The sequence below is a fragment of the Primulina eburnea genome, chromosome 18 (genome assembly GCF_022965805.1).
Source record: "Primulina eburnea isolate SZY01 chromosome 18, ASM2296580v1, whole genome shotgun sequence".
NCBI lineage: Eukaryota > Viridiplantae > Streptophyta > Magnoliopsida > Lamiales > Gesneriaceae > Primulina > Primulina eburnea.
This window is the reverse complement of record NC_133118.1, coordinates 26,453,278-26,525,366: the sequence shown is the minus strand read 5'-3', so window position 1 is coordinate 26,525,366 and position 72,089 is coordinate 26,453,278. Positions and strand designations below refer to the sequence as shown.

General features: G+C 40.0%; 2 protein-coding genes across 3 annotated transcripts in view; both read left to right on the top strand.

The window, feature by feature from the left end:
• The first annotated feature begins 41,845 nt into the window (after positions 1-41,845).
• Positions 41,846-44,070, top strand: LOC140820199 (polygalacturonase-1 non-catalytic subunit beta-like). Its single transcript, XM_073180527.1, is given in 3 exon segments — positions 41,846-41,969; positions 42,112-43,749; positions 43,751-44,070. Coding segments are annotated over 3 exon segments (1,878 nt in total). The 5' UTR covers positions 41,846-41,915; the 3' UTR covers positions 43,937-44,070.
• Positions 44,071-71,051: 26,981 nt separating this feature from the next.
• Positions 71,052-72,089, top strand: part of LOC140819877 (uncharacterized) — a 3,616-nt gene continuing 2,578 nt past the window's right edge. The window contains exon 1 of one of the 2 annotated variants that reach the window (XM_073180129.1): positions 71,052-72,089. This exon is cut by the window's right edge and continues 765 nt beyond it. In XM_073180129.1, coding sequence (XP_073036230.1) covers positions 71,115-72,089 — 975 coding nt within the window. In that variant the 5' untranslated portion in view covers positions 71,052-71,114. The other variant, XM_073180128.1, reaches the window with a different exon arrangement.

The following is a 72,089-nucleotide window of genomic DNA, read 5'->3' as shown; positions in this document are numbered from 1 at the left end:
GATAATTTAACCTCTTGTGCCACAACCAGCTCTTTGGTCAGTTACAAGAAATAAAGCAAAATGGATCAATAGTTTAAGTAGTCCAATTGATTTTGTATGTATTGCCACATATCACCTATCATTATAATGCATCCAGAAGTATCTTTGACATTGTGAATATACTTATGAAACTCAACTGAGTAGCCATGATCGCGTAGTTCGCTTATGCAAATAAAATTGTATTTAAGATTGTCGCCATGTATAATATCTTCAATAATAATGTTACCATGAATATGCTTATTACTCACGGTTTTACCTTGAGAAACATATCCAAAAATAATATAAGGTCCAGTAAGCCGAGTCAGTTTAGATATCAGTTTAGCTTCACCGGTCATGTGCCTTGATATCCACTGCCCGAGTATGTTAGAATTAAAAGTTTCGGAGTTTGATAAATAAAATATCAGAGTTTGTAGAACTGATCAGCTTAACCGAAACCATACAACTGAAGTTATTCGAACTGAAGTTATCTGAATTGAAGATTATCCAAACTGAAGATTAATGAGACAAATCATCGTATATAATGGAACTAAACAAAGATAATTGAATTATTAAGTCAACGGAATGGATTATCACTTGGAGCGGAACATGACGCTTTAAGTCAGTTCAATTGATCAGTCGAATAGTCTAAATCCAGATCAGTTTGACACGTTTTAATCGACAAATCATAATAAGCAGAGTGCAACATCGTAGATCTTACTATTGTCAGAAGAATGTTGACACACTCAGAAAGGACGAAGCAACGGATATGTATTAATTAATGCATTCAATGTTACTGTTGGAGCAATTCCTATAAATAGCTGAGGAGTTCAGTAAGAAGACTGATTGAGAATTTTCGAAAGAGAGAATAATTGAAAGAACCAGTTACTCATCCAAGATCAGGTGCAATACTTGCACAGAGAAAAATCTCACACTTCATAGTCATATTCATTGGATTTCGGCTATTATTTGAGCATAAACACTAGCACGTTACATTGATATATTTGATCTTTTTAGATCAATTGTGCTATGTTATTAAATAATAAAATCAGTTTGAAATACTGATAAGTTAGTAGAGACTAAGAGTTTTAGTTTGGCAATATTTAAGTCCAAACTCATGTGAGTTATTATAGTTGTTGTAATCAATCAAAGCATTTTAGTGAAAACCTATCCTTGTTAAAGAAGGGGTGAAGTAGGAGCGTTTGAAATATCCAATCATTCATAAAAATCTTCGTGTTCAATACCTTATTTATTGTTTGAGTATTCACTCTGTCAGTTGGTTTATTCCTCACTTAAAAATAGTTAATCGATTGATACTGACAACAAGATTCTTGAGTTCGGTTTATAACCAAACTGACTGATATTTTAAAGGAAGAGAAAATCTCCAAGTGTGTATTCAACCCCCACCCTTCTAAGCACTTTGACTCTCCTAACCGATCCTAACAAGTGGTATCAGAGCGATTTCAATCTTGTTTCTGAATAATCTCTATTTATACGCGTGATCACCATTTCTTCATTCAACAAAATCCCTATGTTCTCAATAGAAGATTTCAATGATTGGAAAATCATAATGCAGGCTCATTTAGATGCACAAGACGATGATATGTGGTACATCATAACTGATAGACCTATGAATATTATGAAAGCTAACACAACTGTTGCTCTAACTGATGGAGCACCTCACCTTATTGAAAAACCACGTGAAGAGTGGACAGCTGAAGACAAAAGAAAAGCAAACTTGGACAATGTGGCCAAGGATATCTTGTATAAAACCTTAGATAAAAATACTTTCAGCAAAATCAAGATGTGCAAAACTGCTAAAGAAATTTGGGAAAAAATGATTCAGTTGTGCGAAGTCATTGAGCAGATGGAGGAAAATAAAATTTCAGTCGCAGTACAAAAGTTTGATAACATCAAAATAAAGTCTGTAGAATCAATGAACGAGTTTGATGAACGAGCTAGCAGCATTATAAATGAACTGAATACACTAAGGAAAGTATATCAAATAAATAAATTACATTGAAGGTTGTTCGTGGTCTTCCCAAAGAATGGCATGTGAAAACAATGGCAATGAGAGAATCCAAAGATCTCAACAAAGTGGAATTACACGATCTATTTGCAGATCTCTAGGCATAAAAATTTGAGCTATAGACGAGAGATGGAGGACCATTGACTCCATCAGTTACAATTGCTCTCAGCGCCTTAAAATTTGAACCAACTAGTTCAACTGAAAAATCTGTAGAACAGTTGAGCATTGATGCCATGTCATTTTTCATCAAGAAGTTTGGAAGGTTTATGAGAAAGAACCAGAGATCTTTTCAAAGACATTCTCACAAGAATATTTCAAATGAAGAACCAAATTCTTGCTACAAATGTGACAAAATTGGACATTACATTGCTGATTGTCGTAAGCCAAAGAAGGATAGTCGACGTTCAATAGAAAAAGAAATGAAATCATTTGAGCGGAGAAGAAGAGCTAAGGATGACAAGAGATCATTCAAAATGAAGCATGAAGCTCTATTAGCCAAAGAAAGCAAATCCAAATGGGCTGAAACTAACAATGAAGATTCAGAATCTGAGAAATCGAGCAACTCCAGCGATGAAGAAGAAATAAAATGCTTAATGGCTAATGATACATAACTGGAATCAAGCAGCGAGCATATATTTGATTTCAGCTCAACTGATTTTTCATGGAAATAACTTATTTCCACATTACACGACATGGTTAATGAGTATCACAAACTTGCTCTCTCATTGAAGAAGGCCAAAACAAAGCAAACTTATCCTCAAGACAATAAAATCGAAACTAATCATTATGAATCAGTTGAACTGTTGAGTATAAAAAGAGAGATTGCTGAGCTAAAAGCTGGAATGATTGAGAACCAATATGTGATTCAGCAGCTGAAGCTTGAGAATTCAAGACAAACTGATCTGATTCAAGTCTGGTATAAGTCATCAGTCTCATTGACTGAAATGCAAGATTTACAAAAATCAGTTACTGACAAAACTGGTTTAGGCATTAATAGCCAAAATGAATATTCAACCAGTGGTAACAAACCAAAACTGTACATATGCAAAGGGAACTATATTCACTTTGTAAAATCAGTTATGGTACATGAACAATCAGAGCCAAGTAAACCAGTTAAAAAATGATTGACAATAAGAACAAGGTTAAGAGGTATGGAATCGGATATAGCCATATGAGTTCAGATAATTCACGAAGCCGGTCACCTAAACGGTTCAACTATGAAAACCAAAACTCTAGGAATTCCTATTTCAATTATTATAATCGTAAGACTGTTTACAAAAGATATCAGATGAACAACCAGGTGAACAAGTCTAAAACGCACATTGTCTCATCTGCACACAACACATTAAGCACACACAAACTGAAAAAAACTATCTGGAACACAACAACTGAAAATTCAGTTAAACTGGTCTAAGTCTAGGTTTCTAAAGGACTAATCAGTGTAGGATCCAAATAGATGTGTGTATCAAAGCTATTTAGTGTGTGTCATTGCAGGTGGCAAGTACATCAACTAAAAACTCAATCTGGTACTTGGACAGTGGATGCTCAAAACATAGGACAGGGGATGCTGATTTGCTATCCCAACCGATCAAATACTCTGGTTCAAAAATTAGTTTTGGAGATGCCTCTCAAGGTAGAATTGTGGGTAAGAGTAAACTTATATGGTAATATTATTATTAATGATGTTATACTCGTTGATAATTTAAAATATAATTTGATTAGCAAAGTCAGTTATGTGATAATAATTTCTCAGTTGAGTTTAACAAGCACACTTGCATAGTTAAGAACTCAATTGGTAATATCATCATGACAGAAAATCGGCGTGGTAACACTTATAAAGTAAGTTGGACTAATCAACCTAATGAACCGGTTTGTCTTGTCTCTTCTAATCTATCCAAGAACTGGTTATGGCATAAAAGGTTAAATCACTTGAATTTCAAATCCATCGCTCATCTGGGCAGTCATTATCTTGTAACTGGTCTGCTTAAGATTGAATATTCAAAAGATAAAAAATATGTTCAACATGTCAGCTTGGTAAACAAATAAAATCTTATTTTAAAAATAAAGGTAGTAAATCTTTGTCCAGATGCTTAGAACTACTACATATGGATCTGTTTGGTCATATATCAGCCATGAGTTTATGGGGAATGAAATACACCCTAGTAATTGTCGACAATTTTTAAAGATTTACTGGGTTATTTTTCTCAAATCAAAAGACCAAACTGCTACACAACTAACTAAACTTTTCAAAATATTTTTAAATGAAAAATCAGTTGGGATTAACAGAATAAGGTTGACCAACGGACTGAATTTGTAAATCAAAACATTTATCTATTTTTAGAAAATTATTGGAATCAAGAATGAGTTCTCAGCCGCAAGAACAACTCGGCAAAATGGTATAGCTGAACGAATAAATCGAACTCTTAAAGAAACAGCTAGAACAATTCTTGCTTGCTGATTCCAGTATCTTTCACAGATTTTGGACAAAAGTTGAAAACACTGAATGTTATACTCAGAACAGATCAAGATTAATAAAAATGATTATAGCATTTGATGAGATCTGGCATGGAAAGAAAAGCGTGGCGTCTTACTTCAATATATTGGTTGTAAATGCTTTATTCATAACAATGGCAAAAATCATTTAAGAGCATTTGATGCTAAATCTGATGAAGGAATTTTTCTTGGTTATTCTTCAGTTAGCAAAGCTTACAGAGTTTTTAATAAGCGTACTTTAAATGTGGAAGAATCAATTCATGTTGTAGTTGATGAATCTGCTCTAAATAATAAGCCAACTGATCCAGTTGAGCTGACTGATTGCATAACAGAAATTAGCTTGAAGGATGATAGTGAAGAATAAATTCACATCAACCGAAACATCTTTCAAACACCTGAACCAGAAATGGTGGATCAGACAATTGAACTTGAAACTATTCCTAAAAATCGATTTTTGGAACAACATGATGATACTCAAATACAAACCGAAACAGTTGCAACTGATTCTGAAGGAAATATTCAGTTACAACCTGAAACAGTTACGCAAAATGATCCAATCAGTTCCAACTACAGATGGAGCAAATCACATCCACAAGATTTGGTGATAAGTAGTCCATATGATCCGGTAAAAACTAGAAATCAAATGTTTAATTTATTTGTGCACTCTGCATTTATTTCTCAATTTGAACCTAAGAAAACTGATGAAGCTCTAACTGATCCGAGCTGGATAAATTCTATACAAGAAGATCCGAATCAGTTTACCCATAACAATGTCTGGACTTTAGTTCCAAGACCACTTTCAAAGATGATTATAAGTACAAAATAGGTATATAGAAACAAACTAAACGAAGATGGTTAAGTTGTACGCAACAAAGCCAAGTTGCTTGTACAAGGGCACAGACAAGAGGAAGGAATAGATTATGACGAAACTTAGGAACCAGTTGCTCGATTAGAAACAATAAAATTATTCCTAGCCTATGCCTCTTTCAAGAATTTCAAAGTATATCAGATGGATGTAAAAAGCGCATTCTTCAATTGTTAGTTACAAGAAGAAATCTACGTTGAACAACCACCAGGTTTTGTAAACATTTATTTCCTGATCACATTTATCATCTCAACAAAGCATTATATGGTCTCAAGCAAGCTCCCCAAGCCTGGTATGAGACATTATCAAAAAATTTAACTAATCATGATTTCATTGTTGGAACAGTTGAAAAAACTATGTTCAAATTTACAAAGAAAGATCATAATTTACTTGTACAAATCTATTCTAATGATATTGTTTTTGGGTCAACTAACCCCATATTATGCGAGAAATTTTCTAAGTTAATGCGGGATAAATTTGATATGATTATGATTGGTGAACTGACGTTGTTTCTTGGTCTGGAAGTGAAGAAAATGGAAACTTGTACATTTATCAGTCAAACTAAATATACGAATGAACTGCTTAAAAAGTTTGGCATGGAAACATGTTCAGGTGCAAATACTTCTAAGAGTTCATCAATTAAATTAGATAAAGATGAAGGAGGAATATCAGTTGAGATGGCACTCTATAGAGGTTTAATATGTTCTTTACTATACCTAACTGCTAGCTGTTCTGATATTATGTTTGTTGTCTGAATGTGTGCTAGATTTCAAGCATATCCTAAACAATCGCATTTTTCACCAGCCAAACGAATATTTAAATATCTTAAAGGAACAAAAAATATGGGCTTATGGTATTCTAAAGACCTATATTTCAATTTAGTTGGATATTTAGATGCATATTAATCAGGATGTAAACTTGATCGAAAAATCATGTCAATTTCTGGGAGACAGACTGATTTCCTGGTTCAAAAAGAAGCAAACATCCATAACAACTTTCACAACTGAAGCAAAATATCTAGTTGCTGGAAGTTGTTGCGCTTAGCTGCTCTAGACTCAGTAACAGCTAAGAGACTATGATGTCATCGCATTGGAATCACCAATCTTTTTTGGAAACAATAGCACAATTGAGATTACATATAATACAGTTCTTCACTCTAAGACAAAGCATATTGATATCAGATATCACTTTATCAGAGATCATTCTCTCAAGAAGGACATCAGACTGGAATACATCTCAACTAAACAACAAGCAGCGAATATTTTCACAAAGCCACTACCAGAGACTAAGTTTTCTTACTTTAGAAATATTTTAGGGCTTATTGATTTATCCTAATGCTTAATTTAGAGGGAACATTGAATAATGATTAGTTAACTGATAAGATAATTATCAGTTTGTCATTAACTGAACTTAACTAGTTTCTAACTGATCCTATTATATACGTTAACTAATTCTGAATTCAATTAAGATTCTATAACAAGTTTTGTGACGGTTAAGATTACTTCATTAATTATACCATTCAATTAATATTAATAGAAATTCGGCTACAAATAGTTCAATCGATTAATATTCTAGATTTAAGGTTGAAGTAAATGCTATTTGTACGGTTTGAATTTGGACTGACACGTGTCCAAAAATTTGAATAGTTACAAACACATATATTCGTGCCGCCTTTCCTCAGTTTACTTTATTCATTTTTCAAGTACTCAAACACTCAAAGCAAGTTATTTTGCAGAAAAATCTATAAAAATGGCAAGCCAAACCTTAGCATTTCTTCTTAATGCTATGACAATTGATTTTGACTTTGTTCTATCTACTTCGGATGAATATGTTCGAAGTGTATTTTTGAAGATGGAAGCTACAGGTTTGAAGAAATTCTTGGGCATGACAACATAAATTATTTATCCAAAATAGATTCAAGCAATCTATGCAAGAACCATAGTCTCCGATGACGGGAAAATCACTATAACCGTCAACCACCAAAATCTGATTATAGATGAAGAGTTCTTCATCAATCTTTTCCTACTACCAACTGAGGGTATGTCCCACTTCTCTGAAGCCACTATAGCTGATATCAAGGAAATGCAGACTATGCTTTCAGCTGATGGCAAGAAAATCAAAGTCTCCGACCCCAAGAAGGAACTGAAACCAGAGATTCAGTTGCTAGCTAACATTGTTGCCAAAGGAATTCTAGAAAAGGCAGGTTCATTTGCTGCTCTTATGTTGGAGAAATTTCAAGTAATGGCTGTGATCATGAAAGGCACAAGTATGAACTAGTCAGCAATCATCTTCAATATCTTGAAGAATGGGGTTCAATCGTCGAAACAGTCAAATGGTAGCAACTCCAAAATTTGTAAATACTGCTAAAGCCAAAGCTTTGGATCGCTAGCTGACAACCAAAAGGAAACTGTGTCAAAGACAGTGATTTGGAGAAAACACCTTCTCCCAAAATTCTGAAGAAACCGAGGTCTCGGAAGACCAAACCAGCTGTTATTTCAGGAGCCATTCCAGAGAACATACTGGTATCTATTGTAGCTGAGGCACCGATTACTGCCACTTAAATCCAGTCAGTTCTAGTCACGCAATAAATTGAAGAACCTCAACTAAAGAAGCCAGTTGATCATCCTCCGAAGATCATCACCAATTCTGGTGACGTTTTAAGGCTAGTTGGTCTCCGTGCACCTCCCGCTACAGTGATCCATCCTATTGTCCTTCCAATCGCACGACCCAAGGGCATAGTAATTCTCGGAAGAATGGATACAACTGCTTCGAGGATAAATATTTCTCATGCTCTGATTGATCCCAAAGGCAATGGCAAGTTGATTGAAGAGCGGAGGCCAACCAATTTAGTTCCGGATCAAATTGATCTCATTTGGAGTGATATTAATGATTTTGCTAAACTAGAGTTAGAGCATTTTGATGAATGTGTTCGATTCAGAACTGTAGTCTTTGCAAAGCACTTGAAGAAGAAATCAATTCTACAGAAATATATCGCTTTGGAATCTGCAGTTTTGAAAGCAATGAAATCCATCACAATTGCCCAAGATCTAGAGAGAGAAGCTTATTTCTTTGATATCATGAGGGTGAAGAAGCTAACTGAAGTAAATGTCGAGCTAAAACGGAACTACGATCCAACTGGTCCAACTACATATGACGACACAGCAGTTTTTCAGCAACTGGATTATGATCTTATCTCCCTTCAAATGAAAGTGAAACTCTGGGAGATGGATCAACAATTGTTTGTACCAGTTGGGACCAGCAGCAGTCCAAAATCAGCTGAGTAGGATCAGCAAGCAGAAGCTCAGTCCGAACAAGTCAAGGTGACATTTTTTGAACATGATCACAAGCAAGTGACTAATCCTGTTCCTGAGGACATTCAGCCATCCACTTATTCTGCACCTCCAAGATCTTCAACAGCTGGACAAACTCTTTACACAGATGCTGAGTTATCACTGGACAACATTGACGAAGTGGTCAGATCTACTGCCACTGATATTCAGCTGATTTCGAACTTGTCCAACTAAATGCGCAGAATGCAGAACCAAGCTCCTCATAAAAAATATCCTTGGAGGCTTTAATTATAAATGAACATCGATCTGGAGTGGCTCAGTTGCAACAAGAAGCAGTAATAACTGAAGACACTCAACTGCTCCTCTGCATCATCCTTTAGTTTTTTATCAACAAAAGGATGCAGTTGAAGAAGTTATTGCTGAATTGGAAGAATAAACTGAGACTGAATCCCAAGCCTTAGCAGTGGTAACATTCAGTGAGAAGGGAAAAGGCAAAGCACCGACAATAACTGAGGCCTTATATCCTGAAATACCACTTGCAACTGACATTATGATTGAAGCAATTCAGTCTAGTTTGCGCTGTATGATTTCTACCATCTTGGAAGTCAAATCCACTCAACTGAAACACACTCTGAGATTTGATTCCATAGAGAACACACGATGAAGGACCTCAAGAGGGTCACACAAGGCATAGCCGCATAGTTTACTGCCATTGACAGATTGAAGAAGGATAGAGTCATGGTACTGGCTTTTTTCCAAACTCAAGATATGCTCATCAACCGAATTGACTTTGTGCACACAAGTCTGACCAAAAGAATGGACTTAATTCAAGAACAGATGGTTGATGCAGTCTCTCAACTCAGTTCAGAATTACGTCTTTTCTTTCACAGAGCGGGTGTTGACAAAAAGGGAGAAGAGGAACAACATCAAGGTCAAGGTGAATCATTGAAGGAGAGAAACGAACACCCAACTGATCAAGGACCAGCTGATAAGAAAGCCAAAAAGTGATGTGCAGTCCTATATTAGTTTAGCAGTTCAATTGATCTCAATTGTTATTTTGTACGGATCTGTACATTTCAATAAAAGGTTATTTTATCTACTTTCAGCTACATTAGTATTGAAGTCTAATTTTTGTCAAACACCAAAAAGGGGAAATTGTTATAATTAAAAGTTTCGGAGTTTGACAAATAAAGTATCGTAGTTTGCAGAACTGATAAGATAAAATGAAACCATAAAACTGAAGTTATTCGAACTGAAGTTATCTGAATTGAAGATTATCCGAACTGAAGATTAATGAGATAAGTCATTGGATATAATGGAACTAAACAAAGATAACTGAATTAATAATTTAAATGAATGGATTATCAATTGGAACTGAACATGACGCTTTAAGTCAGTTCAACTGATCAATCGAATAGTCTAACTCCTAATCAGTTTGACACGTTTTAACAAAAAAATCATACTAAGCAGAGTGCAACGTCGTACTAGTGACAGAAGGAGCACCAGCAGACTGCAACATCGTACTATTGTCAGAAAAATGTTGACACACTCAGAAATGACGACTCAATGTATATGTATTAATTAATGCATTCAATATTACTATTGGAGCAAAGTCTATAAATAGCTGAAGAGTTCAGTAAGAAGATTGATTGAGAATTTTTGAAAGAGATAACAATTGAAAAATCCAGTTACTCATCCAAGATCAGGTGCAATATTTGCACAGACAAAAAACTCACACTTCATAGTCATATTCATAGCATTCAGGCTATTATTTGAGCATAAACACTAGCACATTACATTGATATATTTGATCTTTTTAGATCAATTTTGCTACGTTACTAGGTAAGAAAATCAGTTTGAAATACGTATAAGTTAGTAGAGACTAAGATTTTCAGTTTGGAAGTGTTTAAGTCCAAATTGAAGTGGGATATTACTGTTTTTGTAATCAATCAAAGCCTATTAGTGAAAACATATCCTTGTGATAGAAGGGGTTATGTAAGAGCGTCTAAAATATACGAACATCCATAAAAATCTTTGTGTTCAATACCTTATTTATTGTTTGAGTATTCAGTCTGTCAGTTGGTTTATTTCCGTACTTTAAAATAGTTAACCAATTGATATTGACAACAAGATTCTTGAGTTAGTTTATCACCAAATTGATTTATATTTTAAAGAGGAGAAAATCTCCAAGTGTTTATTCAACCCTCGGCCCTTCAAAAACTTTGACTCTCCTAATTGATCCTAACAAAGTACCAAAGTGACTTCTTGATTAGTTCAGTTAATGCTCCCTGCAATCACAAAAGAAGTGTTGGAAACTTAATTTTGGTGGTTTGACAAACTAAAAAAATAATTTATTGGACTAATTGATCACGAACTGACAGTTGCTTAACTGAAGATTTATGCACAGGTTATTAAAGGCAAATGAAACCAGCCGAACTGAATTTACAGATTCAACTGACTGATCAATTGGAAACTGATCACTTGATATATTCAGTTGACATCTTACCAGCGTCTTCATATCAGCTGATCTCTCAGCTGTACACGTCATCAGTTGAAAAGGACATTCAACCGACAACAGTACAAATCAGACTGCAACTCGTAGTGGAACGCCGCATTTCAGAGTTTACAGTGTACGAATGTCAGAAAAATAACGACGTGACAATCAATGGATATAAAGATTCAAATATTATTTAATATTACTGTAGTGACCCATTCCAGAATCACCTACTAATCAGATCTTAAGCATGCAAAATTTAACATTTAAAACTGAATCAGGTAAACAGCGGAAAAACAGTAATACAACCCAATCGAATCTGTAAGTACAAAATACTTAAACAACCAGATCGAACTAAATTCCAAGAACAAATACCAACAACTACAAGTCAACCTCTGCCAGCTCCCTGTCCACTCCCTCCTGGACCGTCCAACCTGAGACCTGCCCCATCGAATAGGGTGTCCAAAACAGAGATAAACCGAGGACGTGAGCATAAAACGCTCAGCACCGAAAGCATGAGTATACAAGACTATGACATGCATGTATGCAAAATGTACTGGATACCAGGATCTGGGTATAACGAAATACTGCTCAGGTAAATGACGTCAAGGTATGTAGCACTCTGCGCCGTCGCACCAGGAGGTGGCTCCCATACCAAAATAAACCTGTGGATATACCGGTGACCTGACCACCGTCGGCCAACGGGGTCCAACCATCCACAACAAACGAGGGCTGAGCACCCTCTCAACAGGCTATCTCAAAGATAATCAGGCCCAACATGATTATGCAAATGCCGCATAATAAACCATGCATCATATGACAGATAATAATGCAACATATAAACATGCAACACATAGTAAAGTATACTCAATCCTGCTATCTCGGATAGTACTTTCGTACCTCAAACCAGTAGATCCTAGCAATCAGCCCTAGAATCAAGCCTGCGTCCGTAGTCAGCCCACTGATGCCGCTAGCTCCCAACTGAGCACAGCTCCGCTACAAAACCAGTAGCTCCCTGCTAGTGCCTGAACCTCGGGAAAAGACTAGAAACCCATCAGAAACGACTAAAACGCTCTGGAACACTCGGAATTGGCGAGTAAAAAGTGAAGCCTCGCGCCTCTATTTATAGACAACGATCGGTAGATCCGATCCACTTCGGAAGATCCGATCCGGTACACTTCGGACCTTCCGAACCCTGATCGGACGATCCGAACCCTGCATGTCTTCCACGTGTCCAGCCACCTGTCTCGGACGATCCGAACCCTGATCGGACGATCCGAACCCTGCATGTCTTCCACGTGTCCAGCCACCTGTCTCGGACGATCCGAACCCGGTTCGGTCCTTCCGATCCCACCGAAATATAATTAATCCAATAATTAACTCAAATTAGGCATCGGGATGCTACAATTACCGTTGAAAAGAAGCCTATAAATAGGTGAGAAAGAGCAGTTGAGAAACAACTCTTCAACAACCAAGTGATCTATCTATTCTCAAGTTTGTCGTTACCCTGCTGAAATTATAGCTCTCACCCAAAGAATCAAAAGCTCACTCTTATTCGATTTATTTGTAGCATTTGAGGCTATCTTTTGAGATTATTAGCACAAACCATTGTATTATTCATTTGATCTTAACTAGGTCAGTTGTGCTAAGTCCAGTCGAGAACTGTAAGAAATTTAGCAAACTAAGAGTTTTAGTTTTGGCAGTGTTAAGTCCAAACTGAAGTGAGTCTCTACAAGTTTTGTATTGATCAAAGTCTTTTAATGCATATCTCATCCTTGTTATAGAAAGGGCGACGTAAGAGTTATTCAATCTCCTAACATCAATAAATCTTCGTGATATTACTTCAGTAATTTATTTTATCTTTCAGTCAGTTTATTTCCGCAACTGTATTCAGTTAAACTGATTGTTATCGATTGACAAGATTTCTATTATCAGTTTGTCACAGAACTGACACATCGTTCGAAAAGATTATAAAAATCGTGTGTGTTTATTCAACCCCCTCTTCTAAACATAATTCAACTTTCCAACCGATCCTTTCAAGTGGTATTAGAGCGGTTGCATTTTTTCTCAAAATATTCTTATTTACAAATTGATCAACATGTCTTCATTCAACAAAATACCAATTTTTTCCAGAGAAGATTTTGACGACTGGAAAATCAGAATGCAGGCTCAGTTAGCTGCACAAGATGACGACATGTGGTATGTCATCACTGATGGTCCTATGAAGATTCTAAAAGAAAAAACTGCAGTTGCCATTACTGACGGGGCACCTCATCGCATAGAAAAGCCCAGAGAGGAATAGACAACTGAGGACAAAAGGAAAGACAATCAAGACAATGTGGCTAAGAATATCTTATACAAAACGCCTGATAAAGTCACTTTCAACAAAATCAAGATGTGCAAAACTGGCAAAGAAATATGAGAAAAACTGATCTAGCTGTGTGAGGAAACGAGCAAACAAAGAAAACAAGCTATCAGTTGTTGTTCAAAAATTTGATAACATCAAGATGAAAGCTGGTGAATCAATGCATGATGAAAGGTTCAGTGGTATTGTCAATGAACTGAACGCACTTGGAAAGGTGTATTAAAACAAAGAGGTGGCACTGAAGGTGATCAGAGGTCTTCCAAAAGATTTAGATGTCAAGACTATGGCAATGAGAGAGTCATAGGATCTTAATAAGATCGAAATTCATGACTTGTTTGCTGATTTAAAGGCTTACGAGTTTGAACTACAAATCAGAGAAGGAGAGCCTTCTGCACCAACTGTCACAACTACTTTAACTGTTGTCAGACTGGAATCAACTGGTTCAGCTGACAAATCTGCTGATGAACTAAGCAATGATTCTATGTCATTGTTTGTCAAGAAATTTGGAAGGTTCATGAGGATAAATCAAGGAAACTTTCAGAATCAATATCAGAAGAACCAATCCAAAGAAGAATCATATGTTTGCTACAATTGTGGCAAATCTGGTCATTTCATAGCAGACTGTCCTAAGCCAAAGAAAGACAGTCAAATATCAACTGATAAGGGAAAGAAGCCCTATGAGCATAAAAAAGGACCAAGGATGACAAGAAATCGTTCAAGAAAAAGCATGAAGTGCTCTTGGCAGAAGAGAGCAAATCAAAGTAGGCTGAAACTGACAGTGATGAGTCAGAACAAGAAAGCCCAAGCAGTTCAAGTGAAGATGAAGAGGAAGTCAAGTTCCTAATGGCAGATGATGTTGAACTGGAATCAGAAAATGAACAAGTATTTGATTTTAGCTCTACTGATTTCACTCGTGAGGAACTCATTACCACCTTGCATGACATGGTAAATGAGTACCACAAACTTGCTCAATCATTTCAGAAGGTTAGAACTGAGCAAACTGATCCCAATGACAACAAAACAGAAACTGATGAGTCAGTTGAACAGTTGAGTTTGAAAAGGGAGATTGCACAACAAAAGGATGAAATGATTGAAAATCAAGCTTTGATATGTCAGCTAAAAACGAAAATTTCAAAACATACTGAATTGATTCAAACTTGGAACAAGTCTTCAGTTGCATTGACTGAAATACCGAATTCTCAAAAATCAGTTGATGATAAAACTGGTTTAGGTTTTAACAGTCTTGATGAGTGATGCTCAACCAAAGTTGAATAAAAACAAAGGAAACTACGTTACCTTTGTAAAATCAACTATGATAAATGAATTCTCAGAACCTAGTAGACCAGTTGTTCAATTGACTGAAGGTAAGAACAAAGGCAAACGGCATGGTATTTGATATAGCTATGAGAGTCCAACTGATACAAGAAACTGGTCACCTAAACGGTCCAGCCACAAAAATCAGTACTCAAGGAATGACTATTACAATTACTACAACTGTAAGCCAGTTCAAAAATGATATCAAAATAATAGTCAGTTGAAAAAGGATACAAATCATATTGTTTCATCCTCACACCATACACATACTGCCAAAAATTTGAGAAAAACCATCTGGAACAATGTAACTGGGACATTAGTTAGATCGATTCAGGTCTGGGTTCCTAAAGAACTAATCAGATTAGGACCCAAATGAATATGGGTACCAAAATATATACTGTGTGTGATTGCAGGTAATAGGAACAATCAAGGAATCAACTTGGTATCTAGACAGTGGTTGTTCGCGACATATGACAGGAGATGCGAATTTGCTATCTCAACTGATCAAATATACTGGACCAAACATCAGTTTTGAAAACAACTCCAAAGGTAAAACTGTGGGTAAAGGTAAGTTTATCCGTGGTAACTTTACAATTAAAGATTTTTTGCTAGTGGAGAATTTGAAGTATAACTTGATAATCATCAGGCAGTTATGCGACAATAATTTCTCAGTTCAGTTTGACAGACACACGTGTTCAGTTAGAGACTCAACTGATGAGGTCATCTTAACTGGAAATCGTTGTGGTAATACTTACAAATCAGTTGGACTGAACAACCTTATACACCAATTTGTTTTATTGCTTCAAATCTTCTAAAAATTGGTTATGGCATAAGAGATTGAACCACTTAAACTTTAAATTTATTGCCTATCTGAGTAACCACGATCTTGTAACTGATTTGCCCAAAATAGAATTTTTAAAAGATAAAATTTGTTCAGCATGTCAGTTTGGAAAACAAGATCTTCATTCAAGAACAGAGGTTGTAAATCATCTTCCCGGTGCTTAGAACTGTTGCACATGGATCTTTTTGGTCCAATACCAGTAATGAGTTTAGAAGGAATGAAATACACCCTAGTAGTTGTGGATAACTTTTCAAGATTTACTTGGGTAATTTTTCTCAAATCAAAAGACCAAACTACCGCACAACTGATTAAGCTCTTCAAAAGACTTTTAAATGAAAAATCATTTGGGATTGATCGAATAAGGTCTGACGGAGGGACTGAATTCATCAATCATAATCTTTCAACTTTTTTAGAAAATACTGGAATAAAGCATGAGCTCTCAGCAGCTAGAACATCTCAGCAAAATAGTGTAGCTGAGAGAAGAAATCGGACCCTTAAAGAAGCTGCTAGAACAATGCTTGCTGATTGTTGTATTTCTCAAAGGTTTTGGGCTGAAGCAGTAAACAGTGTGTGTTATACTCAGAACAGATTAATGATTAATAAGAATCATGTGAAAACACCATATGAGATCTGGCATGGAAGAAAAAGTGTGGTTTCTTACGTCAATATATTTGGCTGCAGATGTTTTATTCTTGATAATGGTAAAAATAATTTAAAAGCCTTTGATGCTAAATCTGCAGAGGGAATATTTCTTGGATATTCTTCAGTTAGCAAAGCATGTAGAGTTTTCAATAAAAATTCTTTAAAAGTTGAAGAATCTATTCATGTTCTTTTTGATGAAACTGTACTAACTGATAATTCAACTGATCCAGTTGAGCTAGTTGATTGATTTACAGAGATCAGTTTCGAGGATGAAAATGAAGAAGAAAATCATATCAACAAAAATATTCTTCAAACACCCGAACAAGAGATACTAGGTCAAACATTTGAACATGAACCAACTCCTGAAAATCGGTTGGTGGAGCAGACAGATGATATTCAATTACCAACTAATACAGCTCCAACTGAAACTGAAACTGAAAACATTCAGTTGCCAACAGAAGCAATTGCTGATATGGAAGCAGCAAACACTGAAATCAGATGGAAGAAAACACATCCACCAGAATTAGTGATAGGTAATCCATCTGACCCGACAAGAATAAGAAACCAAATGCTTAATTTGTTTATTCATTCTGCTTTTGTCTCACAACTGGAACAAAAAAAAACTGACAATGCTCTTGCTGATCTTAACTGGAAAAATACTATGCAAGATAAGCTAAATCAATCTATCCATAACAATGTCTGGGACTTAGTTCCAAGACCAGTTTGCAAAACAATTATAGGTACAAAATGGTATTCAGAAATAAACTGAACGAAGATGGTTCAGTTGCACGCAACAAAGCAAGATTGGTAGCACAAAGATATAGACAGGAAGAAGGAATTGACTATGATTAAACGTTTGCACAAGTTGCACGACTGGGAGCAATCAGAATGTTCCTTGCCTATGCATCATTCAAGAACTTCAAGGTCTATCAAATGGATGCAAAAAGTACATTTCTGAATGGTCAGTTGCAAGAAAAAGTGTGTGTTGAACAACCTCCAGGTTTTATCAATCACTCTTTTCCTGATCATGTCTATCATTTGAACAAAGATTTATATGGTCTTACAAAAGCCCCAAGAGCTTGGTATGAGAAACTTTCAAAATTCTTAACTGATCATGATTTTACTATTGGATCAGTTGACAAGGCCTTGTTCAAATTTTCTAAGAATGATCATATTTTACTTAAGAAATTTTATGTTGATGATATTATATTTGGGTCAATTAATCCCAAATTATGTGAGAAGTTTGCCAAGTTAATGCAGGACAAATTCGAGATGAGCATGATGGGTGAACTGACATTTTTCCTCGGACTGCAAGTGAAGCAACTGGATACTGATATTTTTATCAGTTAGACCAAATACACGAAGTAATTACTCAAGAAATTTGGCATGGAAACATTTTCAGCTGCAAGCACTCCCATGAGTTCATCAGTTAAACTGGACAATGATCAAGGGGGAATATCAGTTGAGACGTCAATCTACAGAGGTTTAATAGGTTCATTATTGTACTTAACTGCTAGTCGCCCTAATATTGTGTTTGTTGTTTGCATGTGTGATAGATTTCAAGCAAATTCTAAGCAATTGCATTTTACTGTTGCCAAAATAATTTTAAAATCTTTAAAAGACACTCAAAATGTGGGATTATGGTACGATAAAGACTCTTCTTTCAATTTAGTTGGATATTCAGATGCAGATTATGCACGATGTAAGCTTTATCGTAAAAGCACCAATGGATGATGTCAGTTTCTTGGAGACAGACTGATCTCTTGGTTCATCAAGAAGCAAACATCCATAGTTACTTCCACAACTGAAGCAGAATATTTTGCTGCATGAAGCTACTATGCCCAACTGCTCTGAATTTAGCAACAACTGAAAGATTATGGAGTTGATACTAAAGAATCTCCCATATTTTGTGACAATACGAGCACGATTGCAATAACTTATAATCATGTTTTTCACTCAAGGACCAAGCACATTGATGTCATATCACTTCATCAGAGATCATGCTCTGAAGAAAGCTATCAGACTGAAATATGTGTCAACTGAACAACAATCTGCTGCAATTTTCACCAAGTCATTGGCAGAGACTAAGTTTTCTCACTTTCGCAATATACTTGGTTTAATTGATTTATCCTAATCAGTTCTATGGTTGCTTTGTCAGTTGCTGTTTACTGAGTTTATCATTTACTATTTAAATGTTTATCAACTGATGTCAGTTAGTTATTCATCAATTTATATGTTCAATTCATTAACTATTTGTCAACTGACGTCAGTTAGTCATTTATTAGTTAGGATATTCAGTTTGTTTACTGTCTGTCAACTTATGTCAGTTATTAATTTATCAATTATTTTATTCAGTTAGTTAATTATTTATCAACTGATGAAAGTGAATTTTTTGCAGAAATTAAAGAGACAACAATGATGCAAAACAGGATTTCATTAAGCATAAAATCGAAACCATACAACATCATTCAGTTGTCTTCCTACACCTTCTTGCCAATCATTTAATCAATTTACAAGTTCTTGGCTATGTAGTTTTCTGACAAATTCAAAACTTGAGACCTTCTCAAGCTGATGAAATTCTTTCCACAGCATCACATGCCACAAAACTTCATCAGTGACAAGATGTGAAACGTGATGGACGTTAAAACGCCTGAAGTATTTTCTTGCTACAGCTCTTTGTCGAGTAGTGGGAACTGAACCGTGTCTTCGAATAAACTGAAGATCGTGAACCTTATTCCAAAAAGACATCACCTTCAACCAGATGAATTCTTCGATGTCTTTCTTCACATCTTCCAGTTCTCGTGCTCTTTGTGTCAATATGTGATGATTGCTGCTGCAGGCATCTGAAATGATCGAACCAGACTCACTAGACAAACCAGACACACTCGACATATTGAACTGTTGTTATCTAACAATGTTTTCATTTTACTTATACACAGGTCACATTTAATATTGAAGAAGATGAAGAGACTCAAGTCAATTGAACCGTCTTTTGACTCACACAGATTGAGTTTTTCTTATACTTTCTCTAAATTATATGCATTTATTAAAGGGGAATGTCAATTTGAAAAATTAACTGAGAAGACAATAGTCAGTTGGTCTTCAACTGAACTGACCGAGTTCTCAACTGGTCATTCAGCTGCTGATCTAACTGATCTTTTCAAATATGTTAACTGATAATTTGATTAACATTCTATATTAAATGATGCGACTGTTTGTCGAAGCATTAAATGCTGTCTTTCGATGAATAGTATTTTGGAACCTGGACCCACGTAATCTATTAATACTTTACACACGTTTTTACCACACATACACACGTTTTTAATTCAAATTTTCCTGGACTGACACATGTCCAAAAATTTGAAGAGTCACCTAAATTAGTACTATACCCGCTCCAATTCAGTTTTTCTTCTTACGCACACATTCAAGCACTCAGAGCAAAATTCTACTCATCGCATACTCTTTTCTTCGTAGATTTTCCTCAATCCCATGGTAAACCAGATCCCAGCTCACATCAAGAATGCTATGGCAATCGACTTTGACTCAGTCTTGACTGTAAAGGACGATGGAGTCAAGAATTTCTTTCTGAAACTGGAACAAGCCGGTTTGAAACAATTTATGGGATTATCTTCCCAAGAAATCTTTGTCAAAGAGGTTCAAGAACTCTACGCCACTGGCTATGTCACTCAAGAAGGCAGTATAGCTTCGACTGTAAATGGTCAATTGCTGATAATTGAGGAGGAGTTCTTCTGCAATCTCTTCCAACTGCCTACTGATGGGCTAGATAACCTTTCTGAAGTAAAGGCATCCGATATTGAGGAGATGCAAACTAGCCTCTCTGCTGTTGGTCAGAAGATCAAAGTTTCTGATCTTAAGAGCCAGAAGTACAACTGTTGGCTGATATTGTGGCCAATGGCATTTTGGCAAAGGAAGGATCATCTGATGCCCTCACTCTTGAGAAGTTTCAAGCTATGACTGCAATCATGACTGAAAAGAAGATGAACTGGATTTTCAATATTCTGAGGAATATGTTTCCGTTATCCAAGTAGTTAAAAAGCTTTGCTATGCAGCTCAGCCATGTGCTGAAGGTTAAAGGAATGGTGACTGATGATCCGAAAAAGTCATCAAAGATGAAGATTTTCAATGCCAAGACTGTCCAGCCACCTAAGCAGAAACTGGACATGTCACCTGAACAGTTCATTCAAGTGAAAAAGGAAATTGGGACGGAAGGAGCTCCCAAATCAGTCAAGAAAGCACGGAAGGAGACTCAAAAGAAGACAATCAAGCGCAAACTTATTGTCACTGAAACTGATTCAGAGAGGACTCCATCTCCCAAAGTTGTGAAGAAGCCACGAACTTTGAAGACCTAGCCTACTGCTGCAGTTGGAACCATTCCAACTGATCGACTGATGCAGTCAGGAGCTGAACAACCTATCAAGGCTATCCCACTGAAGGCTATTCCAACTTAGCCCTCAACTGAGGATCAGTTTCCACTATTTGCCATCCTGCCAAAGAAGAAATTCACTAAATCTAGTGACAAGAAGAAGCTCGCTGGAGTTAAGGCTCCACTGATCACTATTGCTGGATATACTTCCCTACCTACTGCACGACCTAAGGGAATATTGATCAGAGAGAATATTGATGTAACTACCTCAGTGCTGAGCATTCCTCATGTCCTGACTGACTCGAAAGTGAAGGGGAAGATGGAAGAAGAGCCCAGGCCAACTAAATGCGATTCAAACGCACATTGATCTCATCTGGCAAGAGATCAATGAATTTGCAGCAAATAATCTCAAGGCCTATAATGAAGGGTGAAGTTTAGAACCGAAGTATTTGCCAAACAGCTTCAGAAGAAATCTAAACTGCAGAAGTTTATTAAACTGGAGTCTATTTTTATGAGGGCAGTCAAGGCTTCACCAGTTGTTCAGGCTCTGTAGCGCAAGAATTATTTCTTCATGAGAGCCAAGAAACTTTAGAAGATAGTTGCTGAATTGAGATTGAATTTTATCCAACCAGTCCAACTGCATTCAATGATACAGCTGTGCATGACCAGCTGGACTCAGATCTTCTCTCATTGCAGATGGAAGTCGAGAACTGGGAAATGGATCAAGAACTGATCATTCCAGTGGCTCCCCAAGACTCACCATTTGAAGAAGAGCTAGTTGAACAGTCAGTTCTAGATCCATCAAAGAAACAGTTGCTGAAGTTACTCAACAAGCAACTGAACCTCCCTCATCAGTAGCTCAACCATCTTCAGCACCTAAATCTTTAACTGTTGATCCAACGTCATTTACTAAAGCTGAATTATCATTGGCAAATTTAGATGAGGTAATCAAATCAGTAACCTCTGATATTCAGCTGATGACTTCAAGATCAGTTGAAGATAAGATTATGACTGAAGAACCAGTTGTTCAAGCTATCAATTTTGAAGAACCAGCTGAGGAGCCTATTTTTGAACAAACTGAAGAGGCAGTTCAGTCAGAAGTTGTGACTGAACTGGCAGTTTTGGAACAAACTATACAGGCAGTTTCTCAACCAACTAAGAATCAGTTGTCGAGCCTACCAAAGAACCTTCCTCTACTTCTGCTCTTCCAACTGTCTCGTCTTCTCCCCAGAACCTCCCTCATCAGTCGCTCAACCATCTTCAGCACCTCAATCTTTAACTGTTGATCCAACGTCATATACTAAAGCTGAATTATCATTGGCAAATCTAGATGAGGTCATCAAATCAGTAACCTCTGATATTCAGCTGATGACTTCAAGATCAGTTGAAGATGAGATTATGACTGAAGAACCAGTTGTTCAAGCTATCAATTTTGAAGAACCAGCTGAGATGCCTATTTTTGAACAAACTGAAGAGGCAGTTCAGTCAGAAGTTGTGACTGAACTGGCAGTTTTGGAACAAACTATATAGGCAGTTTCTCAACCAACTGAAGAGCCAGTTGCTGAACTAACTGAAGAACCAGTTGTTGAACCTACCGAAGAACCGTCCTCTACTTCTGCTCTTCCAACTGTCTCGTCTCCTCCCCAGGACCCTACAACTGAAGATATTTCAAAAATATTAGCGCATGAAACAGACCCAACTGACGGTGCGATGGTTATATTTACTCAACAGGAAAGGGAACGGATTCCAGAAACTTCCGGAGCCATGTCTCCTGGAATTTCAGACACTGACACCCTATTTGAAGTACTTCAAACCGTTCAGTCCAACCTTGCAAATATGATGACTGCTATTTTTGCAATACAATCTACTCAGCTCGCACACACTTTGAGGCTCAACTCGAACTATGAGTTTACAACGGACAGACTGAATCAACTCAATAAGAGTGTGACTGGTCTCTATCTCCAGATGGAAGAAATTAAGAAAGATATACTGTCGACTGCATCGCATTTCCAAACTCAAGCTTTAGTCGGCAGGCGATTTGACTTTCTGGAAGAAACAATCACTAAAGGGATTGATTTGCTGCAGATCACTGTAATGAATGCCGTATCAGATATTGCAGTCGATATTAGTATATTAACAAGGAAAGTGGATGTTCTTGACAAAAAAAGGGAAATTATTATAGAGACAAAAGAAGACAAAGGAAAGAAGAAGAATGTATGAAGATAAATTGACTTCAGTTAATGGTTGAAGATTTGAAGATTCTTTATTCTTTGTATGAATCTGTACTTAGATTAGTTCCTGATTCTTTATTCTTTGTACAAATCTGTACATTAGAATAATCATTTTATCTACAATGAAATTGTAGATTATTTTAAATTCAGTTGATCAGTTCATACTTTACAAGTTTTGTCAAACACCAAAAAGGAGGAAATTGTTGGAAACTTAATTTCTGTGGTTTGACAAACTAAAAATTAATTTATTGGACTAACTGATCACAAACTGACAATTGCTTAACTGAAGATTTATGCACAGGTTATTAAAGGCAAATGAAACCAGCCGAACTGAATTTACAGATTCAACTGACTGATCAATTGGAAACTGATCACTTGATATATTCAGTTGAGATCTTACCAGCGTCTTCATATCAGCTGATCTCTCAGCTGTACACGTCATCAATTAAAAAAGACATTCAACCGACAACAGTACAAAGCAGACTGCAACTCGTAGTGGAACGCCGCATTTCAGAGTTTACAGTGTACGAATGTCAGAAGAATAACGACGTGGCAATCAACGGATATAAAGATTCAAATATTATTTAATGTTACCCTTGAAGAAAAGCCTATAAATAGGTGAGAAAGAGCAACTGAGAAACAACTCTTCAACAACCAAGTGATCTATCTATTCTCAAGCTTGTCGTTACCCTGCTGAAATTATAGCTCTCGCCCAAAGAATCAAAAGCTCACTCTTATTCGATTTGTTTGTAGTATTTGAAGCTATCTTTTGAGCTTACTAGCACAAACCATTGTATTATTCATTTGATCTTAACTAGATCAGTTGTGCTAAGTCCAGTCGAGAACTGTGAGAAATTTAAGAGTTTCAGTTTTGGCAGTGTTAAGTCCAAACTGAACTGGGTCTCTACAAGTTTTGTATTGATCGAAGTCTTTTAGTGCATATCTTATCCTTGTGATAGAATGGGTGACATAGGAGTTATTCAATCTCCGAACATCCATAAATCTTCGTGTTATTACTTCAGTAATTTATTCTATTTTTCATTCAGTTTATTTCTGCAACTGTATTCAGTTAAACTGATTTTTATCGACTGACAAGATTTCTATTATCAGTTTGTCACAGAACTGACACTTCATTCGAAAAGATTATAAAAATCGTGTGTGTGTATTCAACCCCCTTCTAAAAAAATTTTAACCTTTCAACCGATCCTATCAAGAAAAATAACTCTTGGTACTCATACTTACTTGGGCCCATATAGGATTAGTCATTTTGGAACCCAAACTTGTATTAGTTTAATTGACTGACCACTTATTGTCTTCTAAATAGGTTATGCATATGCATATACATGTGTGTGGTGAGTTTTGTGCACAGTGGACACAACATGTTGTTTATCCCTTCCAAATTCTTTGATTTTCATGTATCTTTTTTGAACATACTTGCTGTTAAATTGTTGATTAAGCTTGCCTTTCATTGAGTTATTCCTAGTCAAACTAGTTTGTTAGGCTTCCAGTTTAGCTTAGTATTGGAATTCTCAGACACATAACCAACACCAAACTTTATATCTTTACTCATATTTTCAACAGGCGTTGCAACTTTAGAGATGGGTTCTTTGTGTTCATATACCAAATATGATCTAACAAAATGAATATACTTTCATTTTCACATTTCCATTTTTGGTTGAATACTTTTCTAAGCAATGCTTTCATTGTTGTTGAAACCGAGACAATTTTTTTCTCCAAATGGTTTCTGCAACTCTTGTATTGAAACTGAAGACATGTTCCAGGATGAAACTAGTTCAGTTATCTTCATGTTATTTTAGCATTATTTGTCTTTAAACTCATTCTTTTACTAGACTATTCGGTGTCCAGTTCAATTTTTTTTATCTAGCATATTAGTTTTCTTATCTTTAACTTCTTCAAATGAGAGAGAGTATTTGGTACTCATTTACCATCTCATGTAGTGCAATGAAAAGATCGTCTATTGTGAAATTAGTTGAGCTAAAATTAATTACGTGTTCACTGGTAGATTTCAGGTTAGCATCATTGGCCATCAAGCACTACACATCCTCATCATCACTCAAACTGCTTGAGCTTTTTGACTCAGATGTTTCACTGCCAGACTCAACCCACTTTGACATGCTTTCCTCGGCCACAAATAACTCATACTTCTTTTTGAAGGACTTTTTCTCATCTTTGGTTCTACTTCTATTAAAGGGCACAATTGCTCTCTTGTCATCCTTCTTTGGTTTGGTACAGTTAGCTATAAAGAGTGCAGTTTTCCACAATTTAAACAAGCGTTGGAATCATCACTTGATTCCCTCTTGGTAAGATCCTCGGTGATAGCTTTGAAAATTTCATTGATTCTTTTTTTAAATAATTGCAAAACTTCTTGACAAATAGTGTCATTACATCATTGCTCAATTACTTGGCTGACTTCTCACTCGAAACTGATGGTTCCATTTTTACTGCCTTTAAGGCCTTGGTTAACTGAGAGTTAGACTGATCATCCTATCTTGTTTGTTACTCAAACTCGTACGCTTTAAAATCCGCAAAAGTGTCGTGCAACTCCTATTTGTTCAAATCTCTAGATTTCCTCGTTGTCATTGTTTTCACATCTCATTCCTTTGGCAAACAAAGCATCACATTCAGGATAACTTCTCGGTCATTGTGCACTTTTCCAAGTATACTAAGTTCAATGATAATGTTGTTTACTCGTTCATAAAATTCAGACATTGATTCTTTTTGTTTAATTTTGATGTTGTCAAACCTCTGTGTAGCAACAAAGAGTTAGTTTTTTTTTTCATTTCCCTAGCAAAACTGAATCAGTTTTCCTAAATTTCATTTTTTTTCCCATCTTGATCTTGCTGAAAATATTCTTGTCAAGAGTTTTGTACAATATGTCTTTAGCGACATTATTGAGGTTGAATTTCTTCTAATCATTGTTTGTCCATTTATCACTTGTTTTTCAATTTTGATGTGCCCTATCAGTTATAGCAATTACAGTGTTCACTTTCATAGTTGTCATTGGTCCATCAGTAATGATGTACCATATATCATTGTCTTGTGCAGCTAAATGAGCCTTCATCTTTATCTTCCAGCCGTCTAAATATTCCTTTGAGAACATTGATTTTTTTTTAAATAAGCCATTTAATGAAATGTTCAGAGACAAGAATAAGTCTCGCTCTGATACCCCTTGACATGATCGGTGGAAGTGTTCAAAAAAGGGGTTGAAAACACTTGCAACAAATTTCTTAACTTCAAAATAATACAGTTTGGTTAGAAATTGAACTTAGTATTCTCGATGTCAATGTCAGTTGACTAACAAAAATACATGTGGAAAGAAACCAAATTAACATATTAGAACAGTTAAAAAATGGTTTGACTAGGTAAACTGAATGGTAAATAGACACAAGTCTGTTTTTGGGTGTTTGGAGAACTCAAACTCCTACGACGCCCCTTCTTCCTTTTGGGAATACTCACACTAAAATGCTTTGATATGAACAAGCAATTTGTAAAATACCCAGTTCAGTTTGGACTTAACACTGCCAAAACTGAAACTCCTAGTCTACTCAAATGAACGAAGAAACAATATATAAATTGTTCATGAATACAATGATTATAAAGAGTTCTTGGCACTTATTGATCCTCAGTGATCAGATACAATACTTTATAACGTGTGCTTGAGCGTATGATCAGTTGTTTTGTAACTTGTAAGCTTGAAACAAGTAGTTGTTGTAACTGTATAACTGTTGTTCTTGTAACTCGATGTCTTCTTTTTTGTTGAACTGATCTTCATCTCTATTTATTGATTTCAACTAAGACGGTCACATCCTTGAAAAAGATCTGTTGATGCATCTTTCATCCAGGTCATCATTCTCTGACATCCTTAAAAGATGTAGTGTGGTTGAATTTGGATGTGTCAACAAGGTACATAAAAATTTATCCAATAATCAGTTTAGCCATCTGATGTTCTTGAGAATGAATGATGATCTCTAAACCAAAAGCTTGATTCAGTTTTGATTTGATTGAGCTTTTCTGGACTAGTCTTGTTTAGGTAAACCAGTGTAGTCAATATCTGTTTTTTTGCTATGAGTCAGTTTTGCTTCACTAGTCTAGTTTAGGTAAGATCAGTTTTGCATTAAGTCATTTTTTAAGATTACAACATAAATGTTCCAACATAACTTATCATATAATTTATCAAATGCATAGTATGTGCTGCTTTTGTCATTTACCGACTCTTGGGAAACCAACTGTTTTTATTTATCAAAAAATTAACTCGCACTTTTATGCAATTGGTCGGTCTGTCAGAACGACTTTCTTAAATTTTTGAAACTGACCGCAAACATATTGACACGTGTCATTGTGTTTGTAACTTATGGCTGTACATTTTTTTAAAACTGCTTGTTAAAATATATATATATATATATATATATATCTATATATATATATATATATATATATATATATATATATATTGCTTTGCATCTATTCATCTTTGAACCTTGTATTTTATCTCTAAAATTTTTACAACCATTGGCAAATCTTACTTTCTGCTCTAACCTTCAAATCGAATAAATGGCCAACGAATATACTCGGAATGCTTACCAAATGTACTTTGCATCTGTCTACATTGTTCAAGATGTCAACCTTATGGCCATGTTCAAGGCTTTGGAGACATCTGGCCTTTGTTCCTTTCATTTTTGGAAACTCCAATAATCATATACAAAACTCCGCCGCTTCTAATTTCTATGCCAAAGCTTCTATCTCTGCTGAATGAAAGGTTGTCTAATCTCACGACAACAAAACTCTAATTATTGATGAAGCTATTCTCAGCTCTATTTTCTCTCTTCCCACGTCTGGGATTTTTGATTTCTCGGCCATTTCCAAGGAAGATATTGCTACAATTCAGAAGAACTTTTCGGCTCCAGAAAAGATCCATCTCCATCTTGATTCAAAAAAATTTTGAAAATGGAATTTTAAGCCTTGGCTGATATCACTGTATAAGCTATCTTGATAAAAGCTGGAGACTTTGATTGATTAACAAAGGAGAAGGTCCAAGTGATGTGTGCCATTACTACTGGAACTCAAGTCAACTAGGCCTATGTTATGTTTAAATCACTTTCAGAAATGGTCCAGAAGAAGAGTTGGACTGGCTTTCCAGTGCAGATCAGCAAACTTCTCAAGGATGCTGGTTTGGAATCACCTCTGAAAACGATGACACCTCCACTACTATGCTCGATGCTAGTAATGTGGTTTCTCTCGACCCAAACCTTATGTGCCTAAATTTATCGAAGCGAAGAAAGAATTATGGGATAACAAGGAAGCTGCTCAAAAGCAGAAAAATACCAAGAGGAAAATTTTAACTATGATCAATGATTCTGAACAAACCGAATCTGAAAAATCGTCAGCTGATAAGTGTAATTTTTTCACATAAATTACCCAAATAATTGACATGAAAGTATGCGAATATCGAGAAAATTTACATGTTTTGAAAGTTGTTTATGTCATTGTACGAACCAATCATGAGCACATAACTTGCGACCAACAAGGAATAAAAAATTAAATGCCGAAATGGAAGAATGAAGTGAACAAGAAAGCAGAAGAAGTGAGAGACAGAAGTAGATGCACCCTAGTGCGCTGCCTACGCACACCAAAGAGGGCATACCACACAAAGGAAGAACCACGCACGCGGTTGTGCGAAAAAAAAGGCGCACATAGCCACGTGGAATCCTGCGCAGCCACGCACACAAGAGACCAGGAACAATAAAAGCTCGTGCACCTGCCGACGCAGAATCTGACTGGCTTTTCCTTAGGTTTTCACAATATTTCACGCACATATAAAAATTTAAACCCTAGCCATAGAAAAGAAGGGAGCCGCATTCAATCACAAAAATCTAAAGAACCGGAAAGAGAGGGTGAACGAAGAACAAAGACGAAGAGTGAATCTATCGGGGACGAAGTCGCAATTCTGATTCGATTCTTCTATCTATCGGGGACGAAGTCGCAATTCTGATTCGATTCTTCTTCTCTTATTCTTACTTAATTTTAGTCTATTAGTGATGTTGAAGAACATGAATTTATTTTTTCATTTTTCATTTTTCATTCATGAATTAATTTATTAAATCTAGAGGACTATGTAGCTCGGTTGAATATTTATTTATGAATTTTTTATTTATATATTCGAAGTACTTGATCATTAATTGGATTTTCATATTTATTTGAAAACTATCACTCGCGAGAGGAGAATTTGAACATGACCGTTGAAAAATATATCGTTAGTGTTTATAGAGTTTGGAAAGCCTATAACTCCAACGAATCCATTAAAAAAAATTATTGTGCTATTGAAATTATTTATTGTTTGATTTTTAATAGGGATATTGAAATCGACTTTAAGTAATTGATTCATATGAACCACTTGAGAAAGGGAGTATGAATAGTTGATAATTCTTGGATAGTAAATGGGTTGAAATTATAAATATAGATGTCAATGATAACTTAATATCATGTAAACCAAGTGAAATTGTACCTCTAGATTCTTATTCTCACTTATTTTAATTCTTTTGCACACTTTCATTAATTTTAGTTCATAATTAAAAACAAAAATACTATTAAATTTTCTAAATAAAGTCTGATTATTTTAATTGTGTTAATTAATTTATAATTAAACTACACTCCATGTGAGATCGATATATGTGCTCTATCGAATTCTAAAACTTGACACTGTACACTTGCGGGTATAAAATATTGCAACATATGCTCCCATTCGACCTTCTCCTAAACGAACCCCAGCCAAGAAGAGATCCAAACCTACTCTAAAAATCAAGAAAATGCACCGGTTGCAGATATATCCTCCACCCCAGTCCCTTCTGAGAATGATAACCTACCTCTTCACCAAGTTTTTAAACATATTGATGTTGCCGCCACTGCTGTTGCACCAGAAGCCCCCAAGAACATTTACCCTAAAACACTCAAGTTCTTGCCTCCGCACCAAAGAGACCAACAACTAGAGCTCTAATTTTTTTCTCATTGCTCTCAGACCAGCAGGGGAAGTGGTTATTCGAGATCCTCTTCCATAATCCGCACATTCTGGAATTAAGAATTCAATTTCCACTTACAAAAGCAAAGGAAAAATGCTTGTTCTCCCTGAAGACCCAGTGGAAACAAGCCTCAAGTCTTCCGTTCAGACAACCATCAATCTCCACATGTAAGAAATCAAAATATCTACTGAAAAAGATATTTCATACTTTGATTACTGAGTAAAAATATGCACATTCCATCAATATCTCTCAGCATTCAAGGCCGAGGATGCTTTTTCCATGGCCCTAAAATATGAAAGGACGGTATTCACTGCTGAAAAAAAATATGTTATGTTATTGAAGCAATAAATATAAGAAATTACATAATGTTGAAGCTCAAGATTCAAAAGCTGAGTGAGGCACTGGTTGTTCTAAATACAAGTTATGATTTTTAATGTCCAACTGTCTTTCATGATCAAGAAGTAATAATTCAACTATCTTCTTATTTCAGAACTTTAAATATTTCAGTAATGCTTAACGAGAAGAATTTAGGTGAAGATATTGGGGTTGGCATTCCATAACCTTTTAAGGTCAAGTCAGTTGAGGAACAAACCAAAAATGCGAGGGATGATGTCTCCAATACTCCTGCACATTCAAATATACGAGTTTTTGATGTTGCTGTTGCTGCACCTGTTCCACCAACTTCTTCATCGCTCTTGTTTGTTCGCGAGTTTTCAACAATAGAAGAAGTAATAAATACAATTGTTCGAGAAGCTGATGCATAAGTCACTATTGATGCTCCCTCTTCTGCTGCTGATGATTCGATAGCCTATGTTGTACAACCTACGTTTCAATCACCCTTGCAATTGAAGAATTGATTGTTGATGTTGCTGAAGCTCCATAAGTCCAAGAATATATGCTTCCTAATCTTGAAATTTTCTCTGTCGATCATCAATAGGGGTGGATTTTCGGTATACCGTGGCAAAAATATCGATATCAAAAAATTCATATCGGTACCGATACCGAAATTCCGAAATTTTTCTATGGAAAAAATTCACACCAATACCATAATGATACCGAAAAAAAATTCGATATACCGAAAAAATGTGGTATACCTAAAAAAATGTCGGTACGGTATGATTATTTTTCGGTAATTTCGGTATTTTTCCCACCCCTAATCATCAACAATAAATGATGGAAATTATGTCTACTGATCCTAAATCAAATATGCCTGTGAATACATATATTGTTCAAATGTCTACTGAACCAGAACTCATTATTGATCCAACTTCTACCCTGGTTCTATATTATGGGCATCCAATGGACAATTCTTTTGAATAGTCAATGTGTGTTTCTAGGTTAGCAAAGATTAAAGAACGTATGGATGCAAAATATTTATTTTTTGATGGTCAGAGTGCCTTAGAAATTGGGATGGAGGATGTTAGCTCAATTGCAACAAAATCATTGAAGTTTTCAAGGGCATTACTTTTGAGAAAGATGATGCTGAATCTGCTTTTGACCTATTCAAAGATCGTCTGGCCAAACAAATGTTGTCTATTAGCGAAGACGAGCAAAAGAAGAAACATAACATGCACAAGATCAAGTTGAGAGTATAGATGAGGAAATAAATGATGACGAGTAGACTTAATATCATATTTTTTTTATTACTTTGGCTATATTTACTATATTCATTGCTTTGATCCGGATATTCTCATTTTTCTTATTCATGCACTTATCTTATATGATCTAATTTATAATCTTCTGTGTTTTAGCATCAACACAAATGGAAAAATTGTTAAGGTTATCTTAATTGTGGTGATGTGTTGCCTAAGGAAAACCAGTACCTAAAAGGAAAACCATAAGCAGCAGACTTCATGTTAGTATCTTATAAAAAGATATTAGACTAACATCGAATCATATAATCCTTAACAAGAGACCGATGATAAATTTTTTGTGTACTTTTCATCAAAGGATGTCCCTATATAATATGACCATTTTGAACAAAAATACACTTCATTAATGACATTAAATGAATCGTATAAGATCATTTATTACTCTTTTAAGCAAAGCTATTCTTGAATTCAGGTAATCTTAACGAGAAAAAGAGTCATTTTTTCTTAAATGTTAAAGATCAACTATATAGAGATCTATCAAGAATTCACAATATTTCAACTCTTAAACTCTGAATTTACATCGAACAATTATTAAAAAGTCTCAATGTAATGCCCTAGATTTTATATCATGTTAAGTGGAGATTATTGAGTATGAATTAATGTGATTATAGCCGGGCCATTACGAGATCGAATTAAACCAAGAATAGGAATTACATAATATGGGGACAGAACTCGCGGCGCCCGAGCGGTAGAAAACAACCGCCCGAGCGCCAATGTTTCTGTAATTCTCGTCGCCGGCAGAAGGTTCGGCGCCCGGGCGGTAGATTTTGACCGCCCGAGCGCCAAGAGTGCGACTTGAAATTGCTGGACAGAAGATACCACGCTCGAGCGGTAGATTTGTACCGCTCGAGCGCCGACCGTAATTCACAAAAAGATAACACGTTGCTCGGACATGCAATGTAGAATATATATATATGTATATACAGATAAACATTTACAATTCAGAAGAATAGAAAAGCACCGAGACTCTCCGTGAAAATCCTTACGCCTTTATATTTAAATCCGTCCGTTAGATTTTAAATCCGACTTCGGGGTTGTGTTCCTAGCAACGCAGGCTTCAACTGGACGTAAGTTTTACTACGTTTTGACATGTTTTGAAATTATGATGTTGTTAGAATTGAATACACGTCATATATGTGGTTCTTGACATGTTAGACAGCGTAGAATCGAAGTCAGATTAAGAAACGGACTGAATATGAAATTGTTATGAATTTCAGAATGAAATTGACTAGAATTGATATCAGATTGGTACAGTGGTTGATTGTAAATGATTGGAATTGATATAGACTGATATAGTATTATCAGTATCGCAAGATTGTACGATTGTACTGTCAGAATTTGATAAAACAGAGATGTTGTGATTTGATTAGAATATTGATACCGAATATTGGTATTGTCATTGCCAGATTGAGTATTGACAGACGTTGAATCAAGACTTTGATTGTGTCAGATCGACAGCAAGACAGGTATAAATAAATGTTGATTCGGGATTGCACAACTCGAGTTAGGTTTGACTTGAGTTTCCCTAAATCACATACTTTATTTTATTGCATTGATATTTGCAGATTATCAGATTGATATGTGAATGTATTGACTTAGAACAGAGTCAGAGTCAGAGTCTAGGGCAGACAGCCTAGCTAGGGCAGAACCGCCGAGTCTTTCTCAGAACCGATAAGACTCTAGACTTACGGTGTATCGACGAGCTTCAGATGTAGATCGACGTCTATCTCAGACACACTCGATACAGCATACCAAAGTCTAAATTAGATTGGGATCCCTAGAATTGAGATAAGATAAGAATAGATCACGAGTCATTGATTCATGTAATCAGATTAGATACATGTTTTGATGTTTGTTTATGCTTTTATATATGTTTTATATGATTGCATTTAATACATTGTTTATACTGGGATATTTATATCTCACCGGAGTTATCCGGCTGTTGTCTTGTTTGTATGTGTGCATGACAACAGGTGGGACAGGTACAGGGTCACAGAGGTGAAGACGGATCGAGATTAGAGTGGTGATTCCGGACTTGGACTAGAGATAGGGTTTAAACACTTGATAGTTAGGTGTTAAACCTGAGATGTAAATTATTGTATGATGTTTGAGATTTATACTTTGATACTTATATGTATAGGAGTTTGATTCCATTACCTTCCGCATTTAAAAAAAAAAAATTAGACCCTGATTATTATAATTGATTTAGTCCAAATAACGATTAAGAACATGATTAGCGTCCGGGTCCCCACAACAGGTGGTATCAGAGCAATAGATCCTTTAGATTGAGATAGAAGAGGCTAGTGAGCGGGGTAGATTGAGATTTTCTTTCCTGCTTTTGAATGCTAGCACGTCTTACTGCTTTATTACATGTTACTTGTTTATCTGATTTGATATAGTAATATGTTTTACTGAGATTGGATCAGTATTGGTTCTAGATCAGCAGTAAGATGATCAGAGGAGGATTGAAACAGAATTGTTGTACTTGTTAATAATCTATTTGATTATTAGATATGCCTCCGAGACGAGTACCCGAACAGGGAAGTACATCAAATCCTCCAATGGATGTCACACCGACTCCAATGGAAACGTTACTGAAACGATTTCAGTCATTTCATCCGCCGACCTTGAAAGGCACAGAGAACGCTGTGGAGTGCGAGAGTTGGCTCGATGATATAGAAATGTTGTTCGAATCCTTGGAGTATACGGATGAGAAGAGAGTGAAATTGATTGGACACCAGTTGCACGATGTTGCCAAGGACTGGTGGATTACGAGGAAGAGAGCCATGGAGCATAGAGGTACGAATATTACCTGGAATATATTTAGAACTGAATTTTATCAACGATTCTTTCCAGTGTCGTACCGGAAGGACAAGGGGGCGGAGTTTGCCAATCTAAAGCAAGGACCGATGAACATAGAGGAGTACGTGTCAAAGTTCTCCTCCTTGCTGAAATTTGCTCCACATGTGGCTGACAGCGAAGAAGCTACTGCTGACCAGTTCATCAATGGCCTGAACCCCGACATTTTCACATTGGTTAACACCAGGCGACCGGATAATTTTACTGATGCATTGAACAGAGCTAAGGGAGCAGAAGCCGGTCTGATGAGACAGAAAGGGGCTTCATTTGTGCCTCCAGCACCGAGACCACAGCAACCACCTCCCAGATTCGAGGGTAGCAGCAGTAGTGGAGGAAAGAAAGAATTTTTGAAAGCCAGGGGAAAGCAATTCAAGAAATCTGGCAGTAGTTCTTCCAGCTCCGGTGGTTCCAGACTGAGCCAGAGTTACACTGGAGTTTACTGCAGGACTTGCGGAGGAAGACATGCTACTGAGCAATGCCAGGGAGTGACTGGTAGTTTCAATGTCTGTAAACAGCCGGGACACTTCGTTAAAGTGTGTCCCCAGAGAGGTTCCCAAAGAGCTCAGGGGGCCGAGTCATCAGGATCAGCAGCACAGACTAAGAGACGATCAGCTGCTGTTCACACCTTTCAGCCAGCGCCAGCTCAGTCACAGCAGAGGCCAGGAGGAAGCCAGACAGTTGGGCAGCCTCCGAGACAGCATGCCAGAGTCTTCGCTTTGACAGAAGAGTAGGCCCAGGAAGCACCAGATGACTTTGTGGCAGGTAACTGTTCTTTATGTGGTTATCCTGCTTACGTATTAATTGATACCGGTGCTTCACACACATTTATTTCTGAACGATTTGCATTAAGTCATGCATTGCCTGTAGAGTCTTTAGCTACTGTAGTGTCTGTCTCTTCGCCTTTGGGGATAGGTTTGATATCGGTAAAGTCCGTTAAGCGTTGTGTACTACAGTATGACGGGCATGAGATTGAGTTAGATTACATTGTACTTGGGTTGTCTGACTTTGACTGTATTATCGGTATTGATATGCTAACCAAGTACAGAGCGACAGTTGATTGTTTCAACAAGATAGTGAGATTCAGACCAGATATGGCTGAAGAGTGGAAATTTTACGGGAAGGGTTCTAAATCGAGAATTCCTTTAATATCCGTACTAACTATGACTCGATTGTTACAGAAAGGAGCAGAAGGATTCCTTGTATATTCAGTAAATTTACAGAAGTCGAGTCCAGCATTGGCAGATCTGCCAGTGGTACGTGAGTTTGCTGACGTCTTCCCAGATGAGATCCCGGGATTACCTCCAGTTAGAGAGATAGACTTCAGCATTGAACTGATGCCAGGTACAGTACCGATTTCTAGAGCTCCGTACAGAATGGCACCAGTTGAATTGAAAGAATTGAAGGATCAGTTGGAAGATTTACTGGCCAAGGGGTACATCAGACCGAGTGTTTCTCCTTGGGGTGCTCCAGTACTGTTCGTAAGAAAGAAAGATGGTTCGATGAGACTCTGCATCGACTATCGGCAACTGAACAAGGCAACGATAAAGAATAAATATCCTTTGCCACGCATAGATGATTTATTTGATCAGTTGCAGGGTTCTTCAGTATATTCCAAAATCGATTTGAGATCGGGATATCATCAGCTGAGAGTCAGAGATTCTGATATCTCAAAGACAGCATTCAGAACCAGGTACGGACACTATGAATTTATTGTCATGCCATTTGGTGTGACGAATGCTCCAGCTGTATTCATGGGATTGATGAACCGTGTTTTCCAGAAATATCTCGATGATTTTGTGATTATTTTCATCGATGATATTTTGATTTATTCAAAGAATATGAGTGAGCATGCTGAGCATTTAAGAACTGTGTTGCGAATTTTAAGAGCTGAGAAATTATATGCTAAACTGTCGAAATGTGAGTTTTGGCTAAGACATGTAGTATTTCTGGGTCATATTATATCTGGAGATGGTATATCTGTTGATCCCAGTAAAGTGGAAGCCGTGATTTCTTGGCCAAGACCGACATCAGTGCCCAAAATTCGCAGTTTTATGGGTTTAGCGGGATATTACCGCCGTTTCATTAAAGATTTCTCAAGTATAGCTAAACCAATTACTCAGCTGACTCAGAAAAATGCTTCATTTGTTTGGTCTGAAGAATGTGAGACCAGTTTTCTGGAATTGAAGAAGAGGTTAACAAGTGCACCGGTGTTGACTATTCCATCCGGTACTGGTGGTTTTGTGGTTTATTGCGACGCTTCTCACAGAAGGTTGGGATGTGTGTTGATGCAACGAGGGCATGTCATCGCTTATGCCTCAAGACAGCTTAAACCACATGAGACTCGTTATCCAATTCATGATCTAGAATTGGCAGCCATTGTCTTTGCATTAAAGATATGGCGACACTATCTCTATGGAGAGAAGTTTGAGATATATTCTGATCATAAGAGTTTGAAATATCTGTTTTCACAATCTGAATTGAATATGAGACAACGAAGATGGCTTGATTTGCTTAAAGATTTTGATTGTGAAATCAAATACTATCCAGGAAAGTCTAATGCAGCAGCAGACGCACTGAGTCGAAAGTATGTTCTTTATCCTTGTCGACGATTGGTGTTTCAAATTTGATAGAAGACTGCTGTTTGTCTGGATTAGCATTTGAAACAGATTATAGACCGTTGAGACTCTATACGGTGCAAGTAGAACCAAAGCTGATTATGAAAATTAAGACAGCTCAGAGAGTTGATCAGAATATATAGAAATCAGTATCGATGGTTAGAGCAGGACATCGATCAGAGTATCAGGTACGTGATAACGTTTTATACGTGAATAATCGTTTAGTTGTGCCGAATATTTCAGAGTTGAGACGACAGATATTGTCAAAAGCGCACAACAGTCGATTCAGTATTCATCCTGGTGGCATAAAGATGTACAATGATTTGAAAAGACAGTTCTGGTGGAAACAAATAAAGACTGATATCGCCGAATTTGTTTCCAAATGTCTGAATTGCCAACAGGTGAAAGCAGAAAGAAAAAAACCAGGAGGTTTATTACAGAGCTTGTCTAGTCCTGAATGGAAGTGGGATCACATTTCCATGGATTTTGTGACGCAACTGCCGCGTTCCTCCCGAGGTTGTGATGCGATTTGGGTCGTAATTGACAGATTGACCAAATCTGCATGTTTTATTCCGTACAAGATGACGTACAGATTTTACCAGATGGCAGAGATCTATGTCAGAGAAGTGGTCAGATTGCATGGAGTGCCGAAGTCGATTGTATCAGATCGTGATCCTCGATTTACTTCGCACTTCTGGCAAAGTTTGCAGCAAGCTCTAGGTACGAAGTTGCATCTTAGTACCGCATATCATCCACAGACTGATGGACAGTCAGAACGGACGATCCAGACATTGGAAGATATGCTGAGAGCTGTAGTGCTGGATTTTAGCACTAATTGGCAAGATGCATTGCCTCTTTGTGAGTTTTCGTACAACAACAGCTATCAGACGAGTATTGAGATGGCACCATTCGAAGCATTGTACGGAAAAAAATGCAGATCCCCTCTATATTGGGATGATATCTCTGAAGTTCCTGAAATTGGACCAGATATGATTAGAGATATGACAGAAAAAGTGAAGCTAATTCGGAAGAGAATGAAGGCAGCACAAGACAGACATGCCAAATATGCCAATGTTCGACGTAGACCGTTGGTATTTGAGACAAAAGACCGAGTATTTTTAAAGATTTCACCTTTCAGAGGAGTTGTCAGATTTGGCAAGAAAGGGAAATTGTCTCCGCGATACATTGGGCCTTATGAGATTCTTGAGAAGGTAGGAGATCGTGCCTATCGACTCGCTTTACCGCCTTCATTATCTGGGATACATGATGTTTTTCATGTATCGTTATTAAGGAAGTACCTTCCTGATGCTTCACATACTATACAACCAGACGAGGCCGAGCTGGATGAGACATTGAGCTATATTGAAAAACCGATCGAAATTATTGATCGCAAAGAAAAACAGCTCAGAACGAAGATGATCCCACTTGTGAAAGTGCAATGGACTCGTCATGGTGTAGAAGAAGCAACCTGGGAGACTGAATCAGATATGAGACAAGAATTCCCAGAGTTGTTTAGATAATATAAATTTGTATACAGTTTTGTATATATACTCCTTATTGATACAATTGAATGCTTGTAATTTCGAGGACGATATCGTATCTTAGGGGGGGAGAAATGTAATGCCCTAGATTTTATATCATGTTAAGTGGAGATTATTGAGTATGAATTAATGTGATTATAGACGGGCCCTTACGAGATCGAATTTAACCAAGAATAGGAATTACATAATATGGGGACAGAACTCGCGGCGCCCGAGCGGTAGAAAACAACCGCACGAGCGCCAATGTTTCTGTAATTCTCGTCGCGGGCAGAAGGTTCGACGCCCGGGCGGTAGATTTTGACCGCCCGAGCGCCAAGAGTGCGACTTGAAATTGCTGGACAGAAGATACCGCGCTCGAGCGGTAGATTTGTACCGCTCGAGCGCCGACCGTAATTCACAAAAAGATAACACGTTGCTCGGACATGCAACGTAGAATATATATATGTATATACAGATAAACATTTACAATTCAGAAGTATAGAAATGCACCGAGACTCTCCGTAAAAATCCTTACGCCTTTATATTTAAATCCGTCCGTTAGATTTTAAATCCGACTTCGGGGTTGTGTTCCTAGCAACGCAGGCTTCAACTGGACGTAAGTTTTACTACGTTTTGACATGTTTTGAGATTATGATATTGTTAGAATTGAATACACGTCATATATGTGGTTCTTGACATGTTAGACAGCGTAGAATCGAAGTCAGATTAAGAAACGGACTGAATATGAAATTGTTATGAATTTCAGAATGAAATTGACTAGAATTGATATCAGATTGTTACAGTGGTTGATTGTAAATGATTGGAATTGATATAGACTGATATAGTATTATCAGTATCGCAAGATTGTACGATTGTACTGTCAGAATTTGATAAAACAGAGATGTTGTGATTTGATTAGAATATTGATACCGAATATTGGTATTGTCATTGCCAGATTGAGTATTGACAGACGTTGAATCAAGACTTTGATTGTGTCAGATCGACAGCAAGACATGTATAAATAAATGTTGATTCGGGATTGCACAACTCGAGTTAGGTTTGACTTGAGTTTCCCTAAATCACATACTTTATTTTATTGCATTGATATTTGCAGATTATCAGATTGATATGTGAATGTATTGACTTAGAACAGAGTCAGAGTCAGAGTCTAGGGCAGACAGCCTAGCTAGGGCAGAACCGCCGAGTCTTTCTCAGAACCGATAAGACTCTAGACTTACGGTGTATCGACGAGCTTCAGATGTAGATCGACGTCTATTTCAGACACACTCGATACAGCATACCAAAGTCTAAATTAGATTGGGATCCCTAGAATTGAGATAAGATAAGAATAGATCACGAGTCATTGATTCATGTAATCAGATTAGATACATGTTTTGATGTTTGTTTATGCTTTTATATATGTTTTATATGATTGCATTTAATACATTGTTTATACTGGGATATTTATATCTCACCGGAGTTATCCGGCTGTTGTCTTGTTTGTATGTGTGCATGACAACAGGTGGGACAGGTACAGGGTCACAGAGGTGAAGACAGATCGAGATTAGAGTGGTGATTCCGGACTTGGACTAGAGATAGAGTTTAAACACTTGATAGTTAGGTGTTAAACCTGAGATGTAAATTATTGTATGATGTTTGAGATTTATACTTTGATACTGATATGTATAGGAGTTTGATTCCATTACCTTCCGCATTTTAAAAAAAAAAATTAGACCCTGATTATGATAATTGATTTAGTCCCAATAACGATTAAGAACATGATTAGCGTCCGGGTCCCCACACTCAAGCTTTTCAAAGGCTCAGAAAACCAACACAAACTTTAAAACTTATCAAATTTAGAAGATTATATGTGCTATTTTTATTCACAACTAATTCATTGTTTCAACTACTGTAGAGTGAGAAGTATTTGTAATATGAGGAAATAGTCTTTCTAAGAATTAAATCTACTAAGTTTTGCATTGTAATACTAGGATTTTCAGTAAGGAAAGGAAAAACCTACTGAGTTGGGTTTGTACAAGTGTATACAAATCAAAGTATTTTAGTGATATTTTCTGGGAAACAGAAAAATGGGTGAAAATGTAAGGATTTTGTCTTTTAAACATCCAGAAACAAGTTTTATGTCTTACTGCTTTATATTGTTTTTAATTTTATTAAAGTATTATAGACTGTTTTCGCATTTATCAAATTAGTCTACTTCACTTTCCAAGAATAAGACCAGATTCTGAATTCTAAAAACATTTCAGAAACGGGAGAATTTGAAATTTTAAGTGTTTATTCAACTCTCCCTTCTAAACATTTCATTGATCCTGACAATGAAAATCACGTCATCGATTCTTACATATATGTACATAATTATTGTTCATAAAATCAATTCTCATATATATCTTTTTGTCATATATATATATATATATATATATATATATATATATATATATATATATATATATATATATATATATATATATATATATATATATATATATATATATATATATATATATATATATATTAGCACGATACAATATAAAATATCATATAAAATCCACGAAACTGTTATAAAATATCATAAATTTGTATAATTATTGATAAAATATTAAAAATATCATCTCTAAAATTTTCACTAAAACATAATCTCTTATTTCTTTAATATAAAAAAAACTTAACTATAAAACATCAAAAAATCAATTTACATACACACAACATTTATGTAGAGACAAAAATTTGTGTGAGACGGTCTCACGGATCGTATTTGTGAGACGGATCTCTTATTTGAGTCATCCATGAAAAAGTATTATTTTTTATGCTAAAAGTATTATTTTTTATAGTGAATATGTGTAGGGTTGACCGGTCTCACAGATTATGATCCGTGAGACGGTCTCACATGAGAATCACTCATATGTAGAATAACGTTAATAAAAATTTGGTCATTGATATTGGATTTTTTTAAAACAAATTCACAAAAAAAAAAAAAAAACATTAAAAACAATTTCATGTTAACTACTCTCCAACGCCCATTCTTCTTGGCCTCATTTGCATGATCGGGGATATTTATATTTTTTTTAATAAGAAATTTTTAATTTTATTTATTTGTCTTTTTAAATATAAATTTTATCCATAATTTATTAATTTAATATTTAATTTTTAATTTTTAGTTTTCCCCCACCTTCTTCAATTACTCTTCTCCTTACACCGCAGTTCAACCAGAACCAACCCACGCCATTTCCAGTCCCTTTCTTTCTCTCACTAACAAGATGCACTCCAGATTCTTCCCTATCCTTCTCCTCTTCTCTGCCACGATTTTCTACGTGAGTTCTCGAAAAATCTGTAATCTTTTTTGATAAATTTGTTATCTTGGAATCTTTTCTTTGAATGTACTTGATATTTGTTCATGCGTGTGTCTGAATGTGCGTTGTAATTGATCGTAATGTGTGTGTGATGTTAATGCAGGTGGGATTCGCCGGTGCCGGAGATGTTTCCAGTGAGAACCCGTTTACGCCGAAGGGGTATTTGATCCGTTACTGGAAGAAAGAGATATCAACAGATGTGCCGATGCCGGTTTTCTTGCTCGACAAAGCTTCGCCGTTAACCGCAGTGGAGTTCGCCGGTTTCTCAAAACTCGCCGATCAGCGGGCGTTATCTTCTCATCTTCCCGATTTCTGCGTCAAAGCTATCCTCCTCTGCTTCTCCGATTTATCGCCGAGTCTCGAGAAGCACGACAGCAATGCGAATTTCGCCGTGTACCTGAACAAAAATTTCACCAACTATGGAAATAACCGGCTCGCGGGGGTTGATTCTTTCAAGAACTATTCCGATGGGGACAATCTCCCGGTGGACTCGTTCCGCCGCTACAGCCGTGACTCCACCGGTCATGGAGATAAATTCTCCAGCTACGCCACGGAGGCAAATGTGGTTGACCAGAGCTTCAATACCTACGGCACCGTTGCAACCGGCGGAGCAGGGGATTTCAGCAACTACAACCAACAGGTTAACGTGCCAAATCTCCGCTTCACTTCGTATTCGGACGATAGCAATGGCCGGAAACAATCCTTCACTGCATACACCGATGAAGCCAATTCCGGCGACCAGAAGTTCACCAGCTACGGCAAAAACGGTAACGGCGCAGCGAACGATTTCACTAACTACGGCAAGGATTCGAATGTATTGGGCTCGACTTTCACCAATTACGGCGAGAGTGGGAATGCTGCAAATGATACATTCACTTCATATGGGACAAATTCCAATGTCCCTGAAAATACTTTCAAGAATTACGGCATTCAAGGGAATGCAGCCACCGAAAGTTTCAAGAATTACAGGGACCAATCCAATGTGGGAGACGACAATTTCCAATCATACGGTAAGAATTCCAATGCTGCGAAGGTGGATTTTGAAAACTACGGGAAATCTTTCAACGAGGGGACAGATAAATTCAGTGGCTATGGCAATGGTGCCGCAGGTCAAGAAGTTGAATTCAAGATTTATGGAGTGAACAACACTTTCAAGGACTATGCCAAAAAGGGTGTCACATTTACGGGGTTGCCCAATGTAAGCTCGGCTGCGGGTGCCTCTTTGGCAGGCACAGGCGAAAAGGTTAGCAAATGGGTGGTGGAGCCAGGCAAATTCTTCCGGGAGAAGATGTTGAAAAGTGGTACTGTCATCCCTATGCCTGATATCCGTGACAAAATGCCTAAAAGGTCGTTTTTACCGCGAGTGATCGTGTCGAAATTACCCTTTTCAACGTCCAAAGTGGACGAATTGAAGAAGATTTTCCACGCAGAGGACGACAATTCTACCATGTCAAAAATGTTGACCGATTCATTGAGCGAGTGCGAGAGACCGCCTAGCCCGGGTGAGACCAAGCGTTGTGTGACCTCGATCGAAGATATGATCGACTTCGCGACATCCATGCTGGGACGTAACATTGTGGTTCGTACCACAGAGAACACAAAAGGGTCGAAAGGCGACATCATGATCGGGAAAGTTAGGGGAATCAACTCTGGGAAAGTCACTAAATCGGTGTCTTGCCACCAGAGCTTGTTCCCCTACTCGCTCTACTATTGTCACTCGGTTCCAAAAGTTCGAGTCTACTGAAGCCGATATCCTCGACCCCAAGTCGAAGGCAACCATAAACCACGGTGTCGCCATATGTCATATCGATACATCTTCTTGGAGCCCTGGCCATGGAGCCTTCATTTCTCTAGGTTCAGGTCCAGGAAAGATCGAGGTTTGCCACTGGATCTTTGAGAATGACATGACTTGGACAGTTGCAGATTGAGATTATTTTTTTACCACTGGTTTGACCTTTCAATTTATTCATATTATTATTACCTTCTAAGTTTACTTTTTATTACATTCAATTGTTTATACTTGGGAAGTCAGATTCTTGTGTCACTAAATGTTGTCTGGTCATACCTTATCCACAATGTTTTCCACAAAATTAACTGTTTCTTCCACAATTTTCCATGCTACTATGCTATTCACCTTGTAAACCATGGACAAACCACAATTTGGATTCAAACAGGATGGACAAACTTAGATAAAAAATATAAAGAAACCACATGATCTAAAGAACCTGGATTCACTAGGCGACTTTAATTCACGGGTAGGCAACAACATTTTCCATCCATCCACTAAATTTCAAGATTGGCGCGGTGCAATGATCACGAAATCAATCGCTCACTCACGAGCAACTCAAAATGCTGCAAAATGACAGTTGAGAATACTGATGCAAGTGATAAGATCATAAATGCGAAAGGGAGAAATAATGATGTGAGGAGTGAAACAAGGGTGATGGTCCTAATACACTACATAGTATATAGTGTCTCTGTGTTTGCTTTAATGTATGAGGTAAGATAACGCAATTTTCCAGCTGCTGTTGGGACAATCCCTCTCTTTTCTTTGTGTTTCTTTTATTTTTTACGCCAAAAATACTCTAGGGAACCAACAACCGAAGGCCCGTGACTTTTTTATCATACAAATTCTATAGCGATGGTCCGTAAACGTCACGATAACAACTGTATATATCTACTTGCTCTCCGTTGTTAGAGCCTGAATGGAAAATTTCGAAAAGAATTTCATTGAATGATTGTGATATTACTGAAGTACAGGCATTAAACGTTATGTTTTGAGTTTTGACTGTGATTCCTTTAATGCATTAGGCCTCCAGCTTGTTGCCTTAACAAGAAAAATGTTGTGTTTTAATATTGGTTGTGTCTGTTTGGAGGTTTAGAGATAGTTGAGAAAGCAGAAAATGCATGACAAACGTTTTTTGAAATAAATCAAGAGCACCCATTTTTGGAATGAATCTGAAACAATGATGCAAACTGTGTGTGGGTTCGTATAAATTCAATTGCTTTAAAGAATACAATATACATTTTTTTGAAGTTTTAAGGAAAAAAAGAGGGAAAATTTGTGTTTATGTTGATTTTTAACTTTAAAATTTTTTTGTAAGAAAACAATATTTTAAAATAAATTTATAAGTAGAAATGCACTATAAGCGTGGGTTAAGTACTATATATGGATGATCTCATAGCAAGTTCTTGTTCGTCCTTAGCTAGTAGATGGGATACTCCAGAACATCCTCTCAATCCTCTTCTAAAACTTCGTTCGTGACTTCAAGTTCGCTCCGTGTTAGTTTCAGGTATCAGAGAAGAATAAATAATCTTACAGAGTATCAACGTCGATATAAACATCTAAAATAAATTTAAAATCCTGACCAACATGATTCAATTCAAATGTAGACAACTTTCAATCAACGAACTATAAATTAAATTTTAAATTTTATTATCCGTCCATTCAAATCCTCTGTTTTATTTAATATTTCAAATTATATTATACTTTGATTAAACAAGTCATGTTTTATAAATTATTAAAAATTAAGCATAATAATATTATGTATAAATAAAATATAATAAATCATATACAATTCTATTTGTTTTTTTTTTTAATTTCAAACACAACAAACTATTACAATCACATTGTTGATTTTTTTAGTATATCTATTTCCAGTTCTTTCCCTCTCCTTCTCTTTGCCATCACCAAGGGTCAATAAAAATAAACGACTTGCTTAAAATTTAATTCAAATGAAGGATGTCCGAATTTTTTGATGAGTAATTCTCTTGTGAGATGGTCTCACGAATCCTTATCTGTGAGACGGGTCAACCCTACCGATATTCACAATAAAAGTAATACTCTTAGCATAAAAAATAATATTTTTTCATGGATGACCCAAATAAAAGATCTGTCTCAGAAAATACGACTTGTGAGACCGTCTCACACAAATTTTTGCTCTTTTTTATTTGGTGAAAGAGAGTGGACTTATTTATGCACTAATTAGGTTAGGTGATGTCGACCGAGCAAATTGGGTAGTAGCCGGGTGTGCAATCTGCCAAGTCGGGTGTTTGGATATATGTGCGCTCTGAATGCTTTATTGCGAGTTGCTGGGGGTCTGGGAAGATTGAGTTCCCTGTCGCCCGAGGACTAACGCCCGGGATGACCTGAGTATTAATCCTGAAATCACAGAACGTTAAGGGGGGGCGCCGGAAGTTGTTCCGGCGTATCCACTCCGACGCTCAAGTCAGTGGTACACGCAAAGGAAAACTTAGAGAGAGTAAGAATATTTGTGAGTGCTTGTGAGTATCCAGAGAAGAGTTACCTCCTTGTGTAGTATCTACAGGGGGTATTTATAAATGAGTCAGGTAGGTGACTTGCCCGCAAAGTTCGGGTGGTGGCCACGATTCGGGATGGTGGGCCACGTGGTAAAATAGTGGGCCACGTATTAAGTGTTGACCTTGTCATAGAATGTGGGATGAGGGGTTCCGATATTTCCGGAAGACGTGACGGTAAGGGAGAGACTGAGCCTCTTTCCCGGGCGCTTTCCACCCGGGTACCCCTGAGGTGTCTCTGGGACCGGGAAGCTTTTACCCCGGGTGATGGCTTGCCGAGTAGTTCATTGGGAATTCTTCTGACACTTGGGTGCTTAACTCTCCTGATATCTGAAGATCCGGGATCCTCCTTTCATAACGGTTCTCTGCATGTAGTCGTAATTTGGGATCTCCTCCCTGCTCTCATCTCGCCCGAGTTCAAGTACCCTTCGGGTCAGGAGCTTTACCCGGGCCCGGATGCCCTTGGGGGCATCACCACTCCCTCCTAAAAAAGTCGGGCTAGAGTCTATCTCGCTGTCCCGATTAGTAAAAAAGAGTCCACTTCCAATGACAGCGGAGCCTTTTAGAATTTTAAAGATGCGGATACTACTGTCAGTGGTGCCGTAAGCCCTAAAATTCAAACTTATCCGCAAGCTTTCGCGCTTCGAGGACCGTTATGATATCTCGAGATTCACGCCTGTCTTTTCGCCTGCTTGGTCCAACTTCCCATATTCATCTTAGCCGTTCACACCTTCGAGAATCAATGATCAAGATACTCTTCTTCATCCTATATAGATGGCATCCTCCCGATCTTTTCCTCATCACTAGCAGATTACTCCAACAGCTATCATGGCCGGTGTCAGCAGTTCGAGAACTCCAGGGGTGACTGAAGCCCTTACGGAGCCCAATCTGGAAATTCAAAAATCCATTATAGAAGATGAAGTGCTTAATAAAATTCTTGGCTACTGGGAAGAGCTCCAAGGGCTGAAACTTCTTTACGATTCTGGGTAAGCCACCACCCTACCCTGGTATCCAAACTGAAGAAAGTGCGCAAACAACTACGCATGGCTGAGTGGGCGGACATCTTCACAGATGGCCATGTCTATCAGCTGATGCTCCGGAAGGAACTGAAGCTCCTGAAGCGTATTGTCGACTCTCCCAGCTTCATGCAAGGCTCCACCGCCCCTCTGTCTGCCTGGTTGAAGATACGAATAATTGTCATAGAAGAGAAATATAACGATGTAGTACGGGCCAATGTATATGGTTGAATAAAAATTTATCTCGGTTCCCCTTTTTCTGTCACTGCTCGGATATAACGCTTTAGGTCTATTAATTTACACACATATCACGGATTGCTTAGAAGTATCTGATGAAATAATTTACTAGATATCCTGAGCTTAATACCTCCCTGGAAATTAACACAAAATGCCAGGGTCTCAAGCTTCCCGGGTTGTGAACGACACGCCGGGGGCTGAGCTTCCCTAGCTTTACGAAATGCCGGGGCTTCCTGCTCCCCGGGCTTCACACAATGTCGATTTCCTAAGGCTTCCCGGTCCGTGGTCTGGTGTCATAACCATATAAAATTTTTATGTTGGAACAATTTACGAGGCGCTTCCTGATCAGACACGTATGCTTAAGCCAACGGTTGCGATTAATCTTTCTCCTCCATAAATGCGGAGTCGTTTCGCATGGTCGGAAACTTTTCGGCTTCCTCCATACTACCTACCCTCTGCCTATAAATACGTAGATGAAGGCGAAGTGAGAGCAATCGTTTCAACATGCCGAGTTCAAGCGAATCCACTGTCAGCAGCAGCCCGTATGGCCACTTGCCACCCTCCACGCGTGCTCATTTAGAGTCGTTGAAGAGGACCATCGAGGAGTTTATTCTGACGAAAGTCATGTCCACTTGGCATAAGATTCATAATCTTGTGCAATCATACCAAGATGGTCTGGCTTTCACCAGGCCACAGAGAGCACTGGCCAGGAGGTACAAACGGATATTTTATGTGACGCACGTGGCCGAGCTAGCCACTGATCAAGTTCTGCTGCAGGCAATGCTGCGGAAGGAGTGGAAACAGCTGCGCAAGCTTGCTGCTACCGAGTCCTTTGCCAACCTCCCCTTCCCTGAGCTGCATAGCTGGATGTCGGAGTGGGAGGATCATGTAGGCTCTAGGCTAGCCACTGCAATATTTCACTGATTCTATTAATAACATTTTACTTTGCGCACTTTGCTTGTGTACTTCCTTCAAGTTTATGGGTTTTAAAGTAAAAAACCGGGGTTTAAAACCTCCCGGGCTTGAAATAACCTGTCGGGGCCTTAAACCTCCCGGGCTTAAAATAACTTGCCGGGGCCTTAAACCTCCCGGGCTTAAAATAACACGCCGGGGCCTTAAACCTCCCGGGCTTGAAATAACTTGCCGGGGCCTTAAACCTCCCGGGCTTAAAATAACACGCCGGGGCCTTAAAGCTCCCGAGCTTGAAATAACTTGCCGGGGCCTTAAACCTCCTGGGCTTGAAATAACATGCCGGGGCCTTAAACCTCCCGGGCTTGAAGTAACATGCCGGTTATCTTTTTTGAATGATACGCATGATGCCATGATGATACGTGCCCCCCTTTTTCTTTCCAACGGTCGGCAGCGTTCCGTCTCTTGAGGATCCGATAAGTCTGACCCCTTCATGATTACACGTCCTTTCATGCGCCTTGCACAACTTACGAGATGCATCCCGATCGTTAATACCTATCCACTTCAACGGCTGAGATCCATGATCCGGGTGCGTCTTTCAAAACCAATGTGGACCCTCGGATCATGGCTAGATCGATGGTCTGGATCGCTTCCCTACTCCTATATATATCTCCTTCCCCAAACCTTCATTACTTTCGTCAAATTTAACCAAGCTTCCGCGTCTGCAACTCTGCCAAAATTCCGATCACTCCCCGGCGTTCCCACTACCATTCTTCCTCCCATCCGCGTAAGTTCTTCTTTTCATAATCATGTCTTTTTCGAACACTTCTTCTACATCGGATAAGAATCGCAGGGGCTCCTCAGACTTTGAGTCAGATGCCCTGCGCGATAGTTCCCCGCTTTCCGCTTCCCCCGTTTCCACCTATCGCCCCCAAAATCCAACTTCTTCTCCTCCTTCCCTTAAGAAACTCAAAATTTCCCATGGGACTGGGCCTTCAAGCACCCATAAGAAAAAGAAAAAGGTAACCTCTTCAAAACCCCCAGCCCGGGCTATTCCTTCTCCCGCCCGGTCTGCTGATCCTAGCCCCTTGCCATGGTTTTCTACCATGGTAAGCTCCCTTCGAGCCAAATCAGCCGAGGAGATCCGCCTCCTTGGTTCCATCCCCACAACCCATGATATTGTCATCACGGGCCCTAGCAACCGGGCTGACCAACCACCAGAAGGATACCTTACTTTCTTTCGGGACCAGGTGGCCAATGGCCTCAGGTTTCCTCTTCATCCCTTCTTCATTGGGATATCTTCCCTTCTGGGTATTCCTCTTAATCAATTCCATCCTAATGCCATTAGGATGATGACCTGCTTTTTTACGCTGATGTCTATGCATCCCGATATCACCCTCGAGCCCTCCCTCTTTAATTTTTTCTTTATCTGCTATATTGGCGATTACGCCTTTTCCTTCAAAACCCGGTCTCATCAGAAACTTTTCGGAGATATTCCCTCTTCCGTCAAGGACTGGAAACGACGGTTCTTTTACATCCGTCCTGCCCGTCTCCCCGAATGTCCGGTTGGGTTCATTTCTGCCCTTCCCCATCAACCGGGTCTTCCCGAAAATTATCGCACACTTGACTCCTACACCCAAAGTGAGGAGGTGGTAGGTGGTAAAGTGTATAACTCTTCTGCCCTCCTTAGTGAAAAGCTATTGGTGGCCTATGGGCTTAGCCCCGGGGCGGGGGATCCTACCGACCGCATTATCGAGAGTTCGATGCCTCCCGCCCCGGTAGGTTTCCTTGGTTAGCCACTATCGTACTTCCTTTACTTTCTGCTTTACTTGTTTCTGATGAGTGGTTTTATTTCCTGCAGACGCCGAGATGAAAGAGGCTTTCGCCCAAAAGCTGGCTGAGGAATGGGCAGCTAAGAAGGCTGCCCGGAAGGCCGCTGCTGCTGAGAGAAAGGCCAAGAAGCGCCAGGGGTCTACATCCCGGGTGACTACTGAAGACCCGGTTGAGGGGGGGCTGGCACCCCCAGTGCCTGCTGAAAAGGAGACTCGGGCCCCTGCTGAGGCTGGGCAGGCTGGTACTTCTCCGAGCGTTCGGACTGCCGAGGCCACCGGGCCCCAAGAGCGTGCGGTTATTCTGATTGAGGAGGAGGACGGGTCCCCGGACCAACCCCTCCAGACCACCAAAAAAAGGAAAGCTTCAAAAGAGCTTGTCCGTGTTGAGCCCCGGGTGATTACCCAGGTGGCTCAGGGGTCTGCGCCTGCCCCACTAGTGTCTTCCGCCGACCCTCCTCAGGTCCCTTCTATCACTACTTCCACTCCCCCTGCAGTGCTCGAGACTATATTCTCGGCTGGAAGCTCAAAGATGGGCTTCCAACTGTTGAAGCGGGTGGCGACTCCTGCCGAAGAGTCCATCCTTCAGGCTGCGAAGGCAGGAGATCTCATGCTGGAGAGCTTTAACCTCATACTGGCTGTAAGTATCTTCTTCTCCACCTCTGTTTCTTTGCCCTATTGGTAGGCTTTCTTCCTTATGTACTTTTCGTTTATTTGCAGAGCGGGCAGATGGCTAGAGCTGCCTTTGAGAAGATGGGCTCTTTGCAAAAGAGCACAGAGGCAAGGGCCGCCTCCGCCACGGCTCTTCATGAGGATGCCCTGGCACGCCTGGCTCAGATTAGAGACCTTCATGAGGAGGCCCTCCTTGGCCAGGGCACCACAATAAATTTCCTGCAGGCCCAGCTCGAGGAGGCCCGGGCAGAGATCATTTCGCTGAAAGCTAAACTGGAGAAGATAGAGGCCCGGGCCGAGAAACTAGATTTGGATGCCCGGGCTGCCCTGGATGATTTCGTGCAGGTCACCGAGAGGGTGGGTGAGCTGGAGGCTACTCTCGCAATCCGGGAGGCGGATCTTGCGGCTCGGGCCACCTTGGAGGAGGGGTGGCGGGCTTCTTTCCTCGCTACTGCAGGGTTCCAGCAGATAGTGATAGATAAAGCCTTTCCCTACTTCAAGGCGGGCTTTAATAAATGCAAAGAGCAGGTGAAAGAAGCCGGCCTTCTTCCTTTGGAGAAGAAAGGCCTGCTAGACTTGGCCCGGGCTGTCAACTCCTTGCCGACTGATGGTGCTGAGCTCCCGGACGAAGAAGAATCCGAGGCGGAAGAGGACTCAGAGCTAGAGCCTGCCGCTTAGATGTTTAGTACTTTTTCTGTTTCTGGTAGTTGTAATAATTTTACTTAATCTAATGAGATTTCTTCCCTTCACCCCGGTGTCTTCGTGCTATCTTATGAATAAGAAAAATTTACCAAGTGTAAGAAGATAACCTGGTTATGATAACATCTGAATGATAACACTTAGTGCTGTTTGGTACCGAGGATTAATCAAGTTAGGCAACCGAGACTTCGGACCCCCTGATTTGATAATAAATTGAAGGGAAGCCGGGACATAGTATCACCCGGGCCTTTAATAATAATTTGAAGGGAAGCCGGGGCATTGTATCACCCGGGCCCTTTATAATTTGAAGGGAAGCCGGGGCATGGTATCACCAGGGCCCTCAATAATAATTTGAAGGGAAGCCGGGGCATGGTATCACCCGGGCCCTTTATATGTGCCGGGGTTCGGGACCTACCGGGCTTTAAGAATATTCTTCCAAAGAACTTGATCCCCCTTTATTGTCAAATAATTAACAAATTTACAAGAGTTTCTAAGGAAAGTATTTCTTAAGATGGAGAGCATTCCAAGGTCTTTTGAGAGGACAACCTTGCCCATCTTCAAGATAATAGGTGCCCGAGCTGACTCTGCGCACCACTTTGTAGGGTCCTTCCCATCGGGCATCAAGTTTGCCAACATCTCCAGCCGGGTTCGCTCTTTTGAGGACCATCTCTCCGATCTGGAATTCTCGGTGTCGGACCCTCTGGTTATAAGCTTTCATCACCCGACGCCGATAAGCCTCCATTCTGATTGCCGCTCTCTCTCTCCTTTCTTCGATGAGATCAAGTTCACTGGCACGGGCGTTATCATTGTCTTCCGGATATGTTTTTACCCGAGCTGAAGTTTGCCCGATTTCAGCTGGGAGCACTGCTTCAGAGCCATACACTAAGCTAAATGGTGTTTCCCCGGTAGCTGTTTGAGGTGTAGTCCGGTATGTCCAAAGAACACTGGGCAGCTCCTCTACCCAATCCTTACCAACTCCAAATAATCGGGCTCTGAGAGCTTGGACAATAGTGCGGTTGGTTACCTCGATCTGTCCATTAGCCTGTGGGTAGGCAACGGAGGTAAAAGCCTGAGTAATCTTCATCTCCTCACACCAAGTTCTGACTTTATTCCCCTGGAATTGCCTGCCATTGTCAGATATAAGCTTCCGGGGTATCCCGAATCGGCAGACAATATTTTTCCACAGGAATTTAAAAACTTCTTCCTCCGTGATTTTGGCCAGGGGTTCTGCCTCTACCCATTTGAAGAAGTAGTCAATCCCTATTAATAGGAATTTTTTCTGAGCTCGGGCTGTAGGAAAAGATCCCACAATATCCAGGCCCCACTGGTCAAAAGGGCAAGATGCCCAGATGGGCTGCATCAGGGTAGTCGGGTGATGGTTAATGTTGCTATGCCTTTGGCATCCCTCGCAAGAGCGGACTACCCGGGAGGCATCTTGATGCATAGTAAGCCACCAGAACCCGGCAAGCAAAGCTTTCCTAGCCAGGGAGGTTGCTCCAATATGATCTCCGCAGCAGCCCTCGTGGATTTCTCTTAGGACATAAATGGACTCATCTCCAGAGATGCATTTGAGAAGGGGACCCTGGAAAGATCGGCGGTATAGACGGTCATCAATCACAACAAAACGTGCTGTTCTCCTCTTGATCTGATTGGCCTCCTTGATATCCTCGGGCAGATAGGATAGGGAGATGTAGTCGAGGATGGGGGTGGTCCAGTTATTTTCCCGGGCACGAGGAGGCCCGGTGTCTACCGAAGATACCAGGTTAGTGTTATAAGATATGCCCGGCTCCTGGTAATCGGAAAGCGAAGCTGCCATCTTTGCCAAGGCATCCGCTTCAGTATTTTCCTCTCGGGAATTTGCTCTATACTCCAACTTACGAAATGTGTTGACAACTCTTTGATGATAGCTAGATATTTCACAAACTTCTCCTCCCGAACCTCGTATACTCCTTTTACCTGTTGGGCTACCAGCTGTGAATCCGTGTAAATAATGACCTGGTTAGCTCCAACATTACGGGCTGCTTTGATTCTGACGATAACAGCCTCGTATTCGGCTTCATTGTTAGAAGCCCGGAAGTCCAACCTAACTGCCAGCCGTATTTTTTCCTCGGTGGGTGATATCAGCCATACTCCCACACCACTACCGTCTTTGCAAGAAGCCCCGTCTGCGAATATCCTCCAAATCCCCCCGGTATCGGGGACAACCATCTCGGTGACAAAATCTGATAAGGCATGGGCCTTAATAGCCTGCCGGGGCTGGTACTCGATGTCATACTCTCCCAACTCCACAGTCCACTTTACCAACCTTCCCGAGATCTCTGGCTGGGTCATGATCCTCCCGAGAGGGGTGTTGGTCAGCACAGTGATGGGATGGGACAAGAAGTATGGGCGCAGTTTTCGTGCTGTAATCACCAGGGCAAGGGCCACCTTCTCTACCTCTGTATATCTGATCTCGGGCCCTTCGAGCGCATGACTCACATAATAGACCGGCCTTTGGTCAGTACCTTCTTCTCGGACCAGCACAGAGCTGACAGCGTACTCGGTGGCAGAAAGGTACACCCAAAGCTTCTCCCCGGGTCCGGACTTCTCTAGGACCGGGAGCCCTGATAGATGATTCTTCAATTCCTCGAAAGCCCTTTCACATTTTTCATCCCAGTCAAATTTTTGGGCCCTCCTCAGAGCCTGAAAGAAAGGGTAGCTCCGGTGCGCAGATCGGGAAATGAAACGTGACAGGACTGCGATTTTTCCCGTGAGTCTCTGCACATCCTTAATTGACTTAGGGGATGTCATTTCAGTGATAGACCTGACTTTCTCCGGGTTAACTTCAATTCCTCTCTTGGTGACCATGAACCCGAGGAACTTTCCACTCTTAACCCCAAATGTGCATTTGGCTGGGTTTAGCTTCACCCCATACTCCCTAAGAGTAGAGAAGGTCTCTTCGAGGTCTGGGATGAAGTCAGGGTACGCCGGGGATTTCACCAAGATATCATCTACGTAGACTTCGATATTCCTCCCGGCCTGCTTGGCGAATATCCGGTCCATCAACCTCTGGTATGTGGCCCCGGCATTCTTTAACCCAAAAGGCATGACCACATAGCAGAAAGTCCCCCCCGAGGTAATGAAGCTAACTTTTTCCTGGTCCTCCCGAGCCAAGGGGATTTGATGATACCCCTGATATGCATCCATGAAACATAACAACTCATACCCTGATGTCGAGTCCACCAGCTGATCAATCCGGGGCAGGGGGGTAGCAGTCCTTTGGGCAAGCTTTATTCAGATCCCTGAAGTCAACACACATTCGCCACTTGCCGGCTGACTTGGGAACCAAGACTACGTTGGATAACCAGGTGGGAAACTGTACCTCTCTGATCTGTCCGGCTTTCAATAGCTCTTCCACGTGGCCAGCAATCACCTTGTCCTTTTCGGGACCAAAGTGTCTCTTTCTCTGCTTTACCACTCGGGAGCCCGGGATGATGTTTAACCGGTGTTCCGCCACGTGAGGGGAGACCCCTACCAACTCTGATGAAGACCACGCGAATATGTCCGCATTCTTCTCTAGGCATCGTAACAGGTGGGCCCGGGTGGCTGGCTCAAGATCCCGGGCTATTTTCGTTGTCTTCATGGGCTGTCCGAGTAAGACGCCTACTTCCTCCTGCTCATCACTGTAGTGACCCGTTCCAGAATCACCTACTAATCAAGAACTAAGCATGCGATTAACTTAATTAAAAACAATCAGAAATAAAGGCGGAAAACTGTCACCAAAAGATAGTTATACAACCCAATCGAAAATCCAGAACAACTCAACTAAACTGAAATATACGGTACAACCATATCGAAACAAAAAGATACCGAAGAACTAAACCAACCAGCTACTCAACGTCCTCCTCCTCCTCCTCCTGAGCTGTCCAACCTGAGGCCTGTCCCGTGGGAATGGGGTGTCCAAGATAAACAAAACCGAGGACGTGAGCGATAAGAACGCCCAGTACAAAAGCATGAGTATACAAGCCTATATGAAATGCACATGCTATGATATGATACCAGGGTAGTCAAGAAACAGGAGTAACAAAGGATCTCAAAATGCTCAGTCTAGAGGCGCCAAGTGGATAGTGCCGCGCGGTACTCCTCTGGGTCACTGCATCCACTACAAGAACAGACGTGGACCTAAAATGTCCCGGATCACCGAAGCCCTCCGGACCCATCGGCCACTGTGTACTCTCGGTGTCCATGCGTCCACAAGACAAGACAGGGCTGAGCGGCCCCACAAGATATAGCTTATCTCGAAAGAGATACAGCTCAACAGTAAAGGCTATCTCGAAGGAGATACGGCTCAACATGAAATGCAACATGCATCATAAAACGTGACATAATAGCATGCATCATATGACATATATCAATGCACCACATAATCATGCAACACATATAAGGATGTATACTCGACCAGGATATCTCGGATAGTACTTTCGTACCTCTATCACAGCAAGCCTAGCCTTACGCAACACCGCTAATCAGGTCTAGAACAAGCCTACGCATCAAAAGCATACCCAATGAACAATACTACCATGCTAGACTAGCAAAACCAGTACTACCAAAGGTTTAGGGTTTACCTTCGTCCGTCGACAGCCCTTTGATGTCGATTGCCTCGTAACTCAGGCGTCACTACACTACCAATCCTGGCAGCTCTTGGCTATCGCTCGACTGACAACTAACCCTAGAAACCTTCCAAACTTCTCAAATATGAGACACAACTCAAGAATTTGCAATGCCAAATGAGGAAATCCGAGCACTATTTATAGGCTATGTTCGGATCCACCGAACCCACTTCGGAACGTCCGAACTCCTACGTGTCCATCGGCTCTTGACACCTCATGATCGGATCCACCGAACCTACACTTCGGATCATCCGAACTTGCATGTAAACTGACGTGTCGATCAACTCTTGACACCTCATGATCGGATCCACCGAACCCACTTCGGATCGTCCGAACTCTTCGGTGCTACCGAACCATCTTCGGTCCGTCCGATCATGACCACGGTCAAAATTACACATTAAACCTTCTTAATCACCATTAATCCGTTAATTACCCAATTTGGAATTCGGGCTACTACATTCTCCCCCCCTTAAAAAGATTTCGTCCTCGAAATCAAGTTTATAGGATGAACAAAAACTGAAATAACAACATCGTTATTACATCTCAATTGTTGTTGAATACAACTGATATTTGGATTACAACTGAAAACACAACATATACAAAGCATAACTCAAAAGAGCTCTGGATGCTCCGAACGCATACGACTCTCTAGTTCCCAAGTGGCTTCTTCAGTGCCTCTGCGCTGCCACTGAACTAAGACAAGAGGAATGATCTTATTCCGCAATACCTTGTCTTTGCGATCGAGAATCCGCACTGGTCGTTCCACGTAAGACAAATCTGAATTTAGTTGAACTTCAGAGGGATGCAAAATGTGAGACTCATCTGCTACGTATCGTCTCAACAAAGATACGTGGAACACATCATGAATACTTGATAGGTACGGCGGCAAAGCAAGTCTGTAAGCCAAATCTCCCACGCTTTCCAATATTTCAAATGGACCAATAAATCTTGGAGACAGCTTACCCTTGAGACCAAATCTCAAAATCCTGCGAAAAGGCGAAACTCGGAGAAACACTTTCTCACCTGGCTGAAAATAAAGAGGTCGCCGCTTGGTGTTCGCATAACTAACCTGTCGATCCTGAGCGATCTTAATCCGTTTCTTGATTATTGCAACCTTATCAATAGCCTGCTGGACTAACTCCGGTCCCTCAACATGTCGTTCCCCAACTTCATCCCAAAATAATGGAGTACGACAACGTCGCCCATACAACGCCTCAAATGGTGCCATACCAATACTACGATGGTAGCTGTTGTTGTACGCGAACTCAATCAAAGGCAAATGATCCTGCCAAGCGGTTCCGAAATCCATCACACAAGCTCGCATCATATCCTCAAGTGTACGGATAGTCCTCTCCGTCTGACCGTCGGTCTCTGGATGATAAGCTGTACTTAAACTTAGGGACGTACCCAATACCGCCTGGAAACTACCCCAAAATCGTGAGGTAAAACGAGGATCTCTGTCACTGACAATACTAACTGGCACCCCATGCAAACGTACAATCTCTTGAATGTACAATCGAGCCATACGATCGAAAGTGAAATCACGGTTATATGGCAGAAAATGAGCAGACTTGGTGAGTCGATCCACCACTACCCAAATAGCATCACTATTCCTCGAAGACAATGGTAAGTGAGTAATGAAATCAATCGCGATATGCTCCCACTTCCATTCGGGAATAGGTAAGTTCAACAATAATCCTCCCGGTCGACGGTGCTCTGCCTTAACCTGCTGACAAACAAGACACTTGGAAACAAACTGATAAACGCTGCGCTTCATCCCTTTCCACCAAAATCGTGTCCTCAAATCTTTATACATCTTGTTGCTTCCTGGATGGACACTCAACTTGCTTCGATGAGCCTGAGCCAAGATCTCTTCCCTCAAAGTATCATCCTATGGTACCACAACCCGATTAGACAAACACAGAAGACCATTAGACTGATAATGGAAATTGCTATCTCCACCAACCAATCGGGCTAATCTCTGAGTCTTGAGATCAGACATCTGTGCATCTCGAATCCGAGCGAACAAAGCTGGCTCAGATAAAATGGTAGCAACACGAATGCTCTCCATACCTTTCCGATGTTTGAAATTAAATCCCAATGAACAACAATCCTGGATAGTACTAATCATAGCACTGGTCTGGAGTGCAGAGGTTCTCACCTTGCGACTAAGAGCATCGGCTGTGAGATTCGCAGAACCTGGATGGTATTTGATCTAGCAGTCATAATCTTTAAGTAGATCCATCCAACGACGTTGTCTCATGTTCAACTCAGCCTGAGTGAACAGATACTTCAGACTCTTATGATCAGTAAAAATTTCAAACTTAACCCCGTACAAGTAATGACGCCAGATCTTTAACGCAAACACAATAGCAGCTAATTCTAGATCATGAATAGGATACTTTTCCTCGTGAGGTTTTAACTGCCTGGATGCGTAAGCGATCACATGATCATTCTGCGTCAACACACACCCTAAGCCTTGAAAAGAGGCATCGGTGTAAACACTGAAACCATCAGGTCCTGACGGTAACGCCAAAACAGGTGCAGAAGTCAGAAGTCGACGAAGCTCTCTGAAACTATCTTCGCACTCAGATGACCACTCAAATGGAACATCCTTCCGAGTAAGCTGCGACAATGGTCTAGCTACCTGAGAGAAATTCACGATGAAGCGACGATAATACCCTGCCAGACCTAGAAAACTACGGATCTCAGCCACCGTCGTAGGACATGACCAATTCAGCACTGCTTCGATCTTGCTGGGATCCACAGAAATTCCTTCTTTGGAAATCACATGACCGAGAAATACTACACGATCAATCCAGAACTCGCACTTACTCAGCTTAGCATACAATTGCTTCTCGCGAAGAATCTGCAACACAATCCTCAAGTGCTGGATATGCTCTTCCACACTGTGAGAATAAATCAAGATATCGTCGATGAAAACCACAACAAACTGATCCAGAAAATCCCGAAAGACTCGATTCATCAAATCCATGAACACTGCTGGCGCATTCGTCAATCCAAATGGCATAACTAGAAACTCGTAATGCCCATATCGAGTACGAAATGCAGTCTTGGAAATATCATCATCTCTAACTCTCATCTGATGATAACCCGATCGCAAGTCAATCTTGGAGTAAACAGAGGTACCCTGGAGCTGATCGAACAAATCATCGATACGAGGTAATGGATACTTGTTTTTGATCGTCACACGATTCAACTGGCGATAATCAATGCACAATCGCATAGATCCATCTTTCTTCTTGACAAACAAGACTGGAGCTCCCCAAGGTGAAACACTCGGGCGAATATAACCTTTATCAAGAAGATCCTGCAATTGCTGCTTCAATTCTCTCATCTCTGACGGAGCAAGACGATAGGGGGCACGAGAAATCGGTGCAGTCCCTGGCATTAACTCAATGCCAAATTCCACCTCTCTAACCGGAGGAAAACCAGGAATCTCATCTGGGAAAACATCCGGAAAATCACAAACCACTGGAATATCCTCTATACCAACACTACCTGTGGATGAATCAATCGCATAGATGAGGTAGCCTTCCCCGCCCGACTCTAAAGCACGACAGGCTTTCAGAGCAGATACCACTGGCATCGGAGGTCGCGCTCCCTCACCATAGAAAAACCAACTAGAGCTCTCAGTCGTACGAAACTGAACAAGCTTCTGGTAACAATCCACGGTAGCTCGGTAAGTAGTCAATAGGTCTATACCTAGAATACAATCAAAATCTTCCATCTCTAGGATCATAAGATTCGCAATCAATTCGTTACCCTCAAAATCTAAGGGACAACCCATCACTAGACGCTTCGCTAACACCGAATGACCCATCGGAGTAGAAACAGAAAGAATGACGTCTAGAGAAACATACGGTAACTTATGACGCTTAACAAATCGTGCAGAAATGAATGAATGAGATGCTCCGGTATCAATAAGAACAAAAGCAGGAATACCGCATAAACGAAAAGTACCTGCTATGACTCTCTCCGTTTCATCTGCAGCCTGATCCTGGTTCAGCGCAAAAACCTGACCTTGGGCACGAGGTCGAAGATTTGAACTACCCACTGCCTGACCCTGCCTCCTCTGCTGAACAGTCGTCTGAGATCCGGAACCAGATCCTGCTCCACCTCGCAACTGAGGACAATTCTTCTTGAGATGACCCATCTCTCCGCACTGAAAACAAGCTCCCGCGGCTGATCGGCATTGCTCCGATGGATGGTTCTTCCCACAATGCACACAAGAAACCTTCTTCTTACCAAAGCGGAAAACACCGCTAGACCGTGATCCAGATCCAGAAGAAGAAGAACCTGACTTCTTGAAAGACTGAGATCGAGGGCTCAAAGTACTCGGAGGTCTAGAAGAAAGAATAGCCCTACCACGCTGGAGACTGATCTCTGCCTGGCGACACCGGTTCACTAACCCATCATAAGAAGTAGGATTATCACAGACAGTGACTCGATCAAAAATCTCCTGGTTAAGACCCTGGAGGAAATGGTCATACTTGACCTCAGAACTGCCACTGATATGAGGGGCAAAGGGTAACAACTCGAAGAACTTCTGCTGATATTCATCAACAGACATACTACCCTGCTTAAGATTCAGGAGCTCAATCGTCTTTGCCTGGCGAAGGGCTGGAGGAAAATACAGCTGCATGAAAGCTGCACGGAAATCGGCCCAAGTCACCCTACCCTGGGACTGAACTATCGGCGCAGAAGTCGATCGCCACCACTTGCGCGCACGGCCCTCGAGAAGAAAACTAAGGGTCTCCATCTGCTGCTCCTCGGTGCACTGGAATGCACGGAAACAACTCTCCATGCGCTCTAACCAATCCTCAGCATCATCGGGAGTCTCACCGCCGACTAAAGGCTTAGGCCCCATCTGAATGAAACGGTGCAAATCAAAACGCCTAGGTGCATCCCGACGATGACGATGTTCACGATGACGCCTACGATCGTCCTGGTCACCCCAACGACCTACACTTCCCTGACTACTCTCATCACCAAAGTGGTCAGCCATCGCTACAAGATAGAATGGGGAAAAAATGGTAAAATGGTCAACGGAAATCCTAAAACAGAATCTATATCCCAAAATCGTAAGCATGCTCTGATACCATAAATGTAGTGACCCGTTCCAGAATCACCTACTAATCAAGAACTAAGCATGCGATTAACTTAATTAAAAACAATCAGAAATAAAGGCGGAAAACTGTCACCAAAAGATAGTTATACAACCCAATCGAAAATCCAGAACAACTCAACTAAACTGAAATATACGGTACAACCATATCGAAACAAAAAGATACCGAAGAACTAAACCAACCAGCTACTCAACGTCCTCCTCCTCCTCCTCCTGAGCTGTCCAACCTGAGGCCTGCCCCGTGGGAATGGGGTGTCCAAGATAAACAAAATCGAGGACGTGAGCGATAAGAACGCCCAGTACAAAAGCATGAGTATACAAGCCTATATGAAATGCACATGCTATGATATGATATCAGGGTAGTCAAGAAACAGGAGTAACAAAGGATCTCAAAATGCTCAGTCTAGAGGCGCCAAGTGGATAGTGCCGCGCGGTACTCCTCTGGGTCACTGCATCCACTACAAGAACAGACGTGGACCTAAAATGTCCCGGATCACCGAAGCCCTCCGGACCCGTCGGCCACTGTGTACTCTCGGTGTCCATGCGTCCACAAGACAAGACAGGGCTGAGCGGCCCCACAAGATATAGCTTATCTCGAAAGAGATACAGCTCAACAGTAAAGGCTATCTCGAAGGAGATACGGCTCAACATGAAATGCAACATGCATCATAAAACGTGACATAATAGCATGCATCATATGACATATATCAATGCACCACATAATCATGCAACACATATAAGGATGTATACTCGACCAGGATATCTCGGATAGTACTTTCGTACCTCTATCACAGCAAGCCTAGCCTTACGCAACACCGCTAATCAGGTCTAGAACAAGCCTACGCATCAAAAGCATACCCAATGAACAATACTACCATGCTAGACTAGCAAAACCAGTACTACCAAAGGTTTAGGGTTTACCTTCGTCCGTCGACAGCCCTTTGATGTCGATTGCCTCGTAACTCAGGCGTCACTACACTACCAATCCTGGCAGCTCTTGGCTATCGCTCGACCGACAACTAACCCTAGAAACCTTCCAAACTTCTCAAATATGAGACACAACTCAAGAATTTGCAATGCCAAATGAGGAAATCCGAGCACTATTTATAGGCTATGTTCGGATCCACCGAACCCACTTCGGAACGTCCGAACTCCTACGTGTCCATCGGCTCTTGACACCTCATGATCGGATCCACCGAACCTACACTTCGGATCATCCGAACTTGCATGTAAACTGACGTGTCGATCAACTCTTGACACCTCATGATCGGATCCACCGAACCCACTTCGGATCGTCCGAACTCTTCGGTGATACCGAACCATCTTCGGTCCGTCCGATCATGACCACGGTCAAAATTACACATTAAACCTTCTTAATCACCATTAATCCGTTAATTACCCAATTTGGAATTCGGGCTACTACATCACCTTCCACCATGTGCACCTGTTGGATAGAATGCACCTCATCCTTCCCTGACCTCCTGCTTTCTCCATCTCGTCGGGCTCTTTTATTTTCGATCTTGACAGTTTCTGCATAGCACTTGCGGGAGGATGGCTGGTCCCCCCTTACTTCTCCAATTCTGTTCCCCACCGAGAACTTTAGCTTCTGGTGGTAAGTCGAGGCCACGGCCCGAAGGGCGTTCATTGCTAGCCTGCCCAAAATGATATTATAAGAGGTAGGGGCATTTACCACGGTGAAAACCGTCATCACAGTCTTTCTTAGCTCCTCGGCTCCCATTGTGAGGGGCAGAGTGATTTCCCCTCGAGGATAGATAGTGTGGCCAGCAAATCCGAATAAGGCTGTTTCCACTGGCCGCAACTGATATTCCTCCAAATTCATCTGGTCCAAGGCCTCCTGAAAAATAATGTTCACCGAGCTTCCAGAATCGACGAAAACCCGGCGAATATCGTAATTCGCCACTTTTGCCTGGATGACCAAAGCGTCATTGTGTGGGAGGCTGACTCCCTGAAGATCCCGAGGGCCAAAACTTATAACCGGCCCCTCACCCCTTACTGCACCATCCACTCCAAAACTCTCGTGCCGGGAATGCGCTTTCCGGGCTCGGTTGGAGTCTCCATCTGTTGATCCTCCCGAGATCATTTTGATCACCCCGAGGGTTGGTGACCTTCCTCCGTCTTTATTTTCCCGGCTTTGAGATGTTTGACCGGCGTTATCTTTCCTCTCTTGTTTGACCGGGCCTCTGTCCCCCGGCCTATACCCTGCATCTCTTTTTACCCACGGTGGTCCCCGGGATTTCTTTGTTAATTGCTCCTGATCACCAGGGCCCGACTGGGAAGGGGCCCGCTTCAATCTCCGGCATTCACTCGTGCTGTGAGCACACTCTCCATGATAGGAGCACATCTTGGGAGTAGGTGGCAGGCTTGGAGGTGACCGGTATAGTTTGGCTCCCCGATCACTGTCGCAAAGATGGACTCCTTCCCCACGATGCGGCTTCATGGGGACGTATCGAGAGAAACGCCCGAGATTATTTTCCCGGGCGTTGCCATCAACTTTCCCAACTCGGTCACTTCTTTCTCTGTGGGTGGACTCCCTTTTCTGCCGCTGTGCTTCCTCCATGTTTATGTACTTTTCTGCTCGGGACAGCAGATCTTCAAAATTCCCGGGCTGCTTCTTCACCAGGGACCTGAAAAAATCTCCTTCCCTGAGTCCCTGCGTGAACGCTGTAGTTTTGGTCTCAGGATCACAAGCCGGCACCTCCAGGGATGCTTTATTGAACCGGCGAATGTACGCCCGAAGAGACTCATCACCTGCTTGTTTTACCTCGAACAGGCTGAAAGCAGTCTTCTTGTACCTCTTGCTGCTGCTAAAGTGGTGCAAGAAGGTGTCTCTGAAACCTACAAAAGATTGTATGCTCCGAGGCTCCAATTTCTCGAACCACCTCTGGGCAGAGTCCACCAGGGTGGTTAGGAATACCTTGCACTTGATTTTGTCAGAATAGCAATGTAACATGGCCATATTCTCAAACCAGGTGAGATGCTCATCAGGGTCTGAGTTTCTATCATACTCCCGGATTTTGGTAGCTTTGAAATGAGCAGGGAGAGGCTCAGTTACAATCTCCAGGGAGAAGGGGCATCCCTGGGAACCAGCTGGGGTTGAAATATGAGATGACCCGGCTTTGGTTTCCAACTCTTTCACTTTTTTCTTCAAATCTTCCAGCTCCTGGGCCATAGTAAGGGTAGGAGCTTTGGAAGACGCCTGGGAATTTTCTTCTCCGTCTCTTTCTTTCTCGGGAGGAGATTCTCCCATTTCCTCATTTTCCTTTGACTAGCTGGGTTCGGATAGGGCCCTTTCGGCGAGAGCTTTTTGGACCGCAGCAGCTATCAACTGAGCCAACTCCTCTGGGAGGTGACTGGGCGATGGATTTTCTTGACCTCCTTCAGGATTGTGAGGACCAGAGTGGTTCTCAGTAGTTTTACGAGTAGTAACCATATCTACGTCTTTAGCAAAAATTTCCCACAGACGGCGCCAATGATGTCGACCGGGCAAATTGGGTAGCAGCCGGATGTGCAATCTGCCAAGTCGGGTGTTTGGATATATGTGCGCTCTGAATGCTTTATTGCGAGTTGCTGGGGGTCTGGGAAGATTGAGTTCCCTGTCGCCCGAGGACTAACGCCCGGGATGACCTGAGTATTAATCCTGAAATCACAGAACGTTAAGGGGGGGCGCCGGAAGTTGTTCCGGCGTATCCACTCCGACGCTCAAGTCAGTGGTGCACGCAAAGGAAAACTTAGAGAGAGTAAGAATATTTGTGAGTGCTTGTGAGTATCCAGAGAAGAATTACCTCCTTGTGTAGTATCTACAGGGGGTATTTATAAATGAGTCAGGTAGGTGACTTGCCCGCAATGTTCGGGTGGTGGCCACGATTCGGGATGGTGGGCCACGTGGTAAAATAGTGGGCCACATATTAAGTGTTGACCTTGTCATAGAATGTGGGATGAGGGGTTCCGATATTTCCGGAAGACGTGACGGTAAGGGAGAGACTGAGCCTCTTTCCCGGGCGCTTTCCACCAGGGTACCCCTGAGGTGTCTCTGGGACCGGGAAGCTTTTACCCCGGGTGATGGCTTGCCGAGTAGTTCATTGGGAATTCTTCTGACACTTGGGTGCGTAACTCGCCTGATATCTGAAGATCCGAGATCCTCCTTTCATAACGGTTCTCTGCATGTAGTCGTAATTTGGGATCTCCTCCTTTCTCTAATCTCGCCCGACTTCAAGTACCCTTCGGGTCGGGAGCTTTACCCGGGCCCGGATGCCCTTGGGGGCATCACCATTAGGTAATACCAATTTTTATTATTTTTTATAGAAAAAATTATTTGTCATCTTTGTTGTCGTTCGTTCCCTCCTCCACTTGAAAATCCTGATGTTTCTATGTTCTCTAAAAAAACAAAGAAAATATTGAAGCAAAGATCACTTGAAAAGCGCAAGTATAAGTTTACAAAGTATATGTTATTTATATCCAACTTTTTATAATGATCTATTTGTTGTTTTACAATGAAAATTGAATTGTTCTCTGTAATTTACAAGTGTGAGGCTAGATTCAAGGGTTTGGATCGAGTTTTTGGGGCTGAGTTTCATCGTTGTTAGAGGTTTTGGTCGAGTTACATCTTGTTGGTTCGGGTTTTGCTTCGGTTTTAGACTAGGTTTTGGGTCGAGTTATGGGTTGATTTTCATCATATTGAGTCGTGTTTAGTCATGTTGGGTCGAATAACATCATGTTTGGTCGGGTTTCATCATTTTGGGTTGTGTTGCGTCATGTTGGGGCATCTCATCATGTTGGATTGGATTTCATCATGTTGTGTCGCATCTCATCATGTTTGGTCGAGTTCCATCATGTTGGGATCATTTTTTTTATTGAAATAAATATTTTGAATTAATACTTTTTCTATTATACTGGATTATAGTATCTAACATATGTTTTTATACTTTATAGGTTATGTCAATAGTCGTTGTCTTTGACTACGACGGTGAATGGAAAATTAATGAAAATAATATATTTAAATGATGTCACTAGTCTACTGGTAAGTGAGCAGCGATTTCTATGGATTCCGAAATTTATTCGATGGAATATTTACGATGTGAAATATACAGAGTTATAAATCTAGTTACAAAACAGTTGAGATTAAGTTATCTACCTGATGTGAAACATTGCAATATTCGTCCTATGTATATTGAGAATGATATGATTTGAAAGTGTACTTATATTTTGGTTGTGCAAGAGATAGATCTGTACTTTATGTCAAAGTTGAACACAATATTGTTGCTACTTTGGATGTTGTTGAGACGAATAGAACTTTTGATACTGTTGGAACAGCCTGTTTATTTAAATGAATACAACGATGATGTGAAAAAGATTTTTATGATGAATATTTTGATCGAACTTTTGTCTCTGATGATCATTGTAGAAACAATGAGGTATTGGAAGATGTGAATATTATTTGTTCAAATCATAATATAAAAATAAATAACATGTTTAGTCGGGAAAATAATGTGGAGCACATGACTGAGTTGCATGTGGATGATAATGACTTCATTCATCAAAATGACATCATGCACATTGTTGATATGCATTTGGATGATACTGATATTCATGTGCACAATAGTAATGATACATATTCATTCATTGATAGTTCTGACATCTATTTGTTCAGGAATTTTCAAGCAAGGCTACCTTTAGAAAGAGTTATCCAAAATTGCTTTGAACTCTTCTTTGAGTTCGAAAGTGTGGAATCTTCTCCAAGTGTATATGAGGTTCAATGCATAAGTAAAGGTTATAGCTGGAGAATTGGACTTAAAAAAGTAACGATGCAAACATTTTGATATTCGTACATACTACAACACACACTTGTAACTTGACAGGAAGGCGTATAAGACACCGACGAGCAAGCTCATCTGTTGTTTGTGATATGTTGGTAGAGAACTTACGGGGACAACATCGATGATACATGGTTGAAAAGAATGAATGATGGCACTTCACTCTTGGCACTTTTCAATCTCATGCGCCTCTTGTAGTCTCTCAAATGGCTCCTCCCCCTTTATATTTACTGTAACTAATGCCTCATTGCCACCAGTTGTTTGCATCTCTATCTCTCACTGTAGTATCCACCCCATCCTCTACTATCTTAGCTCTATCAAACGACCTCTCCCTCTCAAACGGCTCTCCCCCTTCATTTACTGTAACCAATGTCTCATTGCCACCAATTGTTCTGCACCTCTGTCTCTCACTGTGTATCCACTTGACCCTCTACTCTCTCAGCCTTCTCAAACGGCCTTTCTCTCTCAAACGACTCTTATCCTTCATTATGTATTGTAAATAATGTCTCATCACTCCACCTTCTCCTCCTCTACTCTCTCAGCCCTCACTACAAGAATTTTCAGAATCAACAACACACATACGACAACGGTTTTAGCTAAAACCGTTGTTAAAAAACTTTTTAACAACGGTTTTAGCTAAAATTGTTGTCGTAGATAATTTTTTAAGCAAACGACAATGGTTTTTATACAACCGTTGTCTTTTTGGGATCAAAGACAACGGTTTTTAGGTTCAATGACAACGGTTTTGTAAAACCGTTGTCTTTGAATGTTTATGACAACGGTTTCATGAACCGTTGTCTATTAGCGTGTATTTTTGGACAATCGACAACGGTTTTAGAAAAACCGTTGTCTTTTGGGGGTCAAAGACAACGGTTTTTAGGGTCAATGACAACGGTTACAGAACCGTTGTCTTTGAACGTTTATGACAACGGTTTCATAAACCGTTGTCTATTAGCATGTTTTTTGGACAATCGACAACGGTTTTAGAAACACCGTTGTCTTTTGGGGGTGAAAGACAACGGTTTTTAGGGTCAATGACAATGGTTACAGAACCGTTGTCTTTGAACGTTTATGACAACGGTTTCAGAAACCGTTGTCTATTAACGTGTTTTTTGGACAATCGACAACGGTTTTTCGTGGCTTAAAAATAAAACACAACGGTATTTAGCGACGGTTTACTGAAAACCGTCGCTAATATTAGTGACAGTAATCGATAAACGTCGCTACATTCATCTTTGCGACGGTTGACTTAAAACCGTCGCTACAGTAAGCAACAGAATCAAGTGCACTCGTCGCTAATTTGAAATTAGCGACGCATTATCTATAACCGTCGCAAATATTAGCGACAGTTTTACAAAGACCCTCGCTAATATTATCGACCGTTTTAGAAACACCGTCGCCAATTTCAAAAATTCGCTCCCGCCTAATTTCCCCTCCATTTTCTTCTTCCACTCTCTATAAATACATGCAAATTCGCTCCATTTTCATCACTTACACGATTTTTCAACTTCACAAGACTTAAAATTTAACACTTAAAATTTTTATCTCTTACACGATTTTATACTTCAAAACAATTAAAATTTTTATCTCTTACACGATTTTATCACTCACGACACTTAAATTTTTTTTATCTCTTACACGATTGTACCAATTAACAAAACAAATTTATTAAATTAATAATTTTTTTTTTATTTTACCGAAAATATTAGCGACGGAATTCATGTATTAACTGTCGCTAAGTAGCGGCGGTATTTTACATGAATGCGGTCGCTATATTTAGCGACAGTTAATGATAAACAATCGCTACCGGTAGCGACGGTTATTAATAATCGTCGCTACCTTTCGCAACGGTTATTAATAACCGTCGCTAAGTTTAGCAACGGTTATAAAACCGTCACAAATTGCAACGGGTTTTTGTTTGGAGTCCGTCGCAAATATCATTTTACAACGGTTCTTCATTGTTGTCGTTGACGTCTACTACAACGGTTTTCCACCGATGTCTTTGAGCGCACCTTTTAACCACAGGGGCTTTAACAACGGTTTTTTAAGACATACGACAACGGTTTTCACCGTTGTATTTGACTTCTACGACAACGGTTTTTCACCGTTATCTTTGAGCGTATCCTTTAACCACAGGGGCTTTAACAACGGTATTTCAAGACATACCACAACGGTTTTCCACCGTTGTATTTGATGTCTACGACAACGGTTTTTCACCGTTGTCTTTGAGCGTACCCTTTAACCACAGGGGCTTTAGCAACGGTTTTTCAAGACATACTACAACGGTTTTTCACCATTGTCTTTAGTCTTTTTTTTGTAGTGCCTCTCGAACGACCCTTTTCATGTACTCTAAACGAAGTCTCGCCACCATATGATAAACAATATTTTTTAAAAATTAAACATACACAATATAGACTGTAACAATAATGGTAAAATATTTTAAGCTAAACATATAGTTAAATGGAGATAGAGTTGGCTCTGTCATTCTATGCGAGAGAGCCAATACTCTAGGTCACTGAGAATATGCAAGAGACCTATCTATAGATGGCCAACAAGATATATGACCCCTGTCTCTAGAGATAGATGGTCAGGGAGACGATTGATTCTCATCCACATCATCCTCATACACATCATCATGCTCTGGATCAGCCAATGAATATTGACCACAAACAACTTTGACACCCTGACTCATCAACTCTGTTATGCGAATGGCCATTACATCGGGAGTCGAATCAACAAAATCGTCAGACAAATCATACATAGACAACAGCTCCGCCGGAGTCGGAGTACGCATACTTACGATATCCTACATTATTTATTAATATTGGTTAACAAAGAATATATTAGCTAATTAAAAAATAAATAAATTTGATTCTTCGTACTTACCTCGTCTGAAACACTACTGAATGATTTGGTGACATATTCTATCGAAAGAGAATGCTTCTTACTCCATTTCTTTGACACACAATGAAAAAAATGCAAATTTGGGTCGATTTTTCAATCTGGGTTGAACTCGTCCTATACACATAAACTCGTCCCAACTAAAAATGATACTAAAAACTGGGTAGCATGTTCGTTCTAGGTCGAGCACGATTTTTACTAAAACTAATATTAGAATTGTAAGTGCGATTTCAAAAACATTTAAGTTGTTTGCAATATCGGGTTGAGTATTTATGAATCTAAAACATGACAAGATTCATGAAATCTCGACCCCACACACGATCATACAAAATTTGGTTTCTCTGGGTCCGATTTTGATATTTGGGTCGTGGCTCTTTAAACGCGACCCAAATTCATCAAAACACGACCCAAAATCATAGGGCTTGCTTGGGTTTTGATGATATGAAGTCGAGTTTTAGAACATAACTCAATTTTTCAAAAAAAAAAAAATACTCTAATAAAAACAACAAATTGAAAAATTTAAGGTTTTACCGATACACGATCTCTTACTATTTTATCTTCCAACTCAATCTCAACAAATTTCCTCTTCCTGATTCTTGATGTAATTATTTCACGGTGGACTCAGAAATAGTGATTCGTGGAGGTGAAGAACAAATAAAAGGATGATGCTTATTTTGAAATGTGATGAATTTGTAGAATGAAAAAAAAAAAAGAAAAACTCGAACAACTCAAGAAACTAACTATTGGTTCAAATTTATAATTTTTTTTAATGCTTTGAATAAATTAAATTTTAAATATTGTTTTGAATAAATTCCCTTTTAATCCTTTTAAATCAACATTTATATTAGTCCCAATTTCTTCGTTTTCCCGTTAAACGGAACCCTAGATACCAGAAACATGGATCTCCTGCTTTTCTCGTACGCCGGGGAAGACGATCCGAACCACGACAACTCCGACCCAGATTCCTCCCCGACCCGGATTCCCCTTCCCTCGAAATCCGCCGCCCCGATAGTCGACGACACGATGCTGTCTCTCACCGTCTCCGGCCAATCTCACTCGCAGGCGCATAAACCCCTCGACCCGACCCAGCACGTTGTCTCCTTCAACCCCACCTACGACCAGCTCTGGACCCCCATTGTCGGTCCCGCGCACCCCTATGCCAAAGACGGGCTGGCTCAAGGTCTCCGCAACCATAAGCTGGGATTTGTCGAGAACGCGTCTATCGAGCCGTTTGTTTTTGATGAGCAGTACAACACTTACTACAAATTCGGGTACGCTGCTGATCCCTCTGAGAATAGATATGTCGGTGATGTTGTGGGTTTTGAGAAGAATGATGGGATTACGGTTTATAATATCCCGCAACACGAGCAGAAGAAGAGGAAACTTGAGAAGAAGAAGGAGACGATGGAGGAGAATCAGGGGAATGACGAAGTGGTTGATGCAGTGGAGGTGGAGAATCCTGCGAGCGAGACTTGGTTGATGAATAATAGGAAGAGTCCCTGGGCGGGGAAGAGGGAGTGGGTGCAAGGTGAGTTGACGGAGGAGCAGAAGAAATACGCGGAGGAGCACGCGAAGAAGAAAGCTGAGAAGGAAGGGGTTGAGAGGGAGAAAGGGGAGTCTCACCTTGATAAGAGTACTTTTCATGGAAAAGAGGAGCAAGATTATCAGGGGAGGTCTTGGATTGCTCCTCCTAAGGATGCCAAGGCAAGTAATGATCATTGTTATATACCCAAGAAACTGGTTCATACTTGGAGTGGCCATACTAAGGGGGTTTCGGCTATCAGATTTTTCCCCCGGCATGGTCATTTGATATTGTCTGCTGGAATGGATACGAAGCTGAAGATATGGGATGTGTTTAATTCGGGGAAATGC